Here is a 70,766-nt window from a genome sequence, read left to right as displayed (position 1 = left end):
ACACCTAGGGGACAGGCAGGGCACCCCCAGGGACACCCAGGGCACCCCCAACGACACCTAGGGGACAGGCAGGGCACCCCCAGGGACACCTAGGGGACAGCCAGGGCACCCCCAGGGACACCTAGGGGACAGGCAGGGCATCCCCAGGGACACCTAGGGGACAGCCAGGGCACCCCCAGGGACATTTAGGGGACAGCACGGGCACTCCAGGGACACCCAGGGCATCCCCAGGGACACCTAGGGGACTGCCACGGCACCCCCAGGGACACCCAGGCACCTCCAGGGACATCTAGGGGACAGCCAGGGCACCCCAGGGAAACCCAGGTCACCCCCAGGGCCGCCTAGGGGACAGCCAGGGCACCCAGGGACAGCGAGGGCACCCCCAGGGACACCGAGGGGACAGGCAGGGCACCCCCAGGGACACCGAGGGGAAAGCAAGGGCACCCCCAGTGACACCTAGGGGACAGCCAGGGCACCCCAGGGACACCTAAGGGACTGCCACGGCACCCCCACGGACACCCAGGGCACCTCCAGGGACACCTAGGGGACAGCCAGGGCACCCCAGGGACACCTAGGGCACCCCCAGGGACACCTAGGGGACAGGCAGGGCACCCCCAGGGACACGTAGAGGACTGCCCTGGCACCCCAGGGACAGCCAGGGCACCCCCAGGGACAGCTAGGGGACAGTCTGGGCACCCCCAGGGACACCCAGGGCACCCCCAGAGACACCTAGGGGACACGCAGGGCACCTCCAGGGACACCGAGGGGACAGCCAGGGCACGCTGGGGACAGCCAGGGCACCCCCAGGGACACCTAGGGGACAGCCAGGGCACCCCAGGCACACCCAGGGCACCCCCAGGGACAACTAGGGGACAGCCAGGGCACCCTAGGGACAGCCAGGGCAACCCCAGGGACACCGAGGGCACAGCCACGGCACCCTAGGGATAGCCAGGGCACCCCCAAGGACACTTAGGGGACTCGCAGGGAACCCCCAGGGACACCTAGGGGACAGCCAGGGCACCCTAGGGACAGACAGGGCACCCCCAGGGACACCTAGAGGACAGGCAGGGATCCCCCAGGTACACCTAGGGGACAGCCAGGGCCCCCCCAAGGACACCTAGGGGAAAGGCAGGGCACCCCCAGGGACACCGAGGGCACAGCCAGGGCACCACCAGGGACACCAAGGGGACAGCCAGGGAACTCCAGGGACAGCCAGGCCACCCCCAGGGACACCTAGGGGACAGCAAGGACACCCCAGGGACACCTAAGGGACACCCTGGGCACCCCAGGGACACCAAGGGGACACCCAGGGACACCTAGGGGACAGCCAGGGCACCCCAGGACAGCGGGGGCACCCCCAGGGACACCTAGGGGACAGCCAGGGCACCCCAGGGACAGCGAGGGCACCCCCAGGGACACCTAGGGGACAGGCAGGGCACCCCCAGGGACACCTAGGGGAAAGGCAGGGCATCCCCAGGGACACCTAGGAACAGCCAGGGCCCCCCCAAGGACACCTAGGGGAAAGGCAGGGCACCCCCAGGGACACCGAGGGGACAGCCAGGGCCCCCCAAGGACACCTAGGGGAAAGGCAGGGCACCCCCAGGGACACCGAGGGGACAGCCAGGGCACCCCAGGGACACGTAGAGGACAGCCATGGCACCCCAGGACAGCCAGGGCACCCCCAGGGACAGCTAGGGGACAATCAGGGCACCCCCAGGGACACCCAGGGCACCCCCAGGGACACCTAGGGGACAGCCAGGGCACCCCAGGCACATCCAGGGCACACCCAGGGACACCTAGGGGACAGCCAGGGCACCCTAGGGACAGCCAGGGCACCCCCAGGGAAACCTAGGGGACAGCCAGGACACCCCGAGGGACACCAGGGCACCCCCAGGGACACCTAGGGGACAGACAGGGCACCCTAGGGACAGCCAGGGCACCCCCAGGGACACCAAGGGCACAGCCAGGGCACCCTAGGGACAGCCAGGGCACCCCCAGGGACACCTAGGGCGTAGCCAGGGCACCCTAGGGACAGCCAGGGCACCCTCCGGGACACCGAGGGCACAGCCAGGGCACCCCCAGGGACATCTAGGGGACAGGCAGGGCACCCCCAGAGACCCCTAGGGGACAGCCAGGGCCCCCCCAGGGACACCCAGGGCCCCCCCAGGGACACCTAGGGGACAGCCAGGGCTCCCCAGGCACACCCAGGGCACCCCCCAGGGACACCTAGGAGACAGGCAGGGCACTCCCAGGACACTCTGGGCACCCACAGGTACACCTTGGGGACAGCCAGGGCACCCCAGGAACACCCAGGGCACCCCCAGGGACACTTAGGGGACAGCCAGGGCACCCCGAGGGACAGCCAGGGCACCCCCAGGGACACCTAGAGGACAGCCAGGGAACCCCCAGGGACACCTAGGGGACAGGCAGGGCACCCCCAGGGACACCTAGGGGACAGTCAGGGCCCCCCCAGGGACACCCAGGGCACCCCAGGGACACCTAGAGGACAGCCAGGGCACCCCCAGGGACACCTAGGGGACAGGCAGGGCACCCCCAGGGACACCTAGGGGACAGTCAGGGCCCCCAGGGACACCCAGGGCACCGCCAGGGACACCTAGGGGACAGGCAGGGCACTCCCAGGGACACCCAGGGCCCCCCCCAGGGACACCGAGGGGACAGCCAGGGCACTCAGGGACAGCCAGGGCACCCCAGGGACACCTAGGGGTGAGCCAGGGCACCCCCAGGGACACCAGGGCACCTCCAGGGCACCCCAGGGACCCACAGGGCACCCCCAGGGACACCAAGGGGACAGCCAGGGCACCCCAGGGACACCCAGGGTACCCCCAGGGACACCTAGGGGACAGGCAGGGCACCCCCAGGGACACCGAGGCGAAAGCCAGGGCACCCCAGGGACACCTAGGGGACAGCCAGGGCACCCCAGGCACACCCAGGGCACACCCAGGGACACGAAGGGGACAGCCAGGGCACTGCAGGGACAGCCAGGGCACCCCCAGGGACACCTAGGGGACACCCAGGGAACCCCGAGGGACACCAGGGCACCCCCAGGGACACCTAGGGGACAGACAGGGCACCCTAGGGACAGCCAGGGCACCCCCAGGGACACCTAGGGGACACCCAGGGAACCCCGGGGGACACCAGGGCACCCCCAGGGATACCTAGGGCGCAGCCAGGGCACCCCCAGGGTCACCTAGGGGACAGCCAGGGCCCCCAGGGACACCCAGGGCACCCCCAGGGGCACCGAGGGGCAGCCAGGGCCCCCCCAAGGACACCTAGGGGACACGCAGGGCACCTCCAGGGACACCGAGGGGACAGCCAGGGCACCCTAGGGACAGCCAGGGCACCCCCAGAGACACCGAGGGCACAGCCAGGGCACCCTGGGGACAGGCAGGGCACCGCCAGGGACACCTAGGGGACAGCCAGGGGACCCCGAGGGACACCAGGGCACCCAGGGACACCTAGGGGACAGCCAGGGCACCCTAGGGACAGCAGGGCACTCCCAGGGACACCAAGGGGACATCCAGAGCACCCCAGGGACAGCCAGGGCACCCCCAGCGACACCTAACGGATACCTTGGGCACCCCCAGGGACACCAAGGGGACCCCCAGGGACACCTAGGGGACAGCCAGGGCACCCCAGGCACAGCGAGGGCACCCCCAGGGACACCTAGGGGACCTCCAGGGCACCGCCAGGGACACGTACAGGACAGCCAGGGAACCCCAGTGACACCCTGTGCACCCCCAGGGTCACCCAGGGCACTCCCAGGGAACACCTAGGGGACAGCCAGGGCCCCCCCAGGGAAACCTAGGGGACAGCCAGGGCACTCCAGGGACAGCCAGGGCACCCCCAGGGACACCTAGGGGACAGCCAGGGCACCCCCAGGACACCAGAGCACCCCCAGGGCACTCCAGGGACCCACAGGGCACCACAAGGGACACCAAGGGGACAGCCAGGGCACCCCAGGGACACCCAGGGTACCCCCAGGGACACCTAGGGGGACAGGAAGGGCACCCCCAGGGACATCCAGGGCACCCCCAACGACACCTAGGGGACAGGCAGGGCACCCCCAGGGACACCTAGGGGACAGCCAGGGCACCCTAAAGACAGCCAGGGCACCCCCAGGGACACCTAGGGACAGGCAGGGCATCCCCAGGGACACCTAGGGGACAGCCAGGGCACCCCCAGGGACATTTAGGGGACAGCACGGGCACTCCAGGGACACCCAGGGCACCCCCAGGGACACCTAGGGGACTGCCACGGCACCCCCAGGGACACCCAGGGCACCTCCAGGGACACCTAGGGGACAGCCAAGGCACCCCTAGGGACATGTAGGGGACAGCCAGGGCACTCAAGGGACACCCAGGGCACCTCCAGGGACATTTAGGAGACAGCCAGGGCACCCCCAGGGACACCCAGGGCACCCCCAGGGACACCTAGGGGACAGCCAGGGCACCCCCAGGGACACCAGGGCACCTCCAGGGCACCCAGGGACCCACAGGGCACCCCAAGGGACACCAAGGGGACAGCCAGGGCACCCCAGGGACACCCAGGGCACCCCCAGGGACACCTAGGGGACTGCCACGGCACCCCCAGGGACACCCAGGGCACCCCCAGGGACACCTAGGGGACAGCCAGGGCACTACAGGGACAGCGAGGGCACCCCCAGGGACACCTAGGGGACTGCCACGGCACCCCCAGGGATACCCAGGGCACCCCCAGGGACACCTAGGGGACAGCCAGCGCATCCCCAGGGACACCCTGGGCACCCCCAGGGACACCTAGGGGACAGCCAGGGCATTCCAGGCACACCCAGGGCACCTCCAGGGACACCTAGGGGACAGCCAGGGCACCCCCAGGGACACCAAGGGGACAGGCAGGGCACCCCAGGGACACCTAGGGGACAGGCAGGGCACCCCCAGAGACCCCTAGGGGACAGCCAGGGCATCCCCAGGGACACCCTGGGCACCCCCAGGGACACCTAGGGGACAGCCAGGGCCCCCCCAGGGACACCCAGGGCACCCCCAGGGACACCTAGGGGACAGCCAGGGCATCTCCAGGGACACCCTGGGCACCCCAGGGACACCTAGGGGACAGCCAGGGCACCCCAGGCACACCCAGGGCACCCCCAGGGACACCTAGGGGACAGCCAGGGCACCCCCAGGGACACCGAGGGCACACCAAGGGCACCCTAGGGACAGCCAGGGCACCCCCAGGGACACTGAGGGGACAGGCAGGGCACTCCCAGGGACACCTAGGAGACAGCCAGGGCACCCCCAGGGACACCTAGGGGACAGCCAGGACACCCTAGGGACAGCCAGGGCAGCCCCAGGGACACCAAGGGCACAGCCAGGGCACCCTAGGGACAGCCAGGGCACCCCCAGGGACACCGAGGGCACAGCCAGGGCATCCCCAGGGACACCCAGGGCACCCCCAGGGACACCTAGGGGACAGCCAGCGCATCCCCAGGGACACCTAGGGGACAGCCGGGGCAGCCCCAGGGACACCAAGGGCACAGCCAGGGCACCCTAGAGACAGCCAGGGCGCCCCCAGGGACACCTAGGGGACAGGCAGGGCACCCCCAAGGACACCTAGGGGACAGCAGGGCACCCCCAGGGACACCTAGGGGACAGCCAGCGCATCCCCAGGGACACCCTGGCCACCCCCAGGGACACCTAGGGGACAGCCAGGGCACCCCAGGCATACCCAGGGCACCCCCAGGGACACCTAGAGGACAGGCAGGGCACTCCCAGAGACACTGAGGGCACAGCCAGGGCACCCTGGGGACAGCCAGGGCACCCCCAGAGACACCGAGGGCACATCCAGGGCACCCTGGGGACAGCCAGGGCACCCCCAGGGACACCTAGGGGACAGGCAGGGCACCCTAGGGACAGCCAGGGCAACCCCAGGGACACCGAGGGCACAGCCACGGCACCCTAGGGATAGCCAGGGCACCCCCAAGGACACTTAGGGGACTCGCAGGGAACCCCCAGGGACACCTAGGGGACAGCCAGGGCACCCTAGGGACAGACAGGGCACCCCCAGAGACACCGAGGGAACAGCCAGGGTACCCTGGGGACAGCCAGGGCACACCCAGGGACACCTAGAGGACAGGCAGGGATCCTCCAGGGACACCTAGGGGACAGCCAGGGCACCCCCAGGGACATTTAGGGGACAGCACGGGCACTCCAGGGACACCCAGGGCATCCCCAGGGACACCTAGGGGACAGCCAGGGCACCCCAGGGACACCCAGGGCACCCCAGGGACACCCAGGGCACCCCCAGGGACACCTAGGGGACAGGTAGGGCACCCCAGGGACACCCAGGGCACCCCCAGGGACACTTAGGGGACAGCCAGGGCACCCTAGGGACAGCCAGGGCACCCCCAGGGACACCTAGGGCACCCCCAGGGACACCTAGGGGACAGGCAGGGCACCCCAGGGACACGCAGGGCACCCCCAGGGACACCTAGGGGACAGCCAGGGCACCGTAAAGACAGTCAGGGCACCCCCAGGGACACCTAGGGGACAGGCAGGGCATCCCCAGGGACACCTAGGGGACAGCCAGGGCACCCCCAGGGACATTTAGGGGACAGCACGGGCACTCCAGGGACACCCAGGGCATCCCCAGGGACACCTAGGGGACAGCCAGGGCACCCCAGGGACACCCAGGGCACCCCCAGGGCCGCCTAGGGGACAGCGACGGCACCCCAGGGACAGCGAGGGCACCCCCAGGGACACCTAGGGGACAGGCAGGGCACCCCCAGGGACACCTAGGGGACAGCCAGGGCACCCCCAGAGACAGCCAGGGCTCCCCCAGGGACAGCCAGGGTACCCCCAGGGACACCTAGGGGACAGGCAGGGCACTCCCAGGGACACTCTGGGCACCCACAGGGACACCTTGGGGACAGCCAGGGCATCCCAGGGACACCCAGGGCACCCCCAGGGACACCTAGGGGACAGGCAGGGCACTCCCAGGGACACCGAGGGGAAAGCCAGGACACCCCCAGGGACACCTAGGGGACAGCCAGGGCACCCCCAGGGACATTTAAGGGACACCAAGGGCACCCCCAGGGACACCCAGGGCACCCCCAGGGACACCTAAGGGACAGGCAGGGCACCCCCAGGGACACTGATGGGACAGCCAGGGCACCCCCAGAGACCCCTAGGGGACAGCCAGGGCACTCCCAGGGACACTCTGGGCACCCACAGGGACACCTTGGGGACTGCCAGGCATCCCAGGGACAGCCAGGGCACTCCCAGGGACACTCTGGGCACCCACAGGGACACCTTGGGGACAGCCAGGGCACCCCAGGGACACCTAGGGACAGGCAGGGCATCCCCAGGGACACCTAGGGGACAGCCAGGGCCCCCAGGGGACATTTAGGGGACAGCACGGGCACTCCAGGGACACCCAGGGCATCCCCAGGGACACCTAGGGGACTGCCACGGCACCCCCAGGGACACCCAGGGCACCTCCAGGGACATCTAGGGGACAGCCAGGGCACCCCAGGGAAACCCAGGTCACCCCCAGGGCCGCCTAGGGGACAGCCAGGGCACCCCAGGGACAGCGAGGGCACCCCCAGGGACACCGAGGGGACAGGCAGGGCACCCCCAGGGACACCGAGGGGAAAGCAAGGGCACCCCCAGTGACACCTAGGGGACAGCCAGGGCACCCCCAGGGACACCTAAGGGACTGCCACGGCACCCCCACGGACACCCAGGGCACCTCCAGGGACACCTAGGGGACAGCCAGGGCACCCCAGGGACACCTAGGGCACCCCCAGGGACACCTAGGGGACAGGCAGGGCACCCCCAGGGACACGTAGAGGACTGCCCTGGCACCCCAGGGACAGCCAGGGCACCCCAGGGACAGCTAGGGGACAGCCAGGGCACCCCAGGGAGAGCGGGGGCACCCCAGGGACACCTAGGGGACAGCCAGGGCAGCCCAGGGACACTCAGGGCACCCCCAGGGAAACCTAGGGGATCTCCAGGGAACCGCAGGGACACGTACAGGACAGGAAAGGCACCCCCAGGGACAACTAGGGGACAGCCAGGGCCCCCCCAGGGACACCTAGGGGACAGCCAGGGCACTCCAGGGACAGCCAGGGCTCCCCCAGGGACACCTAGGGGACAGCCAGGGCACCCCCAGGGACACCAGAGCACACCCAGGGCACTCCAGGGACCCACAGGGCACCACAAGGGACACCAAGGGGACAGCCAGGGCACCCCAGGGACACGCAGGGTACCCCCAGGGACACCTAGAGGACAGGCAGGGCACCCCCAGGGACACCCAGGGCACCCCCAACGACACCTAGGGGACAGGCAGGGCACCCCCAGGGACACCTAGGGGACAGCCAGGGCACCCCCAGGGACATGTAGGGGACAGCCAGGGCACCCCAGGGACAGCGAGGGCACCCCCAGGGACACCAAGGGGACAGCCAGGGCACCCCAGGGACACCCAGGGCACCCCCAGGGACACCTAGGGGACAGGTAGGGCACCCCAGGGACACCCAGGGCACCCCCAGGGACACTTAGGGGACAGCCAGGGCACCCTAGGGACAGCCAGGGCACCCCCAGGGACACCTAGGGCACCCCCAGGGACACCTAGGGGACAGGCAGGGCACCCCAGGGACACGCAGGGCACCCCCAGGGACACCTAGGGGACAGCCAGGGCACCGTAAAGACAGTCAGGGCACCCCCAGGGACACCTAGGGGACAGGCAGGGCATCCCCAGGGACACCTAGGGGACAGCCAGGGCACCCCCAGGGACATTTAGGGGACAGCACGGGCACTCCAGGGACACCCAGGGCATCCCCAGGGACACCTAGGGGACAGCGACGGCACCCCAGGGACAGCGAGGGCACCCCCAGGGACACCTAGGGGACAGGCAGGGCACCCCCAGGGACACCTAGGGGACAGCCAGGGCACCCCCAGAGACAGCCAGGGCTCCCCCAGGGACAGCCAGGGTACCCCCAGGGACACCTAGGGGACAGGCAGGGCACTCCCAGGGACACTCTGGGCACCCACAGGGACACCTTGGGGACAGCCAGGGCATCCCAGGGACACCCAGGGCACCCCCAGGGACACCTAGGGGACAGGCAGGGCACTCCCAGGGACACCGAGGGGAAAGCCAGGACACCCCCAGGGACACCTAGGGGACAGCCAGGGCACCCCCAGGGACATTTAAGGGACACCAAGGGCACCCCCAGGGACACCCAGGGCACCCCCAGGGACACTGATGGGACAGCCAGGGCACCCCCAGAGACCCCTAGGGGACAGCCAGGGCACTCCCAGGGACACTCTGGGCACCCACAGGGACACCTTGGGGACTGCCAGGGCATCCCAGGGACAGCCAGGGCACTCCCAGGGACACTCTGGGCACCCCCAGGGACACCTTGGGGACTGCCAGGGCACTCCAGGGACCCACAGGGCACCCCCAGGGACACCAAGGGGACGGCCAGGGCACCCCAGGGACACGCAGGGTACCCCCAGGGACACCTAGGGGACAGGCAGGGCACCCCCAGGGACACCAGAGCACCCCGAGGGCACTCCAGGGACCCACAGGGCACCACAAGGGACACCAAGGGGACGGCCAGGGCACCCCAGGGACACGCAGGGTACCCCCAGGGACACCTAGGGGACAGGCAGGGCACCCCCAGGGACACCCAGGGCACCCCCAACGACACCTAGGGGACAGGCAGGGCACCCCCAGGGACACCTAGGGGACAGCCAGGGCACCCCCAGGGACACCTAGGGGACAGGCAGGGCATCCCCAGGGACACCTAGGGGACAGCCAGGGCACCCCCAGGGACATTTAGGGGACAGCACGGGCACTCCAGGGACACCCAGGGCATCCCCAGGGACACCTAGGGGACTGCCACGGCACCCCCAGGGACACCCAGGGCACCTCCAGGGACATCTAGGGGACAGCCAGGGCACCCCAGGGAAACCCAGGTCACCCCCAGGGCCGCCTAGGGGACAGCCAGGGCACCCCAGGGACAGCGAGGGCACCCCCAGGGACACCGAGGGGACAGGCAGGGCACCCCCAGGGACACCGAGGGGAAAGCAAGGGCACCCCCAGTGACACCTAGGGGACAGCCAGGGCACCCCCAGGGACACCTAAGGGACTGCCACGGCACCCCCACGGACACCCAGGGCACCTCCAGGGACACCTAGGGGACAGCCAGGGCACCCCAGGGACACCTAGGGCACCCCCAGGGACACCTAGGGGACAGGCAGGGCACCCCCAGGGACACGTAGAGGACTGCCCTGGCACCCCAGGGACAGCCAGGGCACCCCCAGGGACAGCTAGGGGACAGTCTGGGCACCCCCAGGGACACCCAGGGCACCCCCAGAGACACCTAGGGGACACGCAGGGCACCTCCAGGGACACCGAGGGGACAGCCAGGGCACGCTGGGGACAGCCAGGGCACCCCCAGGGACACCTAGGGGACAGCCAGGGCACCCCAGGCACACCCAGGGCACCCCCAGGGACAACTAGGGGACAGCCAGGGCACCCTAGGGACAGCCAGGGCAACCCCAGGGACACCGAGGGCACAGCCACGGCACCCTAGGGATAGCCAGGGCACCCCCAAGGACACTTAGGGGACTCGCAGGGAACCCCCAGGGACACCTAGGGGACAGCCAGGGCACCCTAGGGACAGACAGGGCACCCCCAGGGACACCTAGAGGACAGGCAGGGATCCCCCAGGTACACCTAGGGGACAGCCAGGGCCCCCCCAAGGACACCTAGGGGAAAGGCAGGGCACCCCCAGGGACACCGAGGGCACAGCCAGGGCACCACCAGGGACACCAAGGGGACAGCCAGGGAACTCCAGGGACAGCCAGGCCACCCCCAGGGACACCTAGGGGACAGCAAGGACACCCCCAGGGACACCTAAGGGACACCCTGGGCACCCCCAGGGACACCAAGGGGACACCCAGGGACACCTAGGGGACAGCCAGGGCACCCCAGGGACAGCGGGGGCACCCCCAGGGACACCTAGGGGACAGCCAGGGCACCCCAGGGACAGCGAGGGCACCCCCAGGGACACCTAGGGGACAGGCAGGGCACCCCCAGGGACACCTAGGGGAAAGGCAGGGCATCCCCAGGGACACCTAGGGAACAGCCAGGGCCCCCCCAAGGACACCTAGGGGAAAGGCAGGGCACCCCCAGGGACACCGAGGGGACAGCCAGGGCCCCCCCAAGGACACCTAGGGGAAAGGCAGGGCACCCCCAGGGACACCGAGGGGACAGCCAGGGCACCCCCAGGGACACGTAGAGGACAGCCATGGCACCCCAGGGACAGCCAGGGCACCCCCAGGGACAGCTAGGGGACAATCAGGGCACCCCCAGGGACACCCAGGGCACCCCCAGGGACACCTAGGGGACAGCCAGGGCACCCCAGGCACATCCAGGGCACACCCAGGGACACCTAGGGGACAGCCAGGGCACCCTAGGGACAGCCAGGGCACCCCCAGGGAAACCTAGGGGACAGCCAGGACACCCCGAGGGACACCAGGGCACCCCCAGGGACACCTAGGGGACAGACAGGGCACCCTAGGGACAGCCAGGGCACCCCCAGGGACACCAAGGGCACAGCCAGGGCACCCTAGGGACAGCCAGGGCACCCCCAGGGACACCTAGGGCGTAGCCAGGGCACCCTAGGGACAGCCAGGGCACCCTCCGGGACACCGAGGGCACAGCCAGGGCACCCCCAGGGACATCTAGGGGACAGGCAGGGCACCCCCAGAGACCCCTAGGGGACAGCCAGGGCCCCCCCAGGGACACCCAGGGCCCCCCCAGGGACACCTAGGGGACAGCCAGGGCTCCCCAGGCACACCCAGGGCACCCCCAGGGACACCTAGGAGACAGGCAGGGCACTCCCAGGGACACTCTGGGCACCCACAGGTACACCTTGGGGACAGCCAGGGCACCCCAGGAACACCCAGGGCACCCCCAGGGACACTTAGGGGACAGCCAGGGCACCCCGAGGGACAGCCAGGGCACCCCCAGGGACACCTAGAGGACAGCCAGGGAACCCCCAGGGACACCTAGGGGACAGGCAGGGCACCCCCAGGGACACCTAGGGGACAGTCAGGGCCCCCCCAGGGACACCCAGGGCACCCCCAGGGACACCTAGAGGACAGCCAGGGCACCCCCAGGGACACCTAGGGGACAGGCAGGGCACCCCCAGGGACACCTAGGGGACAGTCAGGGCCCCCCAGGGACACCCAGGGCACCGCCAGGGACACCTAGGGGACAGGCAGGGCACTCCCAGGGACACCCAGGGCCCCCCCAGGGACACCGAGGGGACAGCCAGGGCACTCCAGGGACAGCCAGGGCACCCCAGGGACACCTAGGGGTGAGCCAGGGCACCCCCAGGGACACCAGGGCACCTCCAGGGCACCCCAGGGACCCACAGGGCACCCCCAGGGACACCAAGGGGACAGCCAGGGCACCCCAGGGACACCCAGGGTACCCCCAGGGACACCTAGGGGACAGGCAGGGCACCCCCAGGGACACCGAGGCGAAAGCCAGGGCACCCCCAGGGACACCTAGGGGACAGCCAGGGCACCCCAGGCACACCCAGGGCACACCCAGGGACACGAAGGGGACAGCCAGGGCACTGCAGGGACAGCCAGGGCACCCCCAGGGACACCTAGGGGACACCCAGGGAACCCCGAGGGACACCAGGGCACCCCCAGGGACACCTAGGGGACAGACAGGGCACCCTAGGGACAGCCAGGGCACCCCCAGGGACACCTAGGGGACACCCAGGGAACCCCGGGGGACACCAGGGCACCCCCAGGGATACCTAGGGCGCAGCCAGGGCACCCCCAGGGTCACCTAGGGGACAGCCAGGGCCCCCCAGGGACACCCAGGGCACCCCCAGGGGCACCGAGGGGCAGCCAGGGCCCCCCCAAGGACACCTAGGGGACACGCAGGGCACCTCCAGGGACACCGAGGGGACAGCCAGGGCACCCTAGGGACAGCCAGGGCACCCCCAGAGACACCGAGGGCACAGCCAGGGCACCCTGGGGACAGGCAGGGCACCGCCAGGGACACCTAGGGGACAGCCAGGGGACCCCGAGGGACACCAGGGCACCCCAGGGACACCTAGGGGACAGCCAGGGCACCCTAGGGACAGCCAGGGCACTCCCAGGGACACCAAGGGGACATCCAGAGCACCCCAGGGACAGCCAGGGCACCCCCAGCGACACCTAACGGATACCTTGGGCACCCCCAGGGACACCAAGGGGACCCCCAGGGACACCTAGGGGACAGCCAGGGCACCCCAGGCACAGCGAGGGCACCCCCAGGGACACCTAGGGGACCTCCAGGGCACCGCCAGGGACACGTACAGGACAGCCAGGGAACCCCAGTGACACCCTGTGCACCCCCAGGGTCACCCAGGGCACTCCCAGGAACACCTAGGGGACAGCCAGGGCCCCCCCAGGGAAACCTAGGGGACAGCCAGGGCACTCCAGGGACAGCCAGGGCACCCCCAGGGACACCTAGGGGACAGCCAGGGCACCCCCAGGGACACCAGAGCACCCCCAGGGCACTCCAGGGACCCACAGGGCACCACAAGGGACACCAAGGGGACAGCCAGGGCACCCCAGGGACACCCAGGGTACCCCCAGGGACACCTAGGGGACAGGAAGGGCACCCCCAGGGACATCCAGGGCACCCCCAACGACACCTAGGGGACAGGCAGGGCACCCCCAGGGACACCTAGGGGACAGCCAGGGCACCCTAAAGACAGCCAGGGCACCCCCAGGGACACCTAGGGGACAGGCAGGGCATCCCCAGGGACACCTAGGGGACAGCCAGGGCACCCCCAGGGACATTTAGGGGACAGCACGGGCACTCCAGGGACACCCAGGGCACCCCCAGGGACACCTAGGGGACTGCCACGGCACCCCCAGGGACACCCAGGGCACCTCCAGGGACACCTAGGGGACAGCCAAGGCACCCCTAGGGACATGTAGGGGACAGCCAGGGCACTCAAGGGACACCCAGGGCACCTCCAGGGACATTTAGGAGACAGCCAGGGCACCCCCAGGGACACCCAGGGCACCCCCAGGGACACCTAGGGGACAGCCAGGGCACCCCCAGGGACACCAGGGCACCTCCAGGGCACCCCAGGGACCCACAGGGCACCCCAAGGGACACCAAGGGGACAGCCAGGGCACCCCAGGGACACCCAGGGCACCCCCAGGGACACCTAGGGGACTGCCACGGCACCCCCAGGGACACCCAGGGCACCCCCAGGGACACCTAGGGGACAGCCAGGGCACTTCAGGGACAGCGAGGGCACCCCCAGGGACACCTAGGGGAGAGGCAGGGCACCCCAGGGACACCTAGGGGAAAGGCAGGGCACCCCCAGGGACACCGAGGGGAAAGCCAGGGCACCCCCAGTGACACTTAGGGGACAGCCAGGGCACCCCCAGAGACAGCCAGGGCTCCCCCAGGGACAGCCAGGGCACCCCCAGGGACACCTAGGGGACAGCCAGGGCACCCCCAGGGACAGCCAGGGCCCCCCCAGGGACATCCAGGGCACCCCCAGGGACACCTAGGGGACAGCCAGGGCACCCCAGGGACACCCAGGGCAGCCCCAGGGACACCTAGGGGACTGCCAGGGCTCCCCCAGGGACATTTAGGGGACAGGCAGGGCACTCCAGGGACACCCAGGGCACCCCCAGGGACACCGAGGGGACAGCCAGGGCACCCCCAGGGACACGTAGAGGACAGCCATGGCACCCCAGGGACAGCCAGGGCATCCCCAGGGACAGCAAGGGGACAGTCAGGGCACCCCTAGGGACACCCAGGGCACCCCCAGGGACACCTAGGGGACAGCCAGGGCACCCCAGGCACATCCAGGGCACACCCAGGGACACCTAGGGGACAGCCAGGGCACCCTAGGGACAGCCAGGGCACCCCCAGGGAAACCTAGGGGACAGCCAGGACACCCCGAGGGACACCAGGGCACCCCCAGGGACACCTAGGGGACAGACAGGGCACCCTAGGGACAGCCAGGGCACCCCCAGGGACACCAAGGGCACAGCCAGGGCACCCTAGGGACAGCCAGGGCACCCCCAGGGACACCTAGGGCACCCCCAGGGACACCTAGGGGACAGGCAGGGCACCCCAGGGACACGCAGGGCACCCCCAGGGACACCTAGGGGACAGCCAGGGCACCCTAAAGACAGCCTGGGCACTCCCAGGGACACCTAGGGGACAGGCAGGGCACCCCCAGGGACACCTAGGGGACAGCCAGGGCACCCCCAGGGACATTTAGGGGACAGCACGGGCACTCCAGGGACACCCAGGGCACCCCCAGGGACACCTAGGGGATTGCCAGGGCACCCCCAGGGACACCCAGGGCACCTCCAGGGACAGCGAGCGCACCCCCAGGGACACCTAGGGGACAGGCAGGGCACCCCCAGGGACACCGAGGGGAAAGCCAGGGCACCCCCAGTGACACCTAGGGGACAGCCAGGGCACCCCCAGAGACAGCCAGGACTCCCCCAGGGACAGCCAGGGCACCCCCGGGGACACCTAGGGGACAGACAGGGCACCCTAGGGACAGCCAGAGCACCCTCCGGAACACCGAGGGCACAGCCAGGGCAACCCCAGAAACACCTAGGGGACAGCCAGGGCACCCCAGGGACACCCAGGGCACCCCCAGGGACACCTAGAGGACAGCCAGGGCACCCCAGGGACACCCAGGGCACCCCCAGGGACACCTAGGGGACAGGCAGGGCACCCTAGGGACAGCCAGGGCACCCCCAGGGACACCTAGGGGACAGGCAGGGCACCCCAGGGACACGCAGGGCACCCCCAGGGACACCTAGGGGACAGCCAGGGCACCCTAAAGACAGCCAGGGCACTCCCAGGGACACTCTGGGCACCCACAGGGACACCTTGGGGACAGCCAGGGCACCCCAGGGAGACCCAGGGCACCCTAGTGACAGCCAGGGCACCCCCAGGGACACCTAGGGCACCCCCAGGGACACCTAGGGGACAGGCAGGGCACCCCAGGGACACCCAGGGCACCCACAGGGACACCTAGGGGACAGCCAGGGCACCCTAAAGACAGCCAGGGCACTTCCAGGGACACCTAGGGGACAGGCAGGGCACCCCCAGGGACACCTAGGGGACAGCCAGGGCACCCCCAGGGACATTTAGGGGACAGCACGGGCACTCCTGGGACACCCAGGGCATCCCCAGGGACACCTAGGGGACTGCCACGGCACCCCCAGGGACACCCAGGGCACCTCCAGGGACACCTAGGGGACAGCCAGGGCACCCCAGGGACACCTTGGGGTCAGCCAGGGCACCCCAGGGACACCCAGGGCACCCCCAGGGACACCTAGGGGACAGCCAGGGCACCCCCAGGGACACTGACGAGACAGCCAGGGCACCCCAGGGACACTGACGAGACAGCCAGGGCACCTCCAGGGACACCTAGGGGACAGCCAGGGCACCCCAGGGACACCTAGGGGACAGGCAGGGCACCTCCAGGGACAGCCATGGTACCCCCAGGGCACCCCAGGGACACCCGGGGCACCCCCAGGGACACCTAGGGACAGTCAGGGCACCCCAGGGACACCTAGGGGACAGCCAGGGCACCCTAGGGACAGCCAGGGCACCCCGAGGGACACCTAAGTGACAGCCAGGGCACCCCAGGGACATCGAGGGACAGCCAGGAACCCCCTGGGACAGCCAGCTCACCCCCACGGCCGCCTCCACCTCCAGGAGCTATCAAAACCCTCCTCAGGTTCTTTGATGCCTCAAATGGGCCGCCCAAACCTCCCGAATACCCCCCAAAGCACCCAAAGCAGCCCCCAGGACTCCCCCCAGACCCCCCACAACCCAAAAACCCCCTCCACGACAACTCAGGACCCCCAGGATCCCCCCAAATCCGCGCCCCCCTCACCCTGAGGTCCCGTTTGAGCCGCTCCACGTTGCGGACAGGCACCAGCTCATCAAGCCCCAAGCACCAACACCTGCGGGACTGGGATGGACTGAGAGCACTGGGAGGGTGACCAGAGAAACCTGGGATGGACGAAGAGTGGACTGGGATGAACTGGCAGGCGTGTGGGGGTCCATGGTGGCCACTCGGTGCCTTACTGGTCTAGACTGGGATGGGTCGGATGGCCCCAGGGGAGGGGGTGAGGCCACACTGGTCCAGACTGGGAGGGGAGTCACCATGGCGCCGGAGGCGGAGTCGAGGATACGAGCGAGGCAGGGACACCTATGGGACAGCCAGGGCAACCCAGGAACACCAGGGCCCCCCCAGGGACACCTAGGGGACAGCCAGGGAACCCCAGGGACACCCTGGGCACCCCCAGGGACACCTAATGCACCCCCAGGGACACCTAGGGGACAGCCAGGGAACCCAAGGGACACCCAGGGCACCCCCAGGGACACCTGGGGGACAGCCAGGGAACCCTACGGACAGCCAGGGCACCCCCAGGGACAGCCAGGGCACCCCCAGGGACACCTAGGGGACCTCCAGGGCACCCCCAGGGACAGCCAGGGCACCCCCAGGGCCACCTAGGGGACAGCCAGGACACCCCAGGGACAGCGAGGGCACGCCCAGGGACACCCAGGGCACCGCCAGGGAAACTTAGGGGACAGCCAGGGCACCCCGAGGGACAGGGAGGGCACCCCCAGGGACCCTAGAGGACAGCCAGGGCCCCCCCAGGGACACCCAGGGCACCCCCAGAGACACCTAGGGGACAGCCAGGGCATCCCCAGGGACACCCTGGGCACCCCCAGGGACACCTAGGGGACAGCCAGGGCACCCCCAGGGACACCTAGGGCACAGCAAGGGCACCCCCAGGGAAACCTAGGGAACAGCCAGGGCACCCCCAGGGACACCTAGGGGACAGCCAGGGCACTCCAGGGACAGCGATGGCACCCCCAGGGACACCTAGGGGACTGCCAGGGCCCCCTCAGGGACACCTAGGGGACAGCCAGGGCAGCCCAGGGACACTCAGGGCACCCCCGGGGACACCTAGGGGTCCTCCAGGGAACCCCAGGGACACGTACGGGACAGCCAGGGAACCCCAGTGACACCCTGTGCACCCCCAGGGACACCCAGGGCACCCCCAGGGACACCTCGGGGACTGCCAGGGCACCCTCAGGGACACCTAGGGGACACCCAGGGCACCCCCAGGGACACTTAGGGGACAGCCAGGGAACCCGAGGGACAGCCAGGGTACCCCCAGGGACACCTAGGGGACAGGCAGGGCACTCCCAGGGACACCCAGGGCACCCCCAGGGACACCTAGGGGACAGGCAGGGCACTCCCTGGGACACTCTGGGCACCCACAGGGACACCTTGGGGACAGCCAGGGCACCCCCAGGGACACCCAGGGCACCCCCAGGGACACCTAGGAGTCAGCCAGGGCACCCTAGGGACAGCCAGGGCACCCCCAGGGACACCTAGGGCACCGCCAGAAACACCTAGGGGACAGCCAGGGCACCCCAGGGACACGCAGGGCACCCCCAGGGACACCTAGGGGACAGCCAGGGCACCCTAAAGACAGCCAGGGCACCCCCAGGGACACCGAGGGGACAGGCAGGGCACCCTAGGGACAGCCAGGGCACCCCAGGGACACCCAGGGCACCCCCAGGGACACCTAGGGGAAGGCAGGACACCCCCAGGGACACCTAGGGGACAGCCAGGGCTCCCCCAGGGACATTTAGGGGACAGCCAGGGCACTCCAGGGACACCCAGGGCACCCCCAGGGACACCTAGGGGACAGGCAGGGAACCCCCAGGGACACCTAGGGGACAGGCATGGCACCCCCAGGGACACCTAGGGGACAGGCAGGGCACACCCAGGGACACTGACGGGACAGCCAGGGCACCCCCAGAGACCCCTAGGGGACAGCGAGGGCACTCCCAGGGACACGCAGGGCACCCCCAGGGACACCGAGGGGACAGCCAGGGCACCCCAGGGACAGCCAGGGCACCCCCAGGGACACCTAGGGGACAGCCAGGGCACCCCAGGGACAGCCACGGCACCCCCAGGGACACCTAGGGGACAGCCAGGGCCCCCCCAGGGACACCTAGGGGACAGCCAGGTCACCTCAGGGACACCCAGGCCACCCCCAGGGACACCTAGGGGACAGCCAGGGCATCCCGAGGGACAGGGAGGGCACCCAAAGGGACACCTAGAGGACAGCCAGGGCACGCCAGGGACACCCAGGGCACCCCAGGGACACCTAGAGGACAGCCAGGGCACCCCCAGGGACACCTAGGAGACAGCCAGGGCACGCCAGGGACACACAGGGCACCCTCATGGACACTAACGGGACAGCCAGGGCACCCCAGGGACACGTAGGGGACCTCCCGGGCACCCCAGGGACAGCCAGGGCACCCCAGGGACACCCAGGGCCCCTCCAGGGACACCTAGGGGACAGCCTGGGCACCCCCAGGGACACCCAGGGCACCCCCAGGGAAACCGAGGGGACAGCCAGGGTACCCTAGGGACAGCCATGGCACCCTAGGGACACCTAAGGGACAGGCAGGGCACCCCCAGGGACACTGACGGGACAGCCAGGGCACCCCCAGAGACCCCTAGGGGACAGCCAGGGTACCCCCAGGGACATTTAGGGGTCAGCCAGGGCACTCCAGGGACACCCAGGACACCCCTAGGGACACCTAGGGGACAGCCAGGGCACTCCCAGGGACACTCTGGGCACCCACAGGGACACCTTGGGGAGAGCCAGGGCACCCCAGGGACACCCAGGGCACTTCCAGGGACATTTAGGGGACAGCCAGGGCACCCTAGGAAAGCCAGGGCACCCCCAGGGACACCTAGGGGACAGCCAGGGCCCCCCCAGGGACACCTAGGGGACAGGCAGGGCACCCCCAGGGACAGGCAGGGCACCCCCAGGGACACCGAGGGGAAAGCCAGGACACCCCCTGGGACACCTAGGGGACAGCCAGGGCACCCCCAGGGACAGCCAGGGTACCCCCAGGGACACCGAGGGGAAAGCCAGGACACCCCCATGGACACCTAGGGGACAGACAGGGCACCCTAGGGACAGCCAGGGTACCCCCAGGGACACCAAGGGGACCCCCAGGGACACCCCAGGGAATGCGAGGGCACCCCCAGGGACACCTAGGGGACCTCCAGGGCACCCCCATGGACACCTAGGGCACCCCCAGAGACACTGAGGGCACAGCCAGGGCACCCTAGGGAGAGCCAGGGCTTCCCCAGGGACACCTAGGGGACAGCCAGGGCACCCTAGGGATACCCAGGGCACCCCCAGGGACACCTAGGGGACAGCCAGGGCCCCCCCAGGGACACCCAGGGCACCCTCAGGGACACCGATGGCACAGCCAGGGCACTCCCAGGGACACCTAGGGGACAGGCAGGGCACCCCCAGGGACACCTAGGGGACAGCCAGGGTACCCCAGGGATACCCAGGGCACTCCCAGGGACACCTAGGGGACAGCCAGGGCACCCCTAGGGACACCCTGGGCAACCCCAGGGACACGAAGGGGACAGCCAGGGAACCCCAGGGACACCCAGGGCACCCCCATGGACACATAGGGGACAGGCAGGGCACCCCCAGGGACACCTAGGGGACAGTCAGGGCCCCCCCAGGGACACCTAGGGGACAGCCAGGGCACCCCAGGGACACCCAGGGCACCCCCAGGGCCGCCTAGGGGACAGCCAGGGCACCCCAGGGACAGCGAGGGCACCCCCAGGGACACCTAGGGGACAGGCAGGGCACCCCCAGGGACACCTAGGGGACAGCCAGGGCACCCCAGGGACACCCAGGGCAGCCCCAGGGACACCTAGGGTACCTTCAGGGAACCCCTAGGGACACGTACGTGACGGTCATGGGACCCCAGTGACACCCTGTGCACCCCCAGGGACACCCAGGGCACCCACAGGGACACCTAGGGGACAGCCACGGCACCCCCAGGGACACCAAGGGGACCCCCAGGGACACCTAGGGGACAGCCAGGGCACCCCCAGGGACACCGAGGGGACAGCCAGGGCACCCCAGGGACAGCGAGGGCAGCCCAGGGACACCTACGGGACAGCCAGGGCACCCCAGGGCACCCCAGGGATAGCCAGGGCACCCCAGGGACACCAGGGCACTTCCAGGGCACCCCAGGGACCCACAGGGCACCCCCAGGGACACCCTGGGCACCCCCAGGGACACCTAGGGGACAGCCAGGGCACCCCAGGCACACCCAGGGCACCCCCAGGGACACCTAGGGGACAGCCAGGGCACCCCCAGGGACACCTAGGGGACAGCCAGTGCACCCTCAGGGACACCTAGGGGACAGCCAGGGAACCTCAGGGACACCTAAGGGACAGGCAGGGCACCCCCAGGGACACCTAGAGGACAGGCAGGGCACCCCCAGGGACACTGACGGGACAGCCAGGGCACCCCCAGAGACCCCTAGGGGACAGCCAGGGACCTCCTAGGGACACCCAGGGCACCCCCAGGGACACCTAGGGGACAGCCAGGGCCCCCCCAGGGACACCCAGGGCACCCCCAGGGACACCGAGGGGACAGCCAGGGCCCCCCCAGGGACACCTAGGGGACCGCCAGGGAACCCCAGGGACACCCAGTGCACGCCCAGGGACACCCAGGACACAGCCAGGGCACCCCCAGGGACACCGAGAGGACAGGCAGGGCACCCCCAGGGACACCTTGGGGACAGCCAGTGCACCCTCAGGGACACCTAGGGGACAGCCAGGGAACCTCAGGGACACCTAAGGGACAGGCAGGGCACCCCCAGGGACACCTAGGGGACAGGCAGGGCACCCCCAGGGACACCTAGGGGACAGCCAGGGCACCCCCAGGGACATTTAGGGGACAGCACGGGCACTCCAGTGACACCCAGGGCACCCCCAGAGACCCCTAGGGGACAGCCTGGGCACTCGCAGGGACACTCTGGGCACCCACAGGGACACCTTGGGGACAGCCAGGGCACGCCAGGGACACCCAGGGCACCCCCAGGGACACCTAGGGCACCCCCAGGGACACCTAGGGGAAGGCAGGACACCCCCAGAGACGCCTAGGGGACAGCCAGGGTACTCCCAGGGACACTCTGGGCACCCACAGGGACACCTTGGGGAGAGCCAGGGCACCCCAGGGACACCCAGGGCACTTCCAGGGACATTTAGGGGACAGCCAGGGCCCCCCCAGGGACACCTAGGGGACAGGCAGGGCACCCCCAGGGACAGGCAGGGCACCCCAAGGAACACCGAGGGGAAAGCCAGGACACCCCCATGGACACCTAGGGGACAGACAGGGCACCCTAGGGACAGCCAGGGTACCCCCAGGGACAGTTAGGGGACATCAAGGGCACCCCCAGCGACACCTAAGGGACACCCTGGGCACCCCCAGGGACACCAAGGGGACCCCCAGGGACACCCCAGGGAATGCGAGGGCACCCCCAGGGACACCTAGGGGACCTCCAGGGCACCCCCATGGACACCTAGGGCACCCCCAGAGACACTGAGGGCACAGCCAGGGCACCCTAGGGAGAGCCAGGGCTTCCCCAGGGACACCTAGGGGACAGCCAGGGCACCCTAGGGACACCCAGGGCACCCCCAGGGACACCTAGGGGACAGCCAGGGCCCCCCCAGGGACACCCAGGGCACCCTCAGGGACACCGATGGCACAGCCAGGGCACTCCCAGGGACACCTAGGGGACAGGCAGGGCACCCCCAGGGACACCTAGGGGACAGCCAGGGTACCCCAGGGATACCCAGGGCACTCCCAGGGACACCTAGGGGACAGCCAGGGCACCCCTAGGGACACCCTGGGCAACCCCAGGGACACGTAGGGGATAGCCAGGGAACCCCAGGGACACCCAGGGCACCCCCATGGACACCTAGTGGACAGCCAGGTCCCCCCCAGGGACACCTAGGGGACAGCCAGGGCACCCCAGGGACACCCAGGGCACCCCCAGGGCCGCCTAGGGGACAGCCAGGGCACCCCAGGAACAGCGAGGGCACCCCCAGGGACACCTAGGGGACAGGCAGGGCACCCCCAGGGACACCTAGGGGACAGGCAGGGCACCCCCAGGGACACCGAGGGTAAAGCCAGGGCACCCCCATTGACACCTAGGGGACAGCCAGGGCACCCCCAGGGCCACCTAAGGGACAGCCAGGGCACCCCCAGGGACAGCCAGGGCCCCCCCAGGGACATCCAGGGCAGTCCCAGGGACACCTAGGGTACCTTCAGGGAACCCCTAGGGACACGTACGTCACGGCCATGGGACCCCAGTGACACCCTGTGCACCCCCAGGGACACCCAGGGCACGCCCAGGGACACCTAGGGGACAGCCAGGGCAGCCCAGGGACACCCAGGGCACCCCCAGAGACACCTAGGGGACAGCCAGGGCACCCCCAGGGACACCAAGGGGACCCCCAGGGACACCTAGGGGACAGCCAGGGCACCCCCAGGGACACCGAGGGGACAGCCAGGGCACCCCAGGGACAGCGAGGGCACCCCCAGGGACACCTAGGCGACTTCCAGGGACATCTAGGGGACAGCCAGGGCACCCCAGGGGCAGCCAGGTCACCCCCAGGGACACCTAGGGGACAACCAGGGCCCCCCCAGGGACACCTAAGGGACAGCCAGGGCACCCCAGGGACACCCAGGGCACCCCAGGGACACCTAGTGGACAGCCAGGGCACCCCCAGGGACCCCTTAGGGAGAGCCAGGGCACCCCAGAGACACCTAGGGCACAGCCAGGGCACCCTAGGGACAGCCAGGGCACCCTCAGGGACACCAAGGGCACAGCGAGGGAACCCCAAGGACAGCCAGGGCAGCCCAGGGACACCTACGGGACAGCCAGGGCACCCCAGGGCACCCCAGGGACAGCCAGGGCACCCCGGGGACAGCCAGGGCACCCCCAGGGACACCTAGGGGACAGCCAGGGCCCCCCCAGGGACACCGAGGGGACAGCCAGGGCATCCCCAGGGTCACCCCGGGCACCCCCAGGGACACCAAGGGGACAGCCAGGGCACCCCCAGGGACACCAGGGCACTTCCAGGGCACCCCAGGGACCCACAGGGCACCCCCAGGGACACCAAGGGGACAGCCAGGGCACCCCAGGGACACCCAGGGCACCCCCAGGGACACCTAGGGGACAGGCAGGGCACTCCCAGGGACACTCTGAGCACCCACAGGGACAAGTTGGGGACAGCCAGGGCACCCCAGGGACACCCAGGGCACCCCCAGGGACACCTAGGGGACAGCCAGGGCACCCGAGGGACAGCCAGGGCACCCCCAGGTACACCTAGGGGACAGCCAGGGAACCCGAGGGACAGCCAGGGCACCCCCAGGGACACCTCGGGGACAGCCAGGGCACCCTAGGGACAGCCAGGGCAACCCCAGGGACACCGAGGGCACAGCCACGGCACCCTAGGGATAGCCAGGGCACCCCCAAGGACACTTAGGGGACTCGCAGGGAACCCCCAGGGACACCTAGGGGACAGCCAGGGCACCCTAGGGACAGACAGGGCACCCCCAGAGACACCGAGGGAACAGCCAGGGTACCCTGGGGACAGCCAGGGCACCCCCAGGGACACCTAGAGGACAGGCAGGGATCCCCCAGGGACACCTAGGGGACAGCCAGGTTACCCTAGGGACAGCCAGGGCACCCCCAGGGACACCTAGGGGACAGCCAGGACACCCTAGGGACAGCCAGGGCACCCCCAGGGACACCAAGGGCACAGCCAGGGCACCCTAGGGACAGCCAGGGCGCCCTCAGGGACACCGAGGGCACAGCCAGGGCACCACCAGGGACACCAAGGGGACAGCAAGGGCACCCCCAGGGACACCTAAGGGACACCCTGGGCACCCCCAGGGACACCAAGGGGACCCCCAGGGACACCTAGGGGACAGCCAGGGCACCCCAGGGACACCTAGGGGACAGCCAGGGCCTTCCCAGGGACACCTAGGGGACAGCCAGGGCACTCCAGGGACAGCCAGGGCACCCCCAGGGACACCAGAGCACCCCCAGGGCACTCCAGGGACCCACAGGGCACCCCCAGTGACACCTAGGGGACAGCCAGGGCACCCCCAGAGACACTGAGGGCACAGCCAGGGCACCCTAGGGACAGCAAGGGCACCCCCAGAGACACCTAGGGGACACGCAGGGCACCTCCAGGGACACCGAGGGGACAGCCAGGGCACCCTAGGGACAGCCAGGGCACCCCCAGAGACACCGAGGGCACAGCCAGGGCACCCTGGGGACAGCCAGGGAACCCCCAGGGACACCTAGGGGACAGGCAGGGCACCCCCAGGGACACCTAGGGGACAGCCAGGGCACCCCCAGGGACATTTAGGCGACAGCACGGGCACTCCAGTGACACCCAGGGCACCCCCAGAGACCCCTAGGGGACAGCCAGGACACTCGCAGGGACACTATGGGCACCCACAGGGACACCTTGGGGACAGCCAGGGCACGCCAGGGACACCCAGGGCACCCCCAGGGACACCTAGGGCACCCCCAGGGACACCTAGGGGAAGGTAGGACACCCCCAGGGACACCTAGGGGACAGCCAGGGTACCCCCAGGGACATTTAGGGGTCAGCCAGGGCACTCCGGGGACACCCAGGACACCCCTAGGGACACCAAGGGGACAGGCAGGGCACCCCCAGGGACACCTAGGGGAAGGCAGGGCACCCCCAGAGACGCCTAGGGGACAGCCAGGGCACTCCCAGGGACACTCTGGGCACCCACAGGGACACCTTGGGGAGAGCCAGGGCACCCCAGGGACACCCAGGGCACTTCCAGGGACATTTAGGGGACAGCCAGGGCACTCTAGGGAAGCCAGGGCACCCCCAGGGACACCTAGGGGACAGCCAGGGCCCCCCCAGGGACACCTAGGGGACAGGCAGGGCACCCCCAGGGACAGGCAGGGCACCCCCAGGGACACCGAGGGGAAAGCCAGGACACCCCCAGGGACACCTAGGGGACAGCCAGGGCACCCCCAGGGACAGCCAGGGTACCCCCAGGGACACCGAGGGGAAAGCCAGGACACCCCCAGGGACACCTAGGGGACAGACAGGGCACCCTAGGGACAGCCAGGGTACCCCCAAGGACACCAAGGGCACAGACAGGGCACCCTAGGGATAGCCAGGGTACCCCCAGGGACAGTTAGGGGACATCAAGGGCACCCCCAGCGACACCTAAGGGACACCCTGGGCACCCCCAGGGACACCAAGGGGACCCCCAGGGACACCCCAGGGAATGCGAGGGCACCCCCAGGGACACCTAGGGGACCTCCAGGGCACCCCCAGGGACACGTACGGGACAGCCAGGGAACCCCAGTGACAGCCTGTGCACCGCCAGGGACACCCAGGGCACCCCCAGGGACACCTCGGGGACTGCCAGGGCACCCTAGGGACAGCCAGGGCAACCCCAGGGACACCGAGGGCACAGCCACGGCACCCTAGGGACAGCCAGGGCACCCCCAAGGACACCTAGGGGACAGCCAGGGCACCCCCAGGGACACCCAGGGCACCCCTCAAGGACACCTAGGGGACGGCCAGGGCACCCAAGGGACAGCCAGGGCACCGCCTGGGCCACATAGGGAACAGCCAGGGCACCCCAGGGACACGTAGGGGAAAGCCAGGGCACCTCAGGGACACCCAGGGCACCCCCAGGGACACCTAGGGGACAGCCAGGGCATCCCCAGGGACACCCAGGGCAGCCCAGGGACACGTAGGGGACAGCCAGGGCACCCCAGGCACACCCAGGGCACACCCAGGGACACCTAGGGGACAGACAGGGCACCCTAGGGACAGCCAGGGCACCCCCAGGGACACCAAAGGCACAGCCAGGGCACCCTAGGGACAGCCAGGGCACCCCCAGGGATACCTAGGGCGCAGCCAGGGCACCCCCAGGGACACCTAGGGGACAGCCAGGGCCCCCTAGGGACACCCAGGGCACCCCCAGGGACACCGAGGGGCAGCCAGGGCACCCCCAAGGACACCTAGAGGACAGGCAGGGCACCCCCAGAGACACTGAGGGCACAGCCAGGGCACCCTAGGGACAGCAAGGGCACCCCCAGAGACACCTAGGGGACACGCAGGGCACCTCCAGGGACACCGAGGGGACAGCCAGGGCACCCTAGGGACAGCCAGGGCACCCCCAGAGACACCGAGGGCACAGCCAGGGCACCCTGGGGACAGCCAGGGCACCCCCAGGGACACCTAGGGGACAGGCAGGGCACCGCCAGGGACACCTAGGGGACAGCCAGGGCACCCCGAGGGACACCAGGGCACCCCAGGGACACCTAGGGGACAGCCAGGGCACCCTAGGGACAGCCAGGGCACCCTCAGGGACACCAAGGGCACAGACAGGGCACCCTAGGGACAGCCAGGGCACTCCCAGGGACACTGACGGGACAGCCAGGGCACCCCTGGGACACCTAGGGCACAGCCAGGGCACCCTAGGGACAGCCAGAGCACCCTCAGGGACACAGAGGGCACAGCCAGGGCACCCCCAGGGACACCAAGGGGACAGCCAGGGCCCCCCCAGGGACACCCAGGGCACCCCCAGGGACACCTAGGGGACAGCCAGGGCACCCTACGGACAGTCAGGGCAACCCCAGGGACACCGAGGGGACACGCAGGGCACCCCCAGGGACACCTAGGGGACAGCCAGGGCACCCTAGGGACAGCCAGGGCACCCCCAGGGACACCTAGGGGACAGGAAGGTCACCCCCAGGGACACCTAGGGGACAGCCAGGGCACCCCCAGGGACACCTAGGGGACAGCCAGAGAAGCCCGAGGGACACCAAGGCACCCCCAGGGACACCTAGGGGACAGCCAGGGAACCCCAGGGACACCCTGGGCACCCCCAGGGACACCTATGGGACAGCCAGGGCACCCGAGGGACAGCCAGGGCACCCTCAGGGACACCGAGGGCACAGCCAGGGCCCCCCCAGGGACACCCAGGGCACCCCCAGGGACACCTAGGGGACAGCCAGGGCACCCCAGGCACACCCAGGGCACCCCCAGGGACACCTAGGGGACCTCCAGGGAACCCCAGGGACACCTAGGGGATAGCCAGGGAACCCCAGGGACACCCTGGGCTTCCCCAGGGACACCTACGGGACAGCCAGGGCACCCTAGGGACAGCCAGGGCACCCCCAGGGCCACCTAGGGCACCCCCAGGGACACCTAGGGGACAGCCAGGGCACCCCAGGGACACGCAGGGCACTCCCAGGGTCACCAAGGGGACAGGCAGGGCACCCCCAGGGACATTTAGGGGACAGCCAGGGCACTCCAGGGACACCCTGGGCACCCCCAGGGACACCGAGGGGACAGCCAGGGCACCCCAGGGACACCTAGGGGACAGGGAAGGCAAACCCAGGGACACCTTGGGGACAGCCAGGGCACCCCCTGGCTGCCCCAGGGACAGCCAGGGCACCCCTGGGGGTGCCCTAGGTGTCCCTGGGGTTCCCTGGCTGTCCCCTAGGTGTCCCTGGGGGGGCCCTGGGTGTCCCTGGGGTGCACTGGGTGTCACTGGCGTTCCCTGGCTGTCCCGTACGTGTCCCTGGGATTCCCTGGAGGTCCCCTCGGTGTCCCTGGGGGTGCCCTGAGTGTCCCTGGGCTGCCCTGGCTGTCCCCTAGGTGTCCCTGGGGGGGCCCTGGCAGTCCCCGAGGTGTCCCTGGGGGTGCCCTGGGTGTCCCTGGGGGTGCCCTGGCTGTCCCCTAGGTGTCCCTGGGAGTGCCCTGGGTGTCCCTGGGGGTGCCCAGGGTGTCCCTGGGGGTGCCCTTCCTGTCCCCTAGGTGTCCCTGGGGTGCCCTGGCTGTCCCCTAGGTGTCCCTGGGGGTGCATTAGGTGTCCCTGGGGGTGCCCAGGGTGTCCCTGGGGTTCCCTGGCTGTCCCCTAGGTGTCCCTGGGGGCGGCCCTGGTGTCCCTGGGTTGCCCTGGCTGTCCCCATAGGTGTCCCTGCCTCGCTCGTATCCTCGACTCCGCCTCCGGCGCCATGGTGACTCCCCTCCCAGTCTGGACCAGTGTGGCCTCACCCCCTCCCCTGGGGCCATCCGACCCATCCCAGTATAGACCAGTAAGGCACCGAGTGGCCACCATGGACCCCCACACGCCTGCCAGTTCATCCCAGTTCATCCCAGTCCACTCTTCGTCCATCCCAGGTTTCTCTGGTCACCCTCCCAGTGCTCTCAGTCCATCCCAGTCCCGCAGGTGTTGGTGCTTGGGGCTTGATGAGCTGGTGCCTGTCCGCAACGTGGAGCGGCTCAAACGGGACCTCAGGGTGAGGGGGGCGCGGATTTGGGGGGATCCTGGGGGTCCTGAGTTGTCGTGGAGGGGGTTTTTGGGTTGTGGGGGGTCTGGGGGGAGTCCTGGGGGCTGCTTTGGGTGCTTTGGGGGGTATTCGGGAGGTTTGGGCGGCCCATTTGAGGCATCAAAGAACCTGAGGAGGGTTTTGATAGCTCCTGGAGGTGGAGGGGGCCGTGGGGGTGAGCTGGCTGTCCCAGGGGGTTCCTGGCTGTCCCTCGATGTCCCTGGGGTGCCCTGGCTGTCACTTAGGTGTCCCTCGGGGTGCCCTGGCTGTCCCTAGGGTGCCCTGGCTGTCCCCTAGGTGTCCCTGGGGTGCCCTGACTGTCCCTAGGTGTCCCTGGGGGTGCCCCGGGTGTCCCTGGGGTGCCCTGGCTGTCCCTAGGGTGCCCTGGCTGTGCCCTCAGTGTCTCTGGGGGTGCCCTGGGTGTCCCTGGGGGTGCACAGGGTGTCACTGGGGTTCCCTGGCTGTCCCGTACCTGTCCCTGGCGTTCCCTGGAGGTCCCCTAGGTGTCCCTGGGGGTGCCCTGGGTGTCCCTGGGGTGCCCTGGCTGTCCCCTAGGTGTCCCTGGGGGTGCCCTGGCAGTCCCTGGAGTGCCCTGGCAGTCCTTTAAATATCCCTGGGGGTGCCCTCGCTGTCCCTGGGGTGCCCTGGCTGTCCCCTAGGTGTCCCTGGGGGTGCCCAGAGTGTCCCTGGGGGTGCCCTGGGTCTCCCTGGGGTGCTTTGGCTGTCCCCTTGGTGTCCCTGGGGGGGCCCTGGCTGTCCCTGGGGTTCCCTGGCTGTCCCCTAGGTGTCCCTGGGGGGGCCCTGGCTGTCCCTGGGGTTCCCTGGCTGTCCCCTAGGTGTCCCTGGCGGTGCCCAGGGTGTCCCTGGGGTTCCCTGGCTGTCCCCTAGGTGTCCCTGGGGGGGCCCTGAGTGTCCCTGGGCTGCCCTGGCTGTCCCCTAGGTGTCCCTGGGGGGGCCCTGGCAGTCCCCGAGGTGTCCCTGGGGGTGCCCTTGGTGTCCCTGGGGGCCACAGGAGTGGCCTGATGAGGTGTGAGGTCACCTGGTTTGAATATCAAACCCACCAATGGTCCGGCTGGACACAGGAGTGGCCTGGTGAGGTGTGAGGTCACCTCTCTGGATCTCAGACCCACCAAGGGTTCGGCCGGGCGTTTTGTCCACCAGAGGAAGCTCCCGGTGGCTGGAGGAGCCCACTCCAGCGCCCAGCAGAACAACCCCAGCCCCGCAGGGTGGGCAGGCGGCAGCGAGTTGAGAGAGGAGGCAGATGCGGGAGGAGGTCGGGGCTGCAGAAAGCCGAACCCTGGCTCTGGCGTCTCAAAGGTCGGGCAGGGCTCAGCGCGCTCACTCCGGGTCAATCCGCTCCATTTAAACATCAGAAGCTGGAGGTGGCAGGGGGGACGTGGAGGTTGTCGGCCTCCCTCGGTGGGCGGAGGGGCACCAGGGGTGGTGTCAGGGGCTGCAGCAAGGGGGAAGGAGCAGACATCCGTCCCCAGATCGGATCGTGGGATCGCCCAGGCTGGAAAAACCCTCTGGGACCAGCAAATCCTGCCTTGAACCCACCACCGAGCCGACGGCCTTGTGCCCCCCAGGGTGGGGTTTGGTTATGGGCAGACCAAAGCTCCAGCTGTCAATCCAACAGCTCGTCCCACACTCTGGAGCCCAAACCGCGGAGGTGCCACTGGGGATGAGAGAGGACAACCCATGGAGCTCCAGGTCCTCGTCCCGGTGTTCTCAGATGCCTCCAGAGGATGTGGAGACACATTTTCCAATGTGGGAAATGGAATTGTAGAGAATTCTCAAAACCTGACCACCCATGGAGCTCCAGGTCCTCGCCCCAGTGTCCTCAGACCCCTCCAGACCCCACCAGGGGATGTGTCCCAAGGAGCTCCAGGTCCTCATCCCGGTGTCCTCAGACCCCTCCAGACCCCACCAGGGGATGTGTCCCATGGAGCTCCAGGTCCTCGTCCCGGTGTCCTCAGACCCCTCCAGACCCCACCAGGGGATGTGTCCCAAGGAGCTCCAGGTCCTCATCCTGGTGTTCTCCAGGGGATGTGTCCCAATTGGGAAATGGATTTGTAGAGAGTTCCCAAAACCTGACCACCCATGGAGCTCCAGGTCCTCATCCCGGTGTTCTCAGACCCCTCCAGACCCCACCAGGGGATGTGTCCCATGGAGCTCCAGGTCCTCATCCCGGTGTTCTCAGACCCCTCCAGACCCCACCAGGGGATGTGTCCCATGGAGCTCCAGGTCCTTGCCCCGGTGTCCTCAGACCCCTCCAGACCCCACCAGGGGATGTGTCCCATGGAGCTCCAGGTCCTCGCCCCGGTGTCCTCAGACGGGTGTTCTCTCTGTATTGTCTCACCTTTAACACGAGGCCAAAAATGGAATAAAAGTCTTTTAAAACACCTCTGAGGAGCCCCACCTCTGGGTCCAAAAAAGGGACAACTTGACATCCCACCACCACCAGCCCTGAGGTGTCACCACGCAAGGACCAAGCCGGAGGCGACACCAACAGGAACAAACGTTCCCATCAATATTTGGGCATCAGCTGTGAATTCTTCTCCCTTTTTTTTTTCCCCCCAAGGTTTGTCCAGCTCCAAGCCTGGCTGGCAGGAGCACACAACCCTCTCAGCTGTGGGAAACCAGAAAGGGTTAAAAACAGCGGAGATTTTTCCAGGTCTCATCGCCTGGATAAAGGAAATACATAAAGGAAATAAAGAATGGAAATAAAGAAAGGAATAAAGAAAGGAAGTAAATAAATAAAGGGAATAAACAAAGGAAATAAATAAATAAAAGAAATAAACAAAGGAAATAAAGGAAATAAACAAAGGAAGTAAATAAAGGAAATAAAGAATGGAAATAAAGAAGGTAAATAAATAAAGGAAGAAAATAAAGAAAGGAAATAAAGAAAGGAAGTAAATAAAGGAAATAAACAAAGGAAATAAAGAAAGGAAATAAATAAAGGAAATAAAGAAAGGAAATAAATAAATAAAGGAAAAAAAGAAAGGAAATAAACAAAGGAAGGAAATAAAGAAAGGAAATAAAGAAAGGAAATAAAGAAAGGAAATAAAGAAAGGAAATAAATAAAGGAAATAAAGAAAGGAAGTAAAGAAAGCAAATTAATAAAGGAAATAAAGAAAGTAAATAAATAAAGGAAGTAAATAAAGAAAGGAAATAAAGAAAGGAAATAAATAAAGGAAGGAAATAAAGAAAGGAAATAAAGAAAGGAAGTAAATAAAGGAAATAAACAGAGGAAATAAATAAAGGAAGTCAATAAATAAAGGAAATAAAGAAAGGAAATAAAGAAAGGAAATAAATAAAGAAAGGAAATAAAGGAAATAAATAAAGGAAATCAAGAAAGGAAATCAAGAAAGGAACCTGATGTCACCCAGGGTTTGTGTCCGTGACGTCCCAGCGTGGAGCGGCAAAGGCTCTGCCCGTGGTGGACAAGCAAAAGTCTGAGCTCCAAAACATAAATAATTAAGAAAAAAAAAACCCCTTTCAGAAGAAATTAGCAACAGGAGGAGAGGCGAAACCATGGGGAGATATCGACTCCTGTCGAGGAGAACGTCGAGATTGATTGGCCTGGGGGAGGAAAACATCGACGGAGGCCAGGCTGAGGTCAATAATTAACTCGAGGGGCGATAAATCAACAGGCAACGAAACGGGCGCGGCGGGTGGAGGCTTCCGGAGAGGTTCCGGGCGGCCCCATGGAGGAAAGTCTGGATGTTCTCCCAGGCTTTCAGCTCCGAAGAACAACTTGGAGCTGGACGACCTCCAGAAACCAGGGGGGGAAAAAAAATAATCAGTTGGTTGGGTGAGGAAAGTCACCAAATCTGGAGGTTCTACGGCCCTGAGCCTCCGAGTTGGTCCTTTCCTGGAAGGAGAAAGGGTCAAGGGTGGGATCATGATCTTTAGTACGTGTAATAATTACAGTATTTATTTTTATTGCTATGTAATATAATGTTTAAAATACAGATTGGATTTAGCACCAGCGACCGCTTCCAGGCTCCTGAAAGATCCAGACTTGATCCATTTTCTTGGGGGATCCACCGAGACGGAGGTTTTCCTCTGGGCTGCGGTGGAAGCAGAAAAGGGCTGAGGAGCCCCAGGCCGGGTTTATCCTGTCCCCAGAACCCCCGGCCGGGTTTATTGGAGCCCCAGAGCCCCAGGCCGGGTTTATCGTGCCCCCAGAGCCCCAGGCCGGGTTTATTGGAGCCCCAGGCCGGGTTTATCGTGCCCCCAGAGCCCCGGGGATGCTGGAAAAGCAGATTCCTCCCGTTCAGTCCGGCCCGTTTGCTCTGGAAACTCCTCCCCACCCCGCTGGCCCCTGGAAATGCCCCAGGCGCTTCCAATGAACGGGATTTTATCCCTGTGGGGCTGTTTGAGGCGGGGCTGGGGGAACCTCTCTGCCCTTGGGAAGGGTTCAGGGGTTTGGGGGATCGGGGGGCAGGGGGGCTGGAGCGCTCCTGGGGCCGGCTGGATGATCCCAAAGGGAATGGGAATGACTGGGGGATGGACCCTGGGCTGGGACCACCACGGCCACAAACCCCATGGGGTCACCACGACCCCAAACCCAATGGGACCACGGTGGTCCCAAACCCCATGGGACCACCATGACCCCAAACCCAATGGGATCACCACACCCGTAAATCCCATGGGACCACCATGGCCCCAAACCCAATGGGACCACCATGGCCCCAAACCCACAGCCCCAAACCCCATGGGACCACGGTGGTTCCAAACCCAATGGGATCACCATGGCCCCAAACCCCATGGGACCACCATGACCCCAAACCCACGGCCCCAAACCCCATGGGACCACCACGGCCCCAAACCCCATGGGATCACCATGACCCCAAACTCAATGGGATCACCACCGCCCCTGTTGGGAAAAACAGAGGGAGGGGTGGTTGTGGGGTTTTTGAATCCCTGCTGTGGGGTTTTCAGCCCCCGTTGTGGCATTTCCAGTCCCTGTTGTGCGTTTCCAGTCCCCATTGTGGCGTTTTCAGTCCCCGTTGTGGGGTTTTCAGTCCCCGTTGTGGGTTTTTCAGCCCCTGTCCTGCCCTGAGCTGTTGTGGGGTTTCCAGTCCCCGTTGTGGGTTTCCAGTCCCCGTTGTGCATTTCCAGTCCCCGTTGTGAGTTTCCAGTCCCCGTTGTGGGTTTTCAGCCCCCGTTGTGGGTTTCCAGTCCCCGTTGTGCGTTTCCAGTCCCCGTTGTGAGTTTTCAGTCCCTGTTATGGGTTTTCAGCCCCCGTTGTGGGGTTTTCAGTCCCCGTTGTGGGTTTTTCAGCCCCTGTCCTGCCCTGAGCTGTTGTGGGGTTTTCAGTCCCCGTTGTGCGTTTCCAGTCCCCGTTGTGAGTTTTCAGTCCCTGTTATGGGTTTTCAGTCCCCGTTGTGGGGTTTTCAGTCCCCGTTGTGGGGTTTTCAGCCCCCGTTGTGGGGTTTTCAGCCCCCGTTGTGGGTTTTCAGTCCCCGCTGTGGGTTTTCCAGCCCCTGTCCTGCCCTGGGCCCGGCTGCAGCAGCGGCAGCAGCAGCATTCTTTATTTTGACAGGGCAATGAAAGTGTTATGTGCTGGTGACGCCTCCCTGCTGCTCCACCCCCGCCTCGCGCCTTTATCAACCTGAAAGGACCCGGGACCCTCTTTCGAACCCAAAACCCCCGAATTGTGCGGGGCCACAAAGAGCGCTGATTTATGAACGTGGAAAAAGAAAAAAAAAAAAAAGAGAAAAAACCCAAAGGCACAAAAAGCCGGGAGGCAGACCCTCCACGCTCAGCCCCTGGGGGAGGACCGGGGGAGTGCCCCAGACCCCCGGCGTGGTTTGGACCAGGTGGAGGCACCTCCTGACTTCGGTTTGCCGGGGGTGATGTGGGATTGTCCCTGTCTTCGACCCAGAGATGGGGCTCCTGAGAGGCGCTTTATTCCTTTTTTATTCCGTTCTCATTCCGTTTTCACTCTGTTTTCATTCCGTTTTTACTCCGTTTTCATTCCATTTTCATTCCGTCTTCACTCCATTTTCATTCCGTTTTCATTCCTTTTTCATTCCGTTTGCATTCCATTTGCATTCCATTTTCATTCCGTTTTCATTCCTTTTTCATTCCGTTTTCATTCCTTTTTCATTCCGTTTTCATTCAGTTTTCACTCCGTTTTCATTCCGTTTTCATTCCGTTTTCATTCTGTTTTCACTCCGTTTTCATTCCATTTTCATTCTGTTTTCATTCCGTTTTTACTCCGTTTTCATTCCATTTTCACTCCGTTTTCATTCCGTCTTCACTCCATTTTCATTCCGTCTTCATTCCGTTTTCATTCCATTTTCACTCCGTTTTCATTCCATTTTCATTCCGTTTTCACTCCATTTTCACTCCGTTTTCACTCCATTTTCATTCCGTTTTCACTCTGTTTTCATTCCATTTTCATCCCGTTTTCAGTCTCACGTGAAGGGTGAGGCGGTGCGGATGTTACAATCCACGCCATCCCGATCAGAAGCCAAACCATTCCCTAATTCCAATCCGTTATAAACGGTTTTTTTTTGTTGTTTTTTTTTTGTCTTGTCAGCCTTTACCACACACTGCCGTTAATGTCTCAGAATTAATAATCTAAAATTACTCCTCGTGGATCCTACTCCAGCGCTCCGCCCGTGGTTCCGTTTCTCCGGAATGTCTGCTCTGTTTGCAGGGCCGTCATTTGGAACTGGATTTTAATTCGATTTCTCTCTCGACAATGTCTGTCCTACCCCGCGGCCGCTCTAAGTCAGCAGATGTGATCTCAAAATACCTCGGGAATCCCACCCGGGAAATCCCACCCGGGAAATCCCACCTGGAAAATCCAACCTGGGAAATCCCACCCGGGAAATCCCACCCGGGAAATCCAACCTGGGAAATCCCACCCGGGAAATCCCACCCGGGAAATCCCACCCGGGAAATCCCACCTGGAAAATCCAACCGGAGAAATCACACCCGGGAAATCCCACCTGGAAAATCCAACCGGAGAAATCCCACCCGGGAAATCCCACCTGGAAAATCCAACCGGAGAAATCACACCCGGGAAATCCCACCTGGAAAATCCCACCTGGGAAATCCCACCCGGGAATCCCATCTGGGAAATCCCACCCGGGAAATCCCACCACGGGAATCCCACCTGGGAAATCCCACCTGGAAAATCCCACCTGGGAAATCCCACTGGGAAATCCCACCCGGGAAATCCCACCTGGGAAATCCCACCCGGGAAATCCCACCCGGGAAATCCCACCTGGGAAATCCAACCGGAGAAATCACACCCGGGAAATCCCACCCGGGAAATCCCACCCGGGAAATCCCACCTGGGAGATCCCACCAGGGAAATCCCACCTCGGGAATCCCACCCGGGAAATCCCACCTCGGGAATCCCACCCGGGAAATCCCACCTGGGAAATCCCACCCGGGAAATCCCACCCGGGAAATCCCACCTCGGGAATCCCACCCGGGAAATCCCACCTGGAAAATCCAACCTGGGAAATCCCACCTGGGAAATCCCACCTCGATAATCTCACTACATAAAAATATATAAATCGATATAATTATATTATACATATAGTATATATATATAATATCTAATTAAATATATTTTATACAATACACGATATTTTTATAGATCATTCTAATTCACGCAATAATTTGTAGAACTCATTTAATCGCAAATGACGTCACACGTGTCGCGCACATGATGTCACACGTGACATTTACAACGCAATTCCGCGTGTCCGCATTTGATCCGCCCCTTACAACACGGTTTTAGTAGAAAAATTCACGTTATTTCCAATATTAATGAATAAATACAATTCCATCACGGGGAAGACGGGCTAGGAAAAAAAAAAAACCGGAAAAACACCTTAAAAAAAAGAGAAAAAAAAACCCAAAAAAACCCCCAAAAAGCAAAAAAAAAAACCCAAAAAATGAAAATCAAAAGCCCGGCTGAAGCGGGCTGTGCCTGGGCACGGGGCCGCCGCACTCGGAGGTTTTCACCTGTCGGAAAATTGGGAATTTTTGTGCCTTGTAGAGGCTGATGGATGATGCCAGAGCTGCCTCAGCCCCGGCCCCTCCCATCCGTCTCCTTTGGAGCTGCCCCGGCTGCGGCCCAAAAATCGAATTATTGGCACGGGGGGAGGGCAAGACCCGGCCCCGCTCCTGGCCAGTTTCAGAAAAAGCTCCTGAAATTGTTCCCCTGCATGGCAGGGAGAGCCAGACTGCTTTTATTCAGTTTTTAAAATTTATTTTTATTTTTTCTTGCTTTTAAAAATTATTTTATTATTTATTTTTTTATTAATTTCTACTATTTCTATTATATTTATTATTTTTACGATCTTTATTTATTATTATCTTCTTTATTATTTAAAAGTGTTTTTATTGTCTTTATTACTTTTATCGTTTATTATTGTTACTTGTCATTTATTATTTGTTATGATTCTTCATTAATTTTATTTTTTATTCACTTATTTTTAGTATATCTATATTTAATGAAGTAATAAATTTTATTATTTATATATTAATAAATTAATTCTATTATTGTATTTTACTATTCTTATTTACTCCTTATTTTAAAATGATTTTTTTTTGTTTTAATTTTTTTTTATTATTATTGTTTCTTTTTTGTTTGTTTGGTTTTTGCTTCAGGAACAATTACAGGCCGGAATTTGCAAGTCTGATTTTTCTCACCCCTCGTCCCCTACACCTTCCCCCTCCTCCTCCTCCTTCTCCTAACAAAACAAAACAAAAAAATTCCAACCCCAACCCCGGGTGAAATTGAAATTGATCTCCGGCAGTAATTTAATCAGTAAAACCTCTCTTGGTGTTCGTTTTTTCTTTTTTTTTTTTTTCTTTTTTTTGGTGGGTTTTTTTGTTCTTTTTTTAACCCCGAGGTCCCCGATGAAAGAGGAGGATGTTGGCGTGGGAATATATTAAATGTTACATATATTTTAATATGTCCTCTACATTACGTAAAAATATCTATTTTATTTATTCTCCCCTATATTATATACGAAGATGTATTTTATATATTCTACATCAATAGACTATACAATATATTAAAGAAAAATATGTTTTTCTATATTTAATGTCTTTACATGTAGTTTACATATTATGAATAAACGTGCGCAGTTATACGTGTTTTATATATTTTATGTAAACAGACCAAATTATATTCTTAGGTTTTATTTTTGTGTTATATAGGATTTAATACAAAATAAATTTTATTCCTGGGGCGGCAGAGCCGGGCCGGGGTCCCTCCCGCGGCCTCCGGCTCCCCCTGGTGGCAGCCGAGGGTAACGACAGCTGTGCCCGCGTCACCGCCGCTTGGGGACGTGGGGACACTGGCGACACCGCCCTGGTCGTCCTGCTTTGAGGGGACGCGGGGACACGGGGACACGGGAACACGGGGACACAGGGACAGTGACACCGGGGGGTGCGGCGCTGCCCGCTCTTTGTGCCCGCAGGGGACACGGGGACACGGGGACACGGGGACACGGGGACAGTGACACCGGGGGGTGCGGCGCTGCCCGCTCTTTGTGCCCTCAGGGGACACGGGGACACGGGGACAGTGACACCGGGGGGTGCGGCGCTGCCCGCTCTTTGTGCCCTCAGGAGACACGGGGACACGGGGACACGGGGACACGGGGACAGTGACACCGGGGGGTGCGGCGCTGCCCGCTCTTTGTGCCCGCAGGGGACACGGGGACACGGGGACACGGGGACAGTGACACCGGGGTGTGCGGCGCTGCCCGCTCTTTGTGCCCTCAGGGGACACGGGGACAGTGACACCGGGGGGTGCGGCACTGCCCGCTCTTTGTGCCCGCAGGCGACACGGGGACACGGGGACAGTGACACCGGGGGGTGCGGCACTGCCCGCTCTTTGTGCCCTCAGGGGACACGGGGACAGTGACACCGGGGGGTGCGGCACTGCCCGCTCTTTGTGCCCTCAGGGGACACGGGGACACGGGGACAGTGACACCGGGGGGTGCGGCACTGCCCGCTCTTTGTGCCCTCAGGGGACACGGGGACACGGGGACACGGTCCCGAATTCCTCCTCCACGTCCTGAGGCTCCCTCATCCTTCAAATCCCGCGGGTGGGTCCCGCCCCTGGCCACACCCCCCTCCGCCCCACCCGTCATTAACCACGCCCCCGGTCACGCCCCCGCCGCTGACCCCACCTATCATTAACCACGCCCCCGGTCGCGCCCCCACTGATCAAGCACGCCACGCCCCGCGCACGCGCACAAGAAAGAGCGCGTGACCCAGCGCGGACTCCAACTCCCGTGGTGCCCCGCGCGGCGGGCGAGGCGGCGAGGCGGCGCCGCGCGCTGATTGGACGCGGTGGGCCGTGCCGCGCGCTGATTGGCTGCGGGCAAGGTTTGAACGGGCGCGCGGCGGGCCCTGCCCTCTGGCGGACGGCGGCGCAGCGTGAGCCGGGGGGGGGGGCGCTGGCCGGGGGGGAGATTTGGGGCGATTTTGGGGGTCCCGAGATGGGATTTCGGGGGGCTCGGACCCCTCAGAGAGCCGGGGAAGGCTTGGCGAGGAGAGGGAGAGGCGGGGGGCACTGTGGGCCGCGGGTGAGGTGAAGGCCTGGGGGGGGGGGGGGGGTCTGGGCCTCTCTGAGGGATGAAAAGTGGGGCTGGGGGTCACAGAGTGGGGCTGGAAATGGGGCTGGGGTGTCAGAAATCGGGCTGGGGATGCTCTGGAGTACTGAAGGGGTAAAGAAGTGGGGCTGGAGGTGTTTGGGGGGTTCTGGAGGGGTCCCACACCTCTCCTTGTGCCCCCCAGCCCCACGTCAGCCCGAAGCCCCTCAGGAGAAGACCCCAGGATGGATGGAAAGGATGAGAAAGATGACGGAAAAGATGGAAAGGATGGAAGCACGGACAGCTGGGCCGACATCGAGGAGCGCCTGGAGGAGATCCGGGTGAGGGGCTGGGGGGATCGGATCCCTCCTTTCCTCAGGAACAGAGATCTGTGGGGATTCTGGGCTGGGTTTGGGGGTCTGATCCCTCTTTTCCTCAGGAACAGAGATCTGTGGGGATTCTGGGCTGGGTTTGGGGGTCTGATCCCTCTTTTCCTCAGGAACAGAGATCTGTGGGGATTCTGGGCTGGGTTTGGGGGTCTGATCCCTCCTTTCCTCAGGAACAGAGATCTGTGGGGATTCTGGGCTGGGTTTGGGGGTCTGATCCCTCCTTTCCTCAGGAGCAGAGATCTGTGGGGATTCTGGGCTGGGTTTGGGGGTCTGATCCCTCTTTTCCTCAGGAACAGAGATCTGTGGGGATTCTGGGCTGCGTTTGGGGGTCTGATCCCTCCTTTCCTCAGGAACAGAGATCTGTGGGGATTCTGGGCTGGGTTTGGAGGGTCTGATCCCTCTTTTCCTCAGGAACAGAGATCTGTGGGGATTCTGGGCTGGGTTTGGGGGGTCTGATCCCTCCTTTCCTCAGGAAAACCTCTGTGTCCCTCTGTGGGAGCCCCTGGAAGGTTTTGAGCAGGTTCTGACTCCCTCTTGCCCTGGGAAACGACCCTCAAAGGTCTTTATTCTGATCCCAAATCATTCTTTTCCCAGGAGATGACTCTCCAGGAGCTCAGTCCTGATCTCAAATCCTTCTGTTCCCCCAGGAAAGCCTCCAGAGTTGCTCTGGCCAACCCTGCCATGTCGGGCTGTGATCCCAAATCCCTTTTTCCCCAGGAAATGCCCCTCAAGAGGCTCAGTCCTGATCCCAAACCCCCTTTTACCAGGAAATGATCCTCCAGGAGCCCGGTGCTGATCCCAAATCCCATTTTTTATCCCCAGGAAAGCCCCCAGAATCCCTTTGGCCAACGCTGCCATGTCAGGCTGCGATCCCAAATCCCTTTTTTCCCAGGAAATGCCCCTCAAGAGGCTCAGCCCTGATCCCAAATCCCATTTTTTATCCCCAGGGAAGCCCCCAGAATCCCTTTGGCCGACCCTGCCGTGTCAGGCTGCGATCCCAAATCCCTCTTCTCTCCGCAAACCACCCACAGGGGGCTCTGCTGCGATCCCAAATCTCTCTTTCCCCCAGGAAAACACCTTCGAGGGGCTCAGTCCTGACCCCAAATCCCTTTCTCCCCCTCCAGGACACGCTCCGGGCCCCCTGGGCCTCGCAGCCGCGCCGCGTCCAGGCGTGCGACCGCGCGCTCCGCGCCTGCGTGGAGCAGCTGGCCCGGCCCGGGGGGCTGCCGGCGCACGGCTCCCGCCTGCTGGGCCTGGCCCACGAGGCCGCCCAGGGCTACCTGCGGCTGGTCCCCGAGCCCCCTCACCTGTACCTGGAGAAGATCCTGTTCCACGTGGTGCGGAACGCCGCGCCCTGGGCGGGGAGTCCCACCTGGGCCGCGGCCGAGCTGCTGCGGGAGCGGCTGCGGCGCTGCCGCCCCGACGGCGACTGGGCCGGCGTCGCCCGCGGCGCTTTCGGGCTTCTCTGGCGAGCTGCGGCCGCCCTGGCAGGGCCCGAGAGGCCTCGGGAGGAGGGCAGGGCGGTGCTGACGGCCAGGATCCGCTCCCTGCGCTTCCTGCTGCTGCTGGAATCGCGGGAAGACTCGGCTCCGAAATCCTTCCAGCCTCCCTTCCTCACCTCGCCCGCCGCCCAGAACGCCGCCGCCGCCGCCGCGCTCTACCAGGCCGAGAGAGCTCCCTGCCCCCTTTTCCTGGCCAGGCAGCTCCAGGAATTCCTGCTGGACGCCCTCAAGGACGAGACTCCACGACCAGCGGACTTCCGGAGCTCCCTGTGTTTCCTGGAGCTCACCCTGGAGCGCTGCCGGCACCTCTGCAAAGCCCGGCGGCACCGCGAGGCTCTGGACGCTCTGCGAGATTCCAGAGAGTTTTTGGGAGCTGGGAATTCTCTGGGAGCCCCTCTGGAGCTGCTGGAAGCCGGGATCCAGCTCGGCAAAGCTCTGGCTAAAGGCAGGGACGGTGCCGGAGGCGTGGGTCGGGCTCTGGGCCGGGCCGGGGCGGCGCTGGCGGCGGAATTTTCCGGAAGGATCCTCCTGGTGACGGCGGAGAGCTGGCGGTTCGTGGTGGGGCAGCTCGGCGAGGTGCTCAGGAGGAGCACAGAGCTGCCCCTGGGCCCTCAGGAGCTTCCTGGCCTTTGTGCGTTCTCCCAGGGCCACGGGCGGGTGCTGAGGCTGCTGCTGGCCCAGGTGAGGAGGAGGAGGGAGCAGCTCCGGGATCAGCATTCCCTGGAATCCCTCGGGGTCACTCCGGGCTGCTCCCAGCCCTGGAGAGTCCCGAATTCCGCTTTTCTCCATCCCAGCAAGAGCTCCTGGAGCTCCTAAATCCCATTTCTACCCTTCCCTGCCCTTCCTGGAGCCCAAATCCCACTTTTTTTTCTTTATTGGACCCCAAATCCCCCTTTTCTCCTTTCCTGGAGCCCAAATCCCACTTTTTTTTTGTCTATTGGACACCAAATCCCCCTTTTCTTCTTTCCTGGAGCCCAAATCCCACTTTTTTTTCTTTATTGGACACCAAATCCCCCTTTTCTTCCTTCCTGGAGCCCAAATCCCGCTTTTTTTCTCTATTGGACCCCAAATCCCCCTTTTCTCCTTTCCTGGAGCCCAAATCCCACTTTTTTTTTCTTTATTGGACCCCAAATCCCCCTTTTCTTCCTTCCTGGACTCCAAATCTTGCTTTTTTTATTTCCTGCTTTTTCCTGCCTTTCTAAATCCCACTCTCCCCATTCCCAGCTCCATCCCAGCATTCCTAGATCCCATTTTTCCCATTCCAAACTCCACCCCAGCATCTCCAAATCCCATTTTTTCCATCCCCAACCTTCCCAAATCCCATTTTCCCCATTCCCAGCATCCCCAAATCCCATTTTTCGCATCCCCAGCATCCCCAAATCCCATTTTTCGCATTCCCAAATCCCACTTTCCCATCCCCAGCATTCCCAAATCCCGTTTTTCCCACCCCAGGTCCCTCCTGACTCGCTCAGGGAGCAGGTGATGGTGAAGCAGCTGCTCTTCCACGGCCTCCAGCTCTTCTCCAACGCCGTCCACGAGATATTCCAGCGCTCCCAGGTGCCCCAGGGAAGGGATCCGCGTTCCCTGTGGGATGTGGGGCTGGAATTTCGGGATCGAGGTGCCCTGAAGGGGTTCTGGAAGCTTCTCCCGTGGGATTTGGGGCTGGAATTTGGGGATGGAGTCACCCTGAAAAGGTTTTGGAAGCTTTTCCCGTAGGATTTGGGGACCGAGGGGTCACGGGGTGTCCCACTGACCCTTGGTGTCCCCGCAGTCCTCGGAGTGGCCGGAGCTGGCGCAGGTGACCTCGAGCTGTGTCCAGAGTGTCACCTGGATGGTGGAGGGGCTGCAGGGGCTGCCCGAGGCCGAGAGGGGCAAGTTCCTCGATGTCACCGGTCAGTGTCACCCCCTGTCCCCGTGCTGAGTGACCCCAGTGGTCAGTGCCACGCCCTGTCCTCATCCCCAGGGTCCCCTGTCCTGTGGGTCACTCCCTGTCCTGTGGGTCACTCCCTGTCCTGTTGGTCACTCTCTGTCCCACTGGTCACTCTGTATCCCGTTGGTCACTCTGTCCCCCTGGTCACTCTGTATCCCGTTGGTCACTCTGTCCCCCTGGTCACTCTGTCCCCTGGTCACTCTGTATCCCGTTGGTCACTCTGTATCCCATTGGTCACTCCCTGTCCTCCTGGTCACTCTGTATCCCGTTGGTCACTCTGTCCTCCTGGTCACTCTCTCTGGCCACAGCCGCGGTCACTCTGCGCCTGGGCCAGGCCCTGCAGGGCCGGAAGGTTCCGGAAGCGGCCGGAGCCGTGTGCGAGCCCCTGTGCCGGGCACTGCTGGACACCGACGGCTATGGCTGCCCTGGGGTCACCCCCGAGAGGGTACGGGACACTGGGGGGACACTGGGGGACACTGGGGGACACTGGGGGGACACTGGGGGGACACTGGGGGGACACTGGGGGGACACTGGGGGACACTGGGGACACGGGGGGACACTGGGGGACACTGGGGACACGGGGGACACTGGGGGACACTGGGGACACTGGGGGGACACTGGGGGTCACTGGGGACACAGGGACACTGGGAGCAATGGGGACACTGGGCATACTGGGATGGAGTACGGGGTCACTGGGGACACTGGGCTCCCCGTTGTCCCCGTTCCCGCCGGGATCCCGCCATTCCCGATCCCGTTTTCCCCCCGCAGCTCCACAGGTGCTTCCGGCTGCAGGTGGAGAGCTGGCGCAGCCGGGGCCGGCCGCGGCGCGCCCTGGACGCCCTGGGACAGTGGCTGCTGGCCCTGGGGACACACTGCCAGGCCTTGGGGACATGTTCACAGCCTTCCCAGGTATCGGGGACACGTTCCCGGGGCTTGGGGACACGTTCCCGGGGCTTGGGGACACACTGCCAGGGGTGGGGACACAGTCACAGCCATCCCAGGTCTCGGGGACATGTTCCTGGGCACTGGGGACACGTTCCCAGGTATCAAGGACACGTTCCCAGGGACTGGACACATTCCCAACCCTCCCAGGGATCAGGGACACATTCCCGGGGATCAGGGACACATTCCCGGGGATCAGGGACACATTTCCAGATATCAGGGACACATTCCCAGGGATCAGGGACACATTCCCGGGGACTGGGGACACATTCCCGGGGACTGGTGGCCCATTCCCGGTGTCCCCAGGCGTTGGTGGCCCTGGTGGCCGAGCCGGTGGCGCTCTGGGCCCGGATCAAGACGGAGGCGGCCAGACAGGGAGAGGAGGAGCTGAGGCTGTGGTGAGGAGGGATTTGGGGAATTTGGGAATTTGGGAATGGGGATTGGGATGGAGGACTGGGGGGAGTGGGATGGGGAGGTCGGGATGGAGGACTTGGAGGGGAGGAGGGATGGGGATGGGAATGGGGTGGGGGAATCGGGATAGGGAATGGGGTGGGGGAATCGGGATGGGAGGGATTGGGATGGGATGGTGGATTTGGGACAGGAGGGACGGGCTGGGGGCATCAGCAGCTCCCTGGCGCGGGGGAAGGTGCAGTGGGGTTGGAGCTCCATCCCGTAACCCCGGACCCGCTGAGGCCCACGGGCGGCCGGCGGCGTCGCCGTGACCCCGCTGCCCCTCCGCAGGACGCTGCGGGACGCCCCGGCCTCGCGCTCCCTGGGCGGGGACGCGCTGCTGCTGCTGCTGCTGGCCGAGCTCCGGGCCTACAAATCCCTGCGGGGCCCCACGGGCGCCGAGCGCTACAACGTCCTCTGCGACCTGCTGGGCCTCTGGGACCCCCGCGGCGCCTGGGCCCCCCGGGGAACGCCGCGTCCCGGGGCAGCGGGGGCTCCCGGGCCCGCGGGGGACCCCAACCGCAGCCTGCCCAGGGCGGTGGCGCTGCTGGAGCTGGGCCAGCTGCTCTGCAGCCACCGCTTCGCCCCGCACACCGACTGGTGGGTGCTCAGCTCCCGTCCTCGCCCCGATCCCCGGCCCCATCCTATCCCTGATCCTGATCCCGATCCCCGGCCCCATCCTATCCCTGATCCTGATCCCGATCCCCGGCCCCATCCTATCCCTGATCCTGATCCCCGGCCCCATCCTATCCCTGATCCTGATCCTGATCCCTGGCCCCATCCTATCCCTGATCCTGATCCCGATCCCCGGCCCCATGCTATCCCTGATCCCGATCCCCGGCCCCATCCTATCCCTGATCCTGATCCCTGGCCCCATCCTATTCCTGATCCTGATCCCTGGCCCCATCCTATTCCTGATCCTGATCCCCGGCCCCATCCTATTCCTGATCCTGATCCCAATCCCGATCCCTGGCCTCATCCTATTCCTGATCCCGATCCTGATCCCTGGCTTCATCCTATTCCCTGGTCCTGATCCCTGGCCTCATCCCATTCCCTGATCCTGATCCCCGGCCCCATCCTATCCCTGATCCTGATCCCGATCCCCGGCCCCATCCTATCCCTGATCCTGATCCCGATCCCCGGCCCCATCCTATCCCTGATCCTGATCCCCGGCCCCATCCTATCCCTGATCCTGATCCCCGGCCCCATCCTATCCCTGATCCTGATCCTGATCCCTGGCCCCATCCTATCCCTGATCCTGGTCCTGATCCCTGGCCTCATCCTATTCCCTGATCCTGATCCCAGTCCTCCATCCCATCCTGATCCTGGTTCCATTCCTCCATCCCATTCCTGATCCCATTCCTGATCCCATTCCCCCATCCTCATCCCAGTCCTCCATCCCATCCTGATTCTGATCCCAATCCCAGTCCTCATCCCAATCCTGATCCCAATCCTGATCCCAGTCCTCATCCCAATCCTGATCCCAGTCCTCCATCCCAACTTCTTATCCCATTCCTCAGCTTCCGAAGCTCCCTGTGCCAATCCTGATCCCGAATCCCATTCCTCCATCCCATTCCCGGGATTTTGGGGGTTAGTCCCATGATTTCAGGGATCAATTCCTGGGATTTTGGGAATCCTTTCCCCCACAGCTCCGCCCTGGACGCCCTCCAGGAATCCCTGAGGCTCCTGGAGTCTCTGTCCCGGAATTCCCAGAGCCGGAATTCCCAAATCCGGGATCAGCTGCTGGATGAACGCGCCCAGGCCCTGCTCTGGCTCCACATCTGCACCCTCGAGGGCCTCATGGAAAAGGTCTGCGGGGTTTTCCTGGGATTTGGGGGATCCTGACATTCCCAGCGCATCCCAAACCCTTCCTGGGGACCGATTTTCCCGGGATTTTGGAACACCCAGATTTCCCAGGGCATTTTTTCCCAGGATTTGGGGGATTCCTGCCATACCCCGGGTGATTTTTCCCAGGATTTGGGGGATTCCGGGAGTTCCCAGGTTGATTTTCCTGGGATTTTTGGGGAATTCCTGCCGTTCCCAGGGTGGGATTTTCCCGGGATTTTTTTGAGGAATTCCTGCCGTTCCCCGGGTGGGATTTTCCCGGGATTTTTGGGGAATTCCTGCCATTCCCAGGGTGGGATTTTCCCGGGATTTTTGGGGAATTCCTGCCATTCCCAGGGTGGGATTTTCCCGGGATTTTTGGGGAATTCCTGCCGTTCCCAGGGTGGGATTTTCCCGGGATTTTTTTGGGGAATTCCTGCCGTTCCCCGGGTGGGATTTTCCCGGGATTTTTGGGAATTCCTGCCGTTCCCTCTCCCCAGAGCGTGTCCCGGGAGCGGCGCGGGCGCCTCCAGAGCCCGGAGCCCGACGGGGACCGGCCGCGGGACGGGACCCACTGCAGCCCCAGCTCCGAGCAGGGTGAGGCATCCCCGGGAATTCTGGGATGAACGGGAATTCCAGAGGCTCTGGAATGGGGTTTTTGGGATGAGCAGGAATTCTGGAGGGTTGGGAAGAGCTTTTCCAGGAGCAGTGATGAGGTTTTGTGGGATGGATGAAGTTCCTGGAAGGTTGGGAAGAGGATTTTTGGGATCCTGGAAAGTCGGGAAGAGCCTTTCCAGGATTGGGAAGAGGATTTTTTGGGATCCTGGAAGGTTGGGAAGGAGTTTTTGGGATGCTGGTGGATCGGGAACAGGATTTTTGGGATGCTGGTGGATCGGGAAGAGGATTTTTGGGATCCTGGTGGATCAGGAAGAGCCTTTCCAGGACTGGGAACGGGATTTTTGGGATCCTGGTGGATCGGGAAGAGGATTTTTGGGATCCCGGTGGATCGGGAAGAGCCTTTCCACGACCCCTGGGGAGATTTTCTGGGAATCGGGAGACCCTGGCGGGGTGGGAACGACTTCTCCAGCTTCTCCCCCTTCGGGAACAGCTGATTTGGGGTTTTTTTTTGGGATTTTCCTCCCCAGCTCTGTCCAAACCTTTGGACGAAGCCTTTTCCCTGTGGCGGCAGCTGCTGGAAAATCCCGGAATTCCCCAGATCCGCAGCCCCGAGCAGACCGTGAGCTCCCTGCAGCTCCTGGGGGCCCTGTACAGGATCCAGGGAAAGGTCAGCCCGCGAGGAGGAGGAGGAGGAGGAGGAGGAGGGAGGAAGGCTGGGCGGGGCGAGGAGGGAGAGGGAGGGAGGGTGGGATAACTGGGAGGGGGAAAACTTGGGATGAGGGGAAGGAATTTGGGATGAGGAGGAGGAAGAGGGAGGGAATTTGGGATGAGGAAGAAGTGGGAGGGAATCTGGGATAAGGAGGAAGAGGAAGAATTTGGGATGAAGAAGAGGGAATTTGGGATGAGGAGGAGGAAGAGGAGAGAATTTGGGATGAGGGGGAAGAGGAAGAATTTGGGATGAGGAAGAGGGAGGCAGGTTGGGATGAAGAGGGAGGGAATTTGGGATGAGGGGGAAAAGGAAGAATTTGGGATGATGAGGAAGAAGAGGGAGGGAATTTGGGATGAAGAGGAGCAAGGAGGGAGTTTGGGATGATGAAGAGGAGGAAGGAGAGACTTTTCCCGGGATAATTTGGGAATTCCCGGGTCCCTTCTCCCCACTCCCAGCCCCTGCAGGCCCTGGGCAGCTCCCGCCTGCTGCTGTCGCTGTGCCGGCGCCTCGGGGACCCCGTGGGGACAGGCAGCGCCCTGAGCCAGCTCACCTGGGCTCTGCTGCACCTGGGCTGTCCTCAGCAGGCTCAGGTAAACCTCGGGAATTCCCGAAATTCCGGGAAAGAATTCCTGAAATCCTGGGGATGTCCTGAAATCCCGGGAGAATTGGGAATGGGGGACCCCGTGGGGACAGGGAGCGCCCTGAGCCAGCTCACCTGGGCTCTGCTGCACCTGGGCTGTCCTCAGCAGGCTCAGGTAAACCTCGGGAATTCCCGGAATTCCGGGAAAGAATTCCTGAAATCCTGGGGATGTCCTGAAATCCTGGGGATGTCCTGAAATCCTGGGAGAATCGGGAATGGTCAGCCCAAATCCAGGGAAATCTGGGATTGTCTGTCCCAAATCCTGGAATCTCTGGAATCCTGGGAAAGCTGGGAATGGTCAGCCCAAACCTGGGGGAAATCGGGGAATGTTCAATCCCAAATCCAGGGAAATCTGGGAATGTCCTTCCTAAACTCAGGGGAACTCGGGACGAACCCTGGGGATGGGGGAATCCCAGGACTCCCAAAATCCCGGGAAAATCATCCTTTGGGATGGGGCTTGGGATACCCTGGGAGCTCCAGGAATCCCCCAAAATCCCGGGAAAAATGATTTGAATGGGTTTGGGATGTCCTGGGAACCCCCCAAATCCCGGGAAAACCCCAGGATGTTCTGGCGCTGAGCCCGGGCCGTGGCATTCCCAGGTTTTCCTGGAGCAGCTGGAATCGCTCCTGGAGAAGGAGGATCCGGGGCCCGGGGCGGACGCCGACCTGCGGCTGCTGCGCCACGAGCGGCTCCTGCTGCGCTCCCACCTCTGCTGCCTCCAGAGAAAGGCAAAAATTCCCTCAAAAATCCGGGATTCGGGATGGGGCCGCTGGCGTGGGGCAGTCCCAGCTCATCCTGGGGTTTTTCCTCGTTTTTTTCCTGGTTTTTTTCCCATTTTTCCCCCTTGGTGGTTTTTTTTTCCTCCTCTTCCTGGTTCCACCCCCCAGCTTCCTGGTTTCTCCCCTTCCTGGTTTTTTTCCCAGTTTTTTCTCCGCCATTTTTCCCTCCTTTTTTTCCCCCATTTTTTCCCTCTCTTTTAATTTTTTTCCCCCGTTTTTTTCCCATTTTTCCCCCGTTTTTCCCCATTTTCCCTCCGTTTTTCCCCATTTTTTCCCCCATTTTTCCCCGTTTTCCCCCCATTTTCCCCCCATTTTCCCCCCGTTTTTCCCCCATTTTCCCCCCCATTTTTTCCCCCGTTTTTCCCCCGTTTTTCCCCCGTTTTTCCCCCGTTTTTCCCCCGTTTTTCCCCCGTTTTTCCCCCGTTTTTCCCCCGTTTTTCCCCCGTTTTTCCCCCGTTTTTCCCCCGTTTTTCCCCCGTTTTTCCCCCGTTTTTCCCCCGTTTACCCCCCTTTTTTTCCCGTTTTTTCCCCCGTTTTCCCCTGTTTTCCCCATTTTCCCCCATTTTTCCCCCGTTTTGTCCCCATTTTTTCCCCATTTTTCCCGGCAGATCAGGCGCGGTGTCCCTGCTGCTGGAAGGGGATTGGGATGGGATCGGGATGGGGAATGAGACGGGACTGGGGTCAGAGGACGGGGACGGCGCTGGCATTGGGGTGGGATCCACCTCCTCTGTTCCCGAAATCCCATTTTTCCCCGTTTTTCCCCGTTTTTTCCCGTTTTCCCGTTGTTCAGGCGGAGCAGGCGGTGTCCCTGCTGCTGCAGGCGCTGCGGGAGCCGCGAGCGCCGCGGGCCACGCGGGGCCGGTTCCTGCTGCAGGCGCAGGCGCTGCGCGTGGCGGCCGCCGTGCTGGAGCTGCCGCCGGCGCTGCTGCCGGCGCCGCTGCGGGACGGCCTCAGGGGACACGGTGGGACACCGGGACCGGACACCGGGACCGGGATGGGGACACCGGGATGGGGACACCGGGATGGGACACCGGGATCGGGATGGGGACACCGGGATGGGACACCGGGATGGGGACACCGGGATGGGGACACCGGGATGGGGACACCGGGATGGGGACACCGGGATGGGGACACCGGGATCGGGATGGGACACCGGGATCGGGACACCGGGATGGGACACCGGGATCGGGATGGGGACACCGGGATGGGGACACCGGGATGGGACACCGGGATGGGACACCGGGATCGGGATGGGACACCGGGATGGGACATTGGGATCAGGACCGGGACACTGGGATGGGACACCGGGATTGGGATGGGGACACCAGGATCGGGATGGGACACTGGGATTGGGGCGGGGACACCGGGATCGGGATGGGACACCGGGATTGGGGCGGGGACACCGGGATCGGGATGAGACATCGGGATCGGGATGGGGACACCGGGATCGGGATGGGGACACCGGGATCGGGGCGATGGCAAAGGAGGATGGCAAAGAGAGAATTTGGGATAAGAAGGAGTACGGAGAGGAGAAGGAGGACGGGATTTGGGATGAGGAGGAAGCGTGCAGTCAGCATTGGGGGGAAGCTTTGCTGTGAGGATGATGATGACGATGATGATGATGACGATGATGATGAAGATGATGAGGATGAGGATGATGGTGCGGGAGCCGCCCCAGGGCCGGCCCCGCTCTGAGCCCTGTGGTTTCCAGGCTGGAGCAGCCCCAAGGTTGCCCTGCTGGAGGCGCTGAAGCTGCTCCGGAGCGTCCTCGTGTCCCTCATGGGCAGCGACATCCTGGGCACGGCCCGGAGCGCGGCCCCGGAGGAGCCCAGCCCTGACACAGGTGTGGGAACGGGAATTTGGGGGGCCTGGGATGGGAATTTGGGGGCCCTGGGATGGGATTTTGGGGGGCCTGGGATGGGCTGAACTCCAGGGGAAACTCTGGGAACTTCAGGAACGGCTCCGTCTCCCTGGGACCCCATCCCAAACCCTGGGAACCATCCTCAGATCCCTCTCCCAGCGTTCCCAGCGCCCTGGTGTGTCCCCAGGCCCCTCTCCCATCGTTCCCAGTATTCCCAGTATTCCCAGCGTTCCCAGCGCCCCGCCGTGTCCCCAGGCCCGGCTCTGGTGCACAAGTGGCAGGTGCTGGGGGAGGCGCTGAGCTGCTGCCGCCGCCTGGTGACGCTGCTGGGCCACTGCGAGGTCACCTGCAGGGCCAGGGCCTTCTGCAGCGAGGGCCTGAGCCTGGCCGGACACCTGCAGGCCCCCCGCTGGTCAGTGAGGGGTCACCGGGGTCACTGGGAATGGGATTGGGGTCACCGGGGTCACTGGGGTCACTGGGAATGGGATTGGGGTCACTGGGGTCACTGGGAATGGGATTGGGGTCACTGGGGTCACTGGGAATGGGATTGGGGTCATTAGGGCCTGAGCCTGGCCGGACACCTGCAGGCCCCCCGCTGGTCAGTGAGGGGTCACCGGGGTCACTGGGAATGGGATTGGGGTCACCGGGGTCACTGGGAATGGGATTGGGGTCACTGGGGTCACTGGGGTCACTGGGATTGGGGTCATTAGGGCCTGAGCCTGGCCGGACACCTGCAGGCCCCCCGCTGGTCAGTGAGGGGTCACCGGGGTCACTGGGAATGGGATTGGGGTCACCGGGGTCACTGGGAATGGGATTGGGGTCATTTGGTTTCAGGTCACTGGGGTCATTGGGGTCACTGGGATCACTGGGAATTTGATTGGGGTCATTTCGTTTGGGGTCACTGGGATTGGGGTCACTGGGGTCATTGGGAATGGGGTCACTGGGGTCATTGGGAATGGGGTCATTGGGGTCACTGGGGTCATTGGGAATGGGGTCATTGGGATTGGGGTCACTGGGGTCATTGGGATTGGGGTCATTGGGGTCGGGGTCACTGGGGTCATTGGGATTGGGGTCACTGGGGTCACTGGGGTCGGGGTCACTGGGGTCACTGGGGTCGGGGTCCTTTAGGGACGCTGGCTGAGGAGCTCAGTGACCAGCCCAGGCAGGGCAGGAGCTCATTCCTGGCTCCTGTGGGGTCTGAGGGGTCTTTTCTCCCAGATTTTCCCTTTTTTCCCCAGTTTTCCCTTTTGTTTCCCCAGTTTTCCCTTTTTTCCCCCACTGTTTTTCCCTTTTATCTTCCTGTTTTTCCCTCTTTTTTCCCTGCTTTTCCCTTCTTTTTCCCCCCAGTTTTTCTCTTTTATTTTCCCCAGTTTTCCTTTCTTCCCCCCCCCATTTTTCCCATTTTTTCCCTTTTTTTTTTTTTCCCCTTTTTCTCACTCTTTTCCCATTTCTCCCGGTTTTTTCCCCATTTTTTCCCTTAGGTGCACGTGGTTCCTGCTGCTGCAGTCGCAGCTGGAGATGCAGCAGGGGGAGCTGGAGCTGAGCCAGTCCCACCTCCAGCACGCCCAGTTCCTGCTCCAGCCCCAAACTGGTGAGCGCTGGGAGGGGCAAATCCCAGTCTGGGATCAGGGAATTCCCAGTTTGGGATCAGGGAATTCCCAGTTTGGGATGGGGGAAGGATCAGGCTGGGACAGAATCCAGGTTTTTGGACCCTTCTTTGGGCTGGAAAATCCCAAATTTTCCCATCCTTCCATCCCCTCCGGAGTGAATTCCAGCTGGGACTCACTCCCTGCAGGACCCCAAACCCTCCCTGAATTCCCATCCCAGACCCTGAATTCCCACCCCAGACCCTGATTTCCCACTCCAGACCCTGAATTCCCACTCTAAACCCTGAATTCCCACCCCAGACCCTGAATTCCCATCCCAGACCCTGAATTTCCATTCCAGGCCCCAAACCCTCCCTGACTTTTCCCATCCCAAACCCCAAACCCTGAATTCCCACCCCAGACCCTGAATTCCCACCCCAGACCCTGAATTCCCGCTCCAGACCCTGAATTCCCACCGCAGACCCTGAATTCCCACCGCAGACCCTGAATTCCCACCCCAGACCCTGAATTCCCACCCCAGACCCTGAATTCCCACCCCAGACCCTGAATTCCCACTCCAGACCCTGATTTCCCACTCCAGACCCTGATTTCCCGCTCCAGACCCTGATTTCCCGCTCCAGACCCTGATTTCCCGCTCCAGACCCTGAATTCCCACCCCAAACCCTGAATTCCCGCCCCAAACCCTGAATTACCGCCCCAGACCCTGAATTCCCACCCCAACCCCCGATTTCCCCTTCCAGCCCCCAAACCCCGGCGGGATCCCCCGCGCCCGGCCCGGATCCTCCTCCGCAAGGGTCACCCGGCGACAAGAAACCCCCGGCACCTTCCCTCCGACCCCAACCCCGCTCCCGGCGCCGAGGAAGAGGAGGAATTCCTCCAGGGCCCCTCCCTGGATCTCCTGGCTCCCTCGGTTCTCCCGGAGCAGCCGGACGCTCTCACGGCTTCTCCGGAGCTGAAACCCGGGAAGAGGAAACTCCTGGAATTCCTGGGCCACCCCGGGGCGTGTCCGTGCTCCTTCTGCTCCGACGCGGCGCTGGTGGCCCTGGGGCTGCGCTGGCTGCTGGCCCAGGCCCGCCTCTGGCTGCTGGCGGGCCAGGGGACGCCGGGGCTGGCGCTGCTCAGGAGGGTCCTGCGCAGGTGCGCCGGCGCCGGCACGCGCCTGCAGCGGGACGTCTGGGGCAGGGTGGGGGGCCTGGGGCCTGGGGACGGGGACACGGGGACGGGGGACGCCTTTGGGGACACCCCTGGGAATGGGGACAACATCAAGGACAGGGACAGGAGGGTGGGGGACACCTTTGGGGACCCCCCTGGGAATGGGGACACCGTCAGGATCGGGGACAATTCTGGGGACAGGGAAATCCTTGGGGACAGGAACGTGCTTGACCCCTCTGGAAACAGGGACACCATCGGGAATGGGGACGTTCCTGGGGCCAGGGACACCCCTGGGGACCTGTGGGACCCCGCCAGGGTCAGGGGTCCCTCTGGGGATGGGGACAGGGACATTCCTGGGGCCAGGGACACCCCTGGGGACCTGTGGGACCCCGCCAGGGTCAGGGATCCCTCTGGGGATGGGGACAGGGACATTCCTGGGGCCAGGGACACCCCTGGGGACCTGTGGGACCCCGCCAGGGTCAGGGATCCCTCTGGGGATGGGGACAGGGACATTCCTGGGGTCAGGGACACCCCTGGGGACCGCTGGGACCCCTCCAGGGTCAGGGATCCCTCTGGGGATGGGGACAGGGACATTCCTGGGGCCAGGGACACCCCTGGGGACCTGTGGGACCCCGCCAGGGTCAGGGATCCCTCTGGGGATGGGGACAGGGACATTCCTGGGGTCAGGGACACCCCTGGGGACCTGTGGGACCCCGCCAGGGTCAGGGGTCCCTCTGGGGATGGGGACAGGGACATTCCTGGGGACAGGGACACCCCTGGGGACCTGTGGGACCCCGCCAGGGTCAGGGGTCCCTCTGGGGATGGGGACAGGGACATTCCTGGGGACAGGGACACCCCTGGGGACAACGCCCCGTGTCCGCCAGGCCCCCTGGCCGAGCTGGTGGCCCTCGGCTACTCCACGCTGGCGCTGCCCAGTCCGTCCCAGTCCGTCCCAGTATGGGCCGAGGAGCTGGAGCGGGCGCTGGCCCTGCTGACCTCCCGCTGGCCCCCCGTGGCCGGCCTGGGCGTGGCCGTGGCCACTCTGCTGCTGACCAAAGCTCTGGCCACCCTCGGCCAAGCGGCTGCCGCCCTTGGTCACTCCGTGGACGACGTCCTGGCTCGATGCTGGACCCCGAAAAACCCCGAAAAAACCCCCAAATCCCACCCGGAACGCGCCCCCCGGAAAGGCAGATCCGCCGAAACGAAAGCGGCCAAGACGCCGAAAGGGAAACCGCCGAAATTTGGGGAGGTTGTCAGCCTGGGGGACTCGGACAATGAGGTGCCCCCCGTGGTCCTGCGGCCTGGGGGGGTCTGCACCCCTCACCCCAAATCGGGGCCGCCCCAAAAAACGCTGCTGGGGGGGCCCAGGACGCCCTTCAGCATCTTCAGCGAGGAGCCCTCCCCGCCCGGGGCGAGGGGCCGGATCCACCGAGCCCCCAAAATGCCGGGGAGGGTCAAATCCAGGATCAGGGTGAGCCTGCGGGTGGGGTAGGGGGGGTTTGGGGAGGGGGAATTGGGAGGAGGGAAAATTTGGGGGAAATTTGGGAGGAAAAATTTAGTTTGGGAAAGGAAATTTGGGGGGGGAAATAGGAGGGAAAATTTGGGGAGGGAAATTTTGGGGGGAAAAAGTTTGAGAGGGAGGGAATTGGGAGGATGGAAAGTTTGGGGGGAATTTGGGGGAGTTTGGGAAGGGAAAATTGGGAGGAGGGAAAATTTGGGGGGGAAAAGGTTTGGGGAGGGGGAATTGGGAGGAGGGAAAATTTGGGGGGAAATTTGGGAGGAAAAATTGAGTTTGGGGAGGGAAATTTGGGGGGAAAAGCTTTGGGAGACGGGAAAATTTGGGGAGGGAAATTTTGGGAGGAGGAAAAATCTGGGGAGGGAAAGTTTAGGGGGTTGAAAACTTTTGGAGTGGGAGGAAATTTTGGAAAGGAAAATTCGGGGGGGGAGGAAAAGCTTTGGGAGGAGAGGAGGAGTTTTGGGGGGAAAAGGATTTGGGAAGGGAAGAAGTTTGGAGGGGAGGAAGATTTTGAGGAGAGCAGAGAAAGTTTGTGGAGGAAATTTTGGGAGAGGAAGGAAAAAATTCGAGGGGGGGGAAAAACTTTGGGCTGAAAATTTTGGGGGTGGGGCTGATCCCCCTTTTTTTTTTTGTTTTTTGTCCCTTTTTTCCAGGTGACATTCAGTGACAGCGACCCCGAGGAGCCCCAGATCCCCCCGGCTCCCCCAAAAACCACCCCGAAAACATCCTGTGCCAGGAAAGTTCAGCGCCCAAAATCCCCCAAGAATTCCCCGGGAATTGGGGCTCGGCCTCGAAGGGGGAGGCCCAGGAAGGAGCTGGGGAGCCCCAAAAAAAGGGGGAAAAGGGAAAAAACGGGGATCAACCAGGCAGAAAATGTGGGAAAGGAGGAAAGTGGCATCCCCCAAACGGGTCTGGAAAAGAGGGGGAGAAGGGGAAACCCCAAAGTGGGAAAAACGGGAAATTCCCAAATGGGAAAAGAGGAAAAACCCAGAAATCCCAAAGTGAAAAATGTGGAAAAGGTGGAAAACTCCGAGATGGGAAATCTGGAAAAAAGGAGAAAGCCCAAAGTGGAAAATCTGGAAAAAACGGGAAATTCCCAAATGGAAAATGTGGAAAAACCGGAAAATCTGGAAAAAAGGAGAAACCCCAAAAGGGAAAATCCCAAAAGGGAAAATCTGGAGGAAATGGAAAATCTCGAAATGGAAAATCTGGAAAAAAGGAGAAACCCCAAAATGGGAAATCCCAAAACGGAAAACGTGGAAAAACCGGAAAATCTGGAAAAAAGGAGAAACCCCAGAAGGGAAAATCCCAAAACGGAAAACGTGGAAAAACCGGAAAACCAGGAGAAGAGGAGGAACCCCAGAAGGGGAAGCTCAGGAAAGAAGGAGAACCCCCCAAACCCTCGGGAGAAGAAGGAGAACAGGAAGGAGACGGGGGGAGCCCGGAGTGGAATTCTGGAGGAGAAGAGGAATTGGGAATTCAACGGGATTGAGGAGCGGGATCCGCTCCGGGCTGGGCAGGAGGAGGAGGAGGAGGAGGAGGAGATGAGCTTTGAGCTGCCGCCGATGCCCCCAGGTGGGTTGGGGGGGAAGTTGGGGGGTTCACCGCCAAAATTGTCTTTTTGACCCCAAAAATGTCCTTTTTACCCTGAAATTGTCCTTTTTCGCCCCAAAATTGTCCTTTCTGACCCCAAATTTGTTCTTTTCACCCCAAAAATGTCCTTTCTCACCCCAAAATTGTCCTTTTTACCCTGAAATTGTCCTTTTTCGCCCCAAAATTGTCCTTTCTGACCCCAAATTTGTTCTTTTCACCCCAAAATTGTCCTTTTCACCCCAAAATTGTCCTTTTTACCCTGAAATTGTCCTTTCTCACCCCAAAATTGTTCCTTTTTACCCCAAAATTGCCCTTTCTGACCCCAAAATTGTCCTTTTTACCCCGAAATTGTCCTTTTTACCCCAAAATTGTCCTTTTTACCCCAAAATTGCCCTTTTTACCCCAAAATTGCCGTTTTCACCCCAAACGTGCGCCCTGGGCTCCCCCTTTTCCAGGCGGGGCCGAGGAGGAGATTCCGGCCTCTGGGGACAAGGAGGATCCTCCACAGCCGGGGGGCTCCGGGCCCCGCCCCCAGCCCGGTGAGCCGCCGCGGCTGGGGGAGTTTGGGATTGGGGGGATTTGGGGAATTTGGGGGGATTTGGGGGGATTTGGGGGGATTTGGGATTTGGGGGAATTTGGGGATTTGGGATTTGGGGGGATTTGGGATTTGGGGGGATTTGGGGGATTTGGGGGAATTTGGGATTTGGGGGGATTTGGGGAATTTGGGGGATTTGGGGGGATTGGGGATTTGGGGGGATTTGGGGAATTTGGGATTTGGGGGGATTTGGGGGGATTTGGGATTTGGGGGAATTTGGGGGGATTTGGGATTTGGGGGATTTGGGGGAATTTGGGGATTTGGGGGGATTTGGGGGATTTGGGGGGATTTGGGATTTGGGGAAATTTGGGGATTTGGGGAATTTGGGATTTGGGGGAATTTGGGATTTGGGGATTTGGGGGGATTTGGAATTTGGGGGATTTGGGATTTGGGGAATTTGGGATTTGGGGGAATTTGGGGATTTGGGATTTGGGGGAATTTGGGGATTTGGGGATTTGGGGGAATTTGGGATTTGGGGCCAGCTGGGCGTGTCCTGACTCCTCCAGGAGTTTTCCTTCCTTTCCCCGGAATTTTCCTCTTTTTTTTTTTTTTTTTTTCTTCTCTCAGGAGTTTCTTCCCCAAAACTTTTCCTTTTGCCCATAAACTTTTATCCCTCCTGTCCCCTGTGTCCCCTCCCAGGTGTCCCCTCTCTGGACACTGACCCCACTGACCGCTGTCCCCTCACTGTCCCCTGTGTCCCCTCTCTTCACTGACCGCTGTCCCCTCTGTCCCCCAGGTGGCCCCTCTCTGGACACTGACCCCTTCTGTCCCCTCTGTCCTCACTGACCACTGACCCCTGTCCCCTCTCCTCACTGACCGCTGTCCCCTCTGTCCTCACTGACCGCTGTCCCCTCTGTCCCCACTGACCACTGTCCCCTGTGTCCCCACTGACCGCTGTCCCGTGTCCCCACTGACCACTGTCCCCTCTGTCCCCACTGACCGCTGTCCCCACTGACCACTGTCCCCTCTGTCCCCACTGACTGCTGTCCCCGCTGTCCCCACTGACCGCTGTCCCCTGTGTCCCCACTGACCGCTGTCCCCTCTCTGTCCCCACTGACCGCTGTCCCCTCTCTGTCCCCACTGACCGCTGTCCCCACTGACCACTGTCCCCTCTGTCCCCACTGACCGCTGTCCCCTCTCTGTCCCCACTGACCGCTGTCCCCACTGACCACTGTCCCCACTGACCGCTGTCCCCTCTCTGTCCCCACTGACCGCTGTCCCCACTGACCGCTGTCCCCTGTGTCCCCCAGGTGTCCCCTCCCTGGCCACTGTCCGCTCCCTGCTGAGCCAGGCGCTGGCATGGATTGGTCACTGTCCCCCGGGGTCACTCTACGGCCGCCTGTGCCAGCTGCTGGCGCTGACCCTTGGGGACGGGGACCCCGTGGCCACGGCGGGGCTGCTGGCCGAGTCCCTGGCCGTCACCAGCCGCCACCAGCTGCTGGCCCTCGTCCACGCCAGGACACGGTGCGTCGCGCAGGGGGCGCCCGCCGGCGGCGCCTGCCAACGTCCCCCTCCCGTGTCACCGTCCTGTGTCACCGTCCTGTGTCACCTGCCAACGTCCCCGTCCCGTGTCACCTTCCTGTGTCACCTGCCAACGACCCCCTCCCGTGTCCCCGTCCCGTGTCCCCGTCCCGTGTCCCCGTCCCGTGTCACCTGCCAACGTCCCCGTCCCGTGTCACCGTCCTGTGTCACCGTCCTGTGTCACCTGCCAACGTCCCCGTCCCGTGTCACCTTCCTGTGTCACCTGCCAACGACCCCCTCCCGTGTCACCGTCCCGTGTCACCGTCCTGTGTCACCGTCCTGTGTCACCGTCCTGTGTCACCTTCCTGTGTCACCGTCCCGTGTCACCTGCCAACGTCCCCCTCCCGTGTCACCGTCCCGTGTCACCGTCCCGTGTCACCGTCCCGTGTCACCGTCCCGTGTCACCTTCCTGTGTCACCTTCGTGTGTCACCTGCCAACGTCCCCCTCCCGTGTCACCGTCCCGTGTCACCGTCCCGTGTCACCTGCCAACGTCCCCGTCCCGTGTCACCTTCCTGTGTCACCTGCCAACGACCCCCTCCCGTGTCACCGTCCCGTGTCACCGTCCCGTGTCACCGTCCCGTGTCACCGTCCCGTGTCACCTGCCAATGTCCCCGTCCCGTGTCACCGTCCCGTGTCACCTTCCTGTGTCACCTTCCAGTGTCCCTGTCCCATGTCCCCGTCCTGTGTCCCTGTCCCGTGTCCGTGTCCCGTGTCCCCGTCCAACGTCCCCGTCGTGTGTCCCGTTCCAGTGTCCCCTCCCAGTCTCTGTCCCGTGTCCCCTTCCAGCGTCCCCTGTCCAATGTCCCCATCCAGTGTCCCCTCCCGTCATCCCTGGGGTGTTGGGTCCCATCCCATTGTCCCCCTTCCCCCATCCCCAAATCCCACATCCCAAATCCCACATCCCAAATCCCACATCCCAAATCCCAAATCTCCATCCCACATCCCAAATCCCAAATCTCCATCCCAAATCCCACATCCCAATCCCATGGGATGTTGTCCCCGCCCCACAGGAAGCAGAGGAGAGCAGCGGCAGCAGCAGCTGGCGGGGACGTCTCGGATCAGCTCCGGGGCCTCTCCCTGCAGGAAGGGGATCCCCAGAATTCCCAGAATTCCCCAAATTCCTGGGATTCCCGCCTGGCCCAGCTCCAGGAGCTTTTCCAGTTCAGCTCAGTGGGGCTGGGGCCGGCGGAGCGGGAACGCTTCCAGGAGCAGCTCCAGAAGATTCCCCACGGTCAGTCTGGGCTGGAGAATCCCGAATTTCCTGGGCTGGGGGAGGGAAAATCCTGAATTTCCTGGGCTGGGGGCGGGAAAATCCCAAATTCCCGGTTTGGAGATTCCAGGGGAGGACAATCCCAAATTCCCAGTTTGGAGGTGAAATCCCGAGTTCCCGGTTTGGGCGTTTGGGTGGCCTTGGGTGGGGTGGGAGCGGCTGGAATTTCGGTCTGGGGAGCTTTTCCAGTTTGGGGATTCCCGGGGAATTCCCGGATTCCCGGAGAATCCCCGGTCCGGCCGTCCCGCAGGTGTGACGGTGTGCCAGCTGTCCCTGGGCGGCGCCGGCCCCGGTGTCCTCGGGGACGCGCTGCTGCTGACGCGGCTGGAGCGCGGCGCCGAGCCCCTGAGCGTGCGCGTCGACACCCGCCGCCGGCAGGTGCGCCCCTCCTCGTCATCATCTTCCTCACCTTCCTCACCTTCCTCATCCTCATCCTCATCCTCATCTTCCTCATCCTCGTCCTCATCTTCCTCATCCTCATCCTCATCATCCTCATCCTCGTCCTCGTCCTCATCCTCATCTTCATCTTCATCCTCATCCTCGTCCTCGTCCTCATCTTCCTCATCCTCATCTTCCTCGTTCTCATCTTCCTCATCCTCATCTTCATCCTCATCCTCATCCTCATCATCCTCATCCTCATCTTCCTCACCTTCCTCATCCTCCTCCTCATCATCCTCATCATCATCCTCATCCTCACCTTCCTCATCCTCATCCTCCTCCTCATCTTCCTCCTCATCTTCCTCCTCCTCATCTTCATCCTCATCCTCCTCCTCATCCTCCTCCTCCTCATCCTCACCTTCCTCCTCCTCTTCCTCATCTTCATCCTCCTCCTCATCTTCCTCATCCTCATCTTCATCCTCCTCCTCCTCCCCCTCCTCCTCCCCCTCCTCCTCCTCATCCTCATCTTCATCCTCATCCTCATCTTCATCCTCATCCTCCTCCTCATCCTCCTCATCCTCATCTTCATCCTCCTCATCCTCGTCCTCCTCATCCTTTTCCTCCTTCTCCTCCTCATCTTCCTCCTCATCCTTCCCCTCCACCTCGCCCTCCTCCTCCTCTTCATCTTCCTCTTCATCCTCCTCCTCCTCCTCCTTGTCTTCATCCTCCTCCCGGGGGGTGGGGGGCACCTGCAATTCCGGGATTGGGATCCCAAATCCCTCCTCATCCTCCTGGGAAAGGCTCCCCCGGAATTCCGGGATTGGGATCCCAAATCCCTCCTCATCCTCCTGGGAAAGGCTCCCCCGGAATTCCGGGATTGGGATCCCAAATCCCTCCTTTCCCCCGCTCCAGGCCCCCCTGAGTGAGATCCTGCAGGAATTCGAGCGGATCCAGCGGGAGCAGCGCGAGGCCAACGCCTGCACCGAGCGCCGCCTGTGGTGGGAGCGCCGATCCCAGCTGGACCAGCGCATGCAGGTGGGAGCCCCGGCCCAAAATCCCGGGAAAACCTCAGCCCCAAAATCTTGGGAAAAACCCCAAAACCCCAGCCCCAAAATCCTGGAAAAATCTCAGCCCCAAATCCCGGGAAAAACCCCAGAACCCTGACACCGAAATCCCGGGAAAATCCCAAAATCCCAGAAAAACCTCAGCCCAAAATCCCGGGAAAACCCCAAAACCCCAGCCCCAAAATCCTGGAAAAACCTCAGCCCAAAATCCCGGCAAAACCCCAAAACCCCAGCCCCAAAATCCTGGGAAAAACCCCAGCACCAAAATCCTGGGAAAACCCCAAAATCCTGGGAGTGATTTCTCCTGAGATTCCCTTTGGGGTTTCCCCCGGGATTCCCTTTGGGGTTTCCCCCGGGATTCCCTTTGGGATTTCCCCCGGGATTCCTTTGGGGGATTCCCTTTGGGATTTCCCCCGGGATTCCCTTTGGGATTTCCCCCGGGATTCCCTTTGGGATTTCCCCCGGGATTCCCTTTGGGGGATTCCCTTTGGGGTTTCCCCCGGGATTCCCTTTGGGATTTCCCCCGGGATTCCCTTTGGGATTGGGGAGTTTCTGGGGTCACCGTGCCGTTCCCACGCCGTCTCTCCGCAGAGGTTGATCCAGAGCCTGGACCGGGAGGTTTTGGGCTGCTGGAGGGCGCTGCTGCTGCCCCGGGATCCCGGGAATTCCCCCCTGGAGGAAGCGGAATTGTCCCGGCTGCTCCTGGAGCTGCGGGAATGCGGCTGGGACAGCCCCCGGCCCGCCCTGCTGCAGGTACGGGGGAGATGGGAATTCGGGGAATTGGGATTCGGGGTGTGGGATTCGGGGTGTGGGATTCGGGGTTTGGGGGTTTGGGGTTTGGGATTCGGGGTTTGGGATTCGGGGTTTGGGGATTTGGGGATTTGGGGGTTTGGGGTTTTGGGGTTTGGGGGTTTGGGATTTAGGTTTTGGGGTTTGGGGGTTTGGGATTTAGGATTTGGGATTTGGAGTTTTGGGGTTTGGGATTTGGGGGTTTGGGGTGGTGAGCCTTCGATCTGGGGGGGGGAATGATCCCAGGGTTTTGGGGCTCTGATCCCAGGATTTGGAATGGTGATTCCAGAATTTGGGGCTGCCAGATCTGGGATTCTGATCCCTGGGTTTGGGGTTACTGATCCCTGGGTTTCAGTGGTGCTGATCCCAAGATTTCTGGGATTTTGATCCCTGGATTTGGGGTTGCTGATCCCTGGATTTGGGGTTGCTGATCCCTGGATTTGGGGTTGCTGATCCCTGGGTTTCAGTGGTGCTGATCCCAGGATTTCTGGGATTCTGATCCCTGGATTTGGGGTTGCTGATCCCTGGATTTGGGGTTGCTGATCCCTGGGTTTCAGTGGTGCTGATCCCAGGATTTCTGGGATTCTGATTCCTGCAATTTGGGGTTGCTGATCCCAGCATTTGGAGGTGGCGATCCCCGGATTTTTAGGAGTGCTGATTCCAGAATTCGGGGCTCCGTCCCTGGAACGTTGGGGTGCTGATCCCAGATTTTGGGATTTCGGGTCTCTAATCCCATATTTCCTCTTTCCCATCCCCAGACCCTCCTGTCCTGGCTGTGTCCGGCCGATGTCCGGCCTCCGGCCGCCGCCCTGTGTCCGGCCCGGCCACTCTCTCTCATTTGGGATTTCTCATCCCACATTTGGGATTTCTCATCCCAGATTTCGGGGTCTCTGATCCCGTGTTTGGTGTCTGTGACCCCGCAGGTGCTGCTGTCCGGGCTGTGTCCGGCCGATGTCCGGCCTCTGGCCGCCGCCCTGTGTCCGGCCCGGCCGCTGCGGGCGCGGTTCCTGCTGGCCGAGGCGCTGGAGCGGCGCCGGGAGGGGCCCGGGGGCTGCGCGGGGTCCCTGGTGCTGCTGCTGGACAAGGTGAGCGGCCCTGGCCTTCCTCGGCCTCCTCATCCTCCTCCTCGTCTTCTTCCTCCTCCTCTTCTTCCTCCTCCTCCTCCTCACTGTCCCCGTTCCCGCCCCAGCACCTGCAGCGCCTGCCCTGGGAGAGCTCCGGGACCCTCCGGAACGTTCCGGTGACGCGGCTGCCGGCGCTGCGCTTCCTGCTCAGCTACGGCCTGACACAGGTAACCACGCACACCTGGACAGGTAACCGCACACCTGGACAGGTAACCGCACACCTGGGGACAGGGGGACACACCTGGACAGGTAACCGCACACCTGGACAGGTAACCGCACACCTGGACAGGTAATGACACACCTGGACAGGTAACCACACACCTGGGGACAGGGGGACACACCTGGACAGGTAACTGCACACCTGGACAGGTAACGACACACCTGGACAGGTAACCGCACACCTGGGACAGGTAACCGCACACCTGGACAGGTAATGACACACCTGGACAGGTAACCACACACCTGGGGACAGGGGGACACACCTGGACAGGTAACTGCACACCTGGACAGGTAACGACACACCTGGACAGGTAACCGCACACCTGGGACAGGGACACACACACCTGGGGACACACCTGGGACACACCTGTGGACACACCTGGGACACACCTGGGACACACCTGGGGCACACCTGGGGACACACCTGGGGGCACACCTGGGACACACCTGGGGACACACCTGGGGACACACCTGGGGACACACCTGGGACACACCTGTGGACACACCTGGGACACACCTGGGACACACCTGGGACACACCTGTGGGCACACCTGGGACACACCTGTGGACACACCTGTGGACACACCTGGGGCACACCTGGGGACACACCTGGGGACACACCTGGGGCACACCTGTGGACACACCTGGGGACACACCTGGGGCACACCTGGGGACACACCTGGGGACACACCTGGGACACACCTGGGGACACACCTGGGACACACCTGGGACACACCTGGGACACGCCTGGGGACACACCTGGGACACACCTGGGACACACCTGGGACACACCTGTGGACACACCTGGGGACACACCTGGGGACACACCTGGGGCACACCTGGGGACACACCTGGGGACACACCTGGGGCACACCTGTGGACACACCTGGGGACACACCTGGGGCACACCTGGGCCCCCCGGTGCCGTGGCGGGTTTTGGGGTCCCCTGACCCCCCGTTGCCCCCGCAGGGCTCGGGGTCGGTGCTGAGCCGGGGCGTGGACCCCAAGAACACCTTCTACGTCCTGAACCCCCAGAGAGACCTGGGCGGCACCGAGGAGAGGTTCCGGGGCTGGTTCCAGAGGTGGGACCCCAAAACACACCTGGGACCCCATAAACACACTTGGGACCCCAAAAATCAGCTTTGAGACCCCAAAACACACCTGGGACCCCGAAAAACACACCTGGGACCCCAAAAACACACCTGGGACCCCATAAACACACCTGGGACCCCATAAACACACCTGGGACCCCCAAAAACACACCTGGGACCCCCAAAATCCACCTGGGACCCCCAAAATCCACCTGGGACCCCAAAAACGCACCTGGGACCCCAAAACCAGCTTTGAGACCCCCAAAACACACCTGGGACCCCATAAACACACCTGGGACCCCCGTAAACACACCTGGGACCCCAAAAATACACCTGGGACCCCCAAAAACGCACCTGGGACCCCAAAATCCACCTGGGGACTCCAAAAACACGCCTGGGACCCTCAAAATCCCCCCCAGATCCCAAAACTTGTCCCCTGGGATTCCAAAAACCCCCTCCAGGATCCCAGAAATCATCTCTGGGACGCCAAAAATCACGTCCCGAGATCCCAAAACTCCCTGAGAACCCCAAATCCCGCCCCTTCCCCCCAGGTTTGGTTCTCCCCATCCCAATTTTCCCGTTTTTCCCGATTTTCCCGTTTTTCGCCCCGTTCCAGCGAGCCCGGCTGGCGTGGGGTGACGGGCGCGGCTCCGACCCCGCAGCAGCTGCACGAGGCGCTGGGGGAGCGCGACCTCTACATGTGAGACGCGCCCCGGGAGGGCGGGGGGATTGCGGGAGGATTTGGGGTCAATTTGGGGGGATTTGGGGGCGGATTTGGGGTTGGATTTGGGGGGATTTGGGGTTGGATTTTGGGGGGATTTGGGGTTGGATTTTGGGAGGATTTGGGGTTGGATTTTGGGGGGATTTGGGGTTGGATTTTGGGAGGATTTGGGGCTGATTTGGGGTTGGATTTTGGGGGATTTTGGGTGGAGTTGGGGTTGGATTTTGGGAGGATTTGAGGCTGATTTTGGGGTTGAATTTGGGGTTGGATTTTGGGGTCAGGTTTGGGGCCATTTGGGGCTGATTTGGGGTTGGATTTGGGGGGATTTGAGGCTGATTTGGGGTTGGATTTGGGGGGAATTTGGGGCCGATTTTGGGGGGATTTGGGGCAGGTTTGGGGTTGGATTTTGGGCGGATTTGGGGTTGGATTTTGGAGGGATTTGGGGTTGGATTTTGGGGGATTTTGGGTGGATTTGGGGTTGGATTTTGGGGGGATTTGGGGTTGGATTTTGGGGGATTTTGGGTGGATTTGGGGTGGGATTTTGGAGGGATTTGGGGTTGGATTTTGGGGGATTTTGGGTGGATTTGGGGTTGGATTTTGGGGGGATTTGGGGTTGGATTTGGGGGGATTTGGGGTTGGATTTTGGGAGGATTTGGGGCTGATTTGGGGTTGGATTTTGGGGGGATTTGGGGTTGGATTTTGGGAGGATTTGGGGTTGATTTGGGGTTGGATTTTGGGGGATTTTGGGTGGAGTTGGGGTTGGATTTTGGGGGGATTTGGGGCTGATTTGGGGTTGGATTTGGGGGGTTTGAGGCTGATTTTGGGGTTGGTTTTGGGGTCAGGTTTGGGGCCATTTGGGGCTGATTTGGGGTTGGATTTGGGGCAGTTTAGGGCAGGTTTGGGGTTGGATTTTGGGAGGATTTGGGGCCGATTTTGGGGGAATTTGAGGCTGATTTGGGGTTGGATTTTGGGGGAATTTGAGGCTGATTTGGGGTTGGATTTTGGGGGGATTTGGGGCTGATTTGGGGTTAGTTTGGAGGGGGTTGAGGCTGATTTTGGGGTTGAATTTGGGGTTGGATTTTGGGGTCAAGTTTGGGGGCATTTGGGGCTGATTTGGGGTTGGATTTTGGGGGGATTTGGGGTTGGATTTGGGGTTGGATTTTGGGGGGATCTGGGGTTGGATTTTGGGAGGATTTGGGGTCAATTTGGGGGGATTTGGGGTTGGATTTTGGGGGGATTTGGTGTTAGATTTGGGATGGATTTGAGGCTCTTTCGGGATTGGATTTTGGAGGGATTTGGGGCCGATTTTGGGGGCATTTGGGGTTGGATTTGGGATTGGAATTTGGGGGGGGGGTTGAGGCTGATTTTGGGGTTGGATTTTCGATAGATTTGGGGTTGGATTTTGGGGAGATTTGGGGCAGATTTTGGGGGGATTTACGGCAGGTTTTGGGGTTGGATTTTGGGGGGATTTGGGGTGGGATTTTGGAGGGATTTGGGGTTGGATTTTGGGGGGATCTGGGGCCGATTTCGGGTCGGACTTTGGGGGCGTCTGGGGTCAGATTTGGAGCTGGATTCGGGCGGCGCTTGGGGCTGATTTGGGGTCCGGTTTAGGGTCAGACCTGGGGGGTTTGAGGGTTTTTTATTTGCGGCCTCCTGGCTGATTTTGGGGTCAGATTTGGAGCCGCTTTTGGGGTCACTTTCCGGGTCAGGTTCGGGATATCTCAACGGGGATTTTTTTGAGGCCGGTTTTGGGATATTTTTGGGGACTTTCCCCCTCAGTTACGCCGGCCACGGGGCCGGGGCCCGGCTCCTGGAGGGGCAGAGCCTGGCCCAGCTGCGGTGCCGGGCCGTGGTTTTGCTCTTCGGCTGCTCCAGCGCCGCCCTGAGCCCCCGCGGGGACCTGGAGCCCACCGGCACCGTCCTCAAATACCTCCTGGCTGGCTGGTGAGGCTGGGGGGCTCGGGGGGCTGGGTTTGGGGGTTTATTTGGGGTTTGGGGGGCAGAATTTGGGGTTTTATGGGGAGATCTGGGGATTTGGGGGGCGCTGGGGGCTGAGTTTGGGGTTTTATTTGGGGTTTGGGGGGCAGAATTTGGGGTTTTATGGGGAGATCTGGGGATTTGGGGGGCGCTGGGGGCTGAATTTGGGGGTTTATTTGGGGTTTGGGGGGGCTCAGGGTGGTGAGTTTGGGATTTGGGGGATTTGGGGGCTCTGGGGGCTGAATTTGGGGTTTTATTGGGAGGGTTTTGGGGGGCTCTGGGACTTTCGGGTGTCTCTTTACTTTTGGGGGGGTCTCCCCACACCTACCCCCCCGTTTTTGGGGTCTCTATGGGGGGCTCTCTGGTTTTTGGTGGTCTCTCTCTGTTTTTGGGGTCTCTATTGGGGGCTCTCTGGTTTTTGGTGGTCTCTGGTTTTTTTGGGATCTCCATTGGGGGGGATCTCTGGTTTTTGGTGGTCTCTCTCTGTTTTTGGGGTCTCTACTGGGGGGATCTCTGGTTTTTGGTGGTCTCTCTCTGTTTTTGGGATCTCCATTGGGGGGGATCTCTGGTTTTTGGTGGTCTCTGGTTTTTTTGGGGTCTCTATTGGGGGCTCTCTGGTTTTTGATGGTCTCTGGTTTTTTTGGGATCTCCATTGGGGGATCTCTGGTTTTTGGTGGTCTCTCTCTGTTTTTTGGGGTCTCCATTGGGGGGGATCTCTGTTTTTTGGTGGTCTCTGGTTTTTTTTTGGGGGGTGTCTCTCTTCACTCACCCGCCCGTTTTTGGGCTCCCCCTTTCCAGCCCGTTGGTTCTGGGCACCCTCTGGGACGTCACGGACCGGGACCTGGACCGGCTGACGCTGGCGCTGCTGCGGGGCTGGTTGGGGGGCGGCCCCGGGACCCCCCTGCTGCCCCAGCTGGCCCAGGCCCGCGCCGCCCCCCGCCTCCGGGCCCTCATCGGGGCCGCGCCCGTGGCCTACGGGCTCCCCGTCTGCCTCGGCGGAGGGGGGAGTTGGGGGGTCCCCAGTGTGCCGGAGTGAGGATTTGGGGGGTCCCCGATGTCCCGGAGTGAGGATTTGGGGGGGATTTGGGGGGTCCCCGATGTCCCGGAGTGAGGATTTGGGGGGGATTTGGGGGGTCCCCAGTGTCCCGGAGTGAGGATTTGGGGGGTCCCCAATGTCCCGGAGTGAGGATTTGGGGGGGGATTTGGGGGGGTCCCCGATGTCCCGGAGTGAGGATTTGGGGGGGTCCCCAATGTCCCGGAGTGAGGATTTGGGGGGGAGTTGGGGGGTCCCCGATGTCCCGGAGTGAGGATTTGGGGGGATTTGGGGGGGTCCCCAGTGTCCCGGAGTGAGGATTTGGGGGGAGTTGGGGGGGTCCCCAGTGTGCCGGAGTGAGGATTTGGGGGGGATTTGGGGGGTCCCCAGTGTGCCGGAGTGAGGATTTGGGGGGGATTTGGGGGGTCCCCAATGTCCCGGAGTGAGGATTTGGGGGGGATTTGGGGGGTCCCCGATGTCCCGGAGTGAGGATTTGGGGGGTCCCCGATGTCCCGGAGTGAGGATTTGGGGGGATTTGGGGTCACCCGTGGCCTGGACTGATAGTTTTGGGGTCCCTTTGTCACCTTCGGGGTTCCCCCCATGGCCCGGAAGTGAGTTTTGGGGTGACCCCAGTTGTTTTTGGGGTTGTCACTTTTGGGGTCACCCCCGCGGGGATTTTTGGGGTGTCTGAATTGGGGGGAAGGGGAGGGGAGGGGTCAGGTTGGAACTGCCTTAATTTTATCGAAAATTTTATCGAAAATTTTATCGAAAATTTTAACGAAGGTTTGGTTTCATTTGCCCGTTCTGCAACAATAAAGCTGCTGCCTGTGCACCGAGTCTTTCTGGGGGCCCCCAAAATCTCTCCTGGACTCCCCAAAATCTCTCCTGGACCCCCAAAATTTCTTCAGGACCCCCCAAAATCTCTCCTGGACTCCCCAAAATTTCTTCAGGACCCCCCAAAATCTCTCCTGGACCCCCAAAATCTCTCCTGGACCCCCCGAAATCTCTCCTGGAGCCCCCAAAATTTCTTCAGGACCCCCCAAAATCTCTCCTGGACCCCCCAAAATTTCTTCAGGACCCCCCCAAATTTCTTCCGAACCCCTTTTTCTTTTGGGGGGGCCCCACAACCCTTCCGCCGCTGGGGGGCGCTGTCTCAGAGCTGCCGGCTCGCTCCTCCAGGCCGCCAGGGGGCGCGCTGGCCGGTGCAGGGGGGGGCGCTCCTCCAGGCCGCCAGGGGGCGCGCTGGCCGGTGCAGGGGGGCGCGCTCCTCCAGTCCGCCAGGGGGCGCGCTGGCCGGTGCAGGGGGCGCGCTCCTCCAGTCCGCCAGGGGGCGCGCTGGCCGGTGCAGGGGGCGCGCTCCTCCAGGCCGCCAGGGGGCGCTCCTCCAGGCCGCCAGGGGGCGCTCCTCCCGGCCGCCAGGGGGCGCTCCTCCCGGCCGCCAGGGGGCGCTCCTCCAGTCCGTCAGGGGGCGCTCCTCCAGGCCGCCAGGGGGCGCTGTGCCGCTGGGCGTGGCCCCGGCTGAGGGCGGGCGATCCAAGATGGCG

The 70,766-nt window shown here is 63.3% G+C and overlaps 1 protein-coding gene across 1 annotated transcript; it reads left to right on the top strand.

Annotated features, from left to right (window-relative positions):
• The first annotated feature begins 40,018 nt into the window (after positions 1-40,018).
• Positions 40,019-69,378, top strand: LOC136305619 (separin-like). The gene is made up of 31 exons (XM_066208917.1): positions 40,019-40,267; positions 41,440-42,498; positions 43,270-43,374; positions 43,589-43,709; positions 44,056-44,192; positions 44,516-44,656; positions 44,996-45,087; positions 45,431-45,739; positions 46,789-46,948; positions 47,464-47,560; positions 48,109-48,248; positions 48,746-49,045; positions 49,531-49,659; positions 50,501-50,672; positions 51,407-51,631; positions 51,665-51,983; positions 53,053-53,162; positions 53,919-55,801; positions 56,500-57,421; positions 57,895-57,978; positions 59,285-59,498; positions 60,567-60,787; positions 61,077-61,204; positions 62,117-62,239; positions 62,860-63,021; positions 63,981-64,142; positions 64,247-64,348; positions 65,370-65,482; positions 66,108-66,191; positions 67,992-68,156; positions 68,988-69,378. Exons 1-31 carry the CDS (start codon positions 40,172-40,174, stop codon positions 69,223-69,225), a joined length of 8,313 nt encoding a protein of 2,770 aa, XP_066065014.1. The 5' UTR covers positions 40,019-40,171; the 3' UTR covers positions 69,226-69,378.
• Positions 69,379-70,766: the final 1,388 nt, after the last annotated feature.

The sequence above is a fragment of the Chamaea fasciata genome, unplaced genomic scaffold, assembly GCF_029207755.1.
Source record: "Chamaea fasciata isolate MVZ Bird 193981 ecotype frontalis unplaced genomic scaffold, bChaFas1.0.hap1 SCAF_518, whole genome shotgun sequence".
NCBI lineage: Eukaryota > Metazoa > Chordata > Aves > Passeriformes > Sylviidae > Chamaea > Chamaea fasciata.
This window is presented reverse-complemented; position numbering and strand designations above follow the sequence as displayed.

Coding starts and splice junctions, on each gene's coding strand:
- LOC136305619 (XM_066208917.1), top strand. CDS start 40,172: ATGGATGGAAAGGATGAGAAAGATGACGGAAAAGATGGAAAGGATGGA. Junction 45,088..45,430: donor GAGGAGGAGCTGAGGCTGTG/GTGAGGAGGGAT, acceptor GCCCCTCCGCAG/GACGCTGCGGGACGCCCCGG. Junction 64,143..64,246: donor TGGTGCTGCTGCTGGACAAG/GTGAGCGGCCCT, acceptor TTCCCGCCCCAG/CACCTGCAGCGCCTGCCCTG.